This window comes from Impatiens glandulifera, chromosome 1 (assembly GCF_907164915.1).
Source record: "Impatiens glandulifera chromosome 1, dImpGla2.1, whole genome shotgun sequence".
Lineage (NCBI taxonomy): Eukaryota > Viridiplantae > Streptophyta > Magnoliopsida > Ericales > Balsaminaceae > Impatiens > Impatiens glandulifera.
In genome coordinates, this window is record NC_061862.1 from 103,477,513 (window position 1) to 103,549,601 (window position 72,089).

Here is a 72,089-nt window from a genome sequence, read left to right on the forward strand (position 1 = left end):
AGACGTCTCATCTTTGGACGAGTGGGACAGATATCCAACGTCTCAGGAGATGTCCATGTACTTTTCCCGCCCAGAAATTGAACAATCATAAGTTTGATTATTTGGAGATAATATATTTATTAGATAAGATAATATCTGATAAATATCTTCAAATGTCAAATAACATAAAGACACGTGTCTTTTATGTTAAAATATGACTTATATTTTTTACGGTTTATTAAAACATTGTTTCGCATTAATGATAAAGTACATGAATGACATTCATTGTTCATTTTCTTGTGTTCATTTTCTTGGGAAAACGCTTTCATGATAAATGACGTCTTACTTTAATGATGACTTTTATGACCATGTGTCAGTCATACTCTATAAAGAGTAAGTAACACATCCGAAGAGATTCATTATCCACACTATGATTTTGAATATTTATTCTCTTTCTCTAAAAACTCTTGAGATTCTTAGTTGTTTAAAATTCTAAGTATTTTTCTTCATCTAAAATCTAAAATGCAGAAATGGCCTCCATTGTATTCAACACTTTGCAAGTAAACTTTTAGTCTATCCTCTCTTTGACGCTTCCAAAAACAGTTGCAATGTTTAAAACTCTTGAGGCTTCCGGCCTAAGGAAGTTTCTCGGGGGACCCTTCATTCTTCACGAAATGGAGGTTCGTGAGTTCTTTGTGTCTGTAAGAATAGTCAACGTCGTTATCTAGGCGACGACAAGAGTAGCAGACTTCTCTATCTCTGAAGAAGTTTTTGCTCAATTTTTCGAGTTTCCAATGGAGGGGTTAACATAGTTCCACACCTCTCTAGATGATATCCTATTTGAGATGAAGAAAGTCTTCTCAAATACCTCCTTTCCTATTGAATCTCACACGAAGAAGTCATCCTTAAAACCTGAGTTTTGTATTCTCAATGATATCGTCTCTAAATCTCTCATATCAAAAGCAACCAATAATTTCTATTCCAAAGAACGTTTTGAGATGATGGTGGCTATAACCAAGAGAATAGTCATCAAATGGTCAAAAATCCTTTTTAATAACCTGGTGAAGATGATTTCTTCTCCAAGGAAGCTAACTAGTTATGTCGTTCAGCTCATATTGTTGTTCGAACATCTCTAGGTTAATTTTAGACGTGGGGTCCGCATTAACTCCTTCAAAGTTATGGACGGTCAAAGGGTCTATAACTACTTCTGTAGAGTAGGAAGAGAAAAGGAAAGGAGAAGAAGTCTAAGGCTTGAGAATTCCCTAAAAGTAATTGATGTTGCACAGGCTGCTGAATCAGAAATTATCTTCCCGATGATGTCAAAAAGGGGGAAAGAATCGGCCTACAATCAAGGGGGGAGATCAGGTAAAAAAGGGTTATCAACAAGGGAAGTGGAGGATAGAAAAGACCCATTTTAGGAAAGACCTAATCATTGTTTGGGTAACTTTGCTTATATATAAAATCTAATTTTTCTTACTTGAATTTTTGTTAACGTACCTGATCTTCTAACTAAGTTTTAATACCATCAAATAGGGGGAAATCGTAGAGTCTAGTCAAATTTATTAAAATAAACTTAGGAAATAAATTTATTTAAAACAATGTTGTTTTAATTATGGGATGACATTATTTTGATGATGTGCGAGTTAATTAAAATTAAACTTAGTTACGCACAAGCAAAGCTAGAGCTTAGTTTTATGATCAAACAAATAAGATTAAACTGTGAAATTGTCTATTCGCATGTACAGATCTAAAGAAATATGTTACTTCAGATGTGGTCTGAAGCAAGCGCAAGTAAACGTCGTCTAAATTACTTTAGATGTGGTCTAAGGAGTGCGTGAGTAGACGTCGTCTAACTCCTTTAGACGTGGTCTAAGGAGTGCGCGAGCAGACGTCGTCTAACTCCTTTACACGTGGTCTAAGAAGTGTACAGTTAGACATCGTCTATCTTCATCAGACACGGTTTGATGAAGAGCGCAAGCAGACGTCGTCTATCTTCATCATACGCGGTCTGAAGAAGAGCGCGAGCAGACGTCGTCTATCTTCATCCGACGTGGTCTGAAGAAGAGCGTCTGATGTCTTGCTTCAACAGCCATCTGAAGGAAGCATTTGTCTAACTACGTATGCAGCTCATCTGCAGTTCTCGTTATCAACAGTCTAACAAGAGCCAGCTGATCTCAACAAATGAGCAACTACCACGTACGATAATATTCAAATTGCCCTCGATGTGTTGTATATTCCAGTACAACACGATCTCTAAGAATATTCGGTGCACAACCTGTTCAGTACGGCCACGATCCCAACGTTAATATCCATGTTGTACATTCTTGTACTATTGGTGGTCGTCCAACGGACACATGACACGTGTCCACAAAGAAGTTTCGACCATTGGTGCTTTTTAAGTATAAATAGATACCCAAGGACAACGGACGAACTGCCGGATTTATTCGCTCACTTGATTTCTTACATGCTCACTGAATCCCTATTTGTTGAAAGCTCTGTACGAATTAAGATTCATCAAGTGCTGTATTCATTTTTCATGTGATCATTCTGTAAATCATATATTGTTCTTTCTATGTGAAATCTCGGTATTGTAAATAGAATAGAGGGTGTTTTGTTCAACAGAGAGTTAGCTAGAAGTTCGGAAGTAGGCGGTTTTTAAGTCTTGTGGTTTCTGACTGGGTTTGTGTAGTGTGTTCTATACCAATCAAATTCTTCTAGTGAATATCCTTCCTGTAGAGGAAGAAGGGTGACGTAGGAGTTTTAATTCCGAACATCCATAAAACTCTCTGTGTTCTTTACTTTCTACTGCTTGCATTCATTTGTCTGACGCTTCAAATCCAACAAGTTATTCCGCATTTTAATCGGTTCAAGAGTTTGTGAAGATTTGCGAAGAATAGAAACAGATTTTAACTTCTAATAAAGTTAAAATTGAATTGAAGTCATAAACTGTTAACAATAGTGAGATCCCTTTCTCTATTGTCAACACCGATCCTAACAAATTATAGTTAGTAAGAAGTCATTAGAATTGATCTTTCGTTTACATTCTCTTAAAATATCTTAAAATATCATCTTATCACCCTACAACCATAATCTCCCTAACTTCTTACTCACTTTATAAGTGGATTCTTACGAATCATTGATATGAATTTTCAATATGACTGACAATAAAATATAATATTTAGCAAAATTTGTATAATTGTTAGATTTTTTTTTTTTGAAATCTTAATTTTTATAAATTTATTATATTATTTAATTATATAAATTCAATTGTTTAAATTTTGTAGATATTAAATTTTGTAGATATTATCTTTTAATTTATAAATAATTTTATACGTAATTTTTTTTATTTAAATTGAATGAGAATTACTATTATATATAAGGCTTAATTTGTATATTATTAAACACTATTCAAAATATAATTGAGATGCTTGTAGTCTTTCAACTACCGAAATACTCGAATCAATCTTAGCCGACTTAATTATATATTTTAATAAAAACTTTAATATCTAAACGTGTAAGAAATATATTACAAAACTTTAGATTGATTGTATATAAAAAAATGATTTTTTTTCTTCACATGGTCATTAATAATTTACAATTTTAAAGATAAATAAAAATCTTTATATGTAAATTAGTTGAAAAGAATTTTATTTCAAATCCGAAAGTCTAAATAAGATTCACACTAAACTAAATTAAAGTTATAATCGAGTGGAACTAGTATATATTAATTAAAGTGATAATGTATGGAAAAAATTTCAAAATATAACAATTTGATTTGTTTGCAGATTTAATATGATATTTTATTTGCAATTGTTATTATATTAATAATTTTATAGTTCATTTTATCTATTAGTAACAAATTTAATTATATTTAATTAACTTATATGAATTAATGGATTTATATAATAAGATATTAAAAAAAGTTATTAACACTGCCTAATAATATATATTCAATTTGTTTGTTGACGTAAGATTTTGGTAAGATAGATCCCACGTAATAGTGATGAATTTAAATTCATAAAAATATCGATTTAATTCGATCTAGGTTGAGGTTTCAAAGCTTTAATAAGAATGATAAAATAACTTTGAGCATTTATTTTTAAGAAAACATGGCCTTAAAAGCCTAAAAGGTAAATAGATATTGGGATGGGCTTGTTTCAAGGTAATAAAAGTATTAACACTTTTTTGGAATAGTATGCATTTCTTGGTTTGCAGTAGAATTTAACCCATCATATTATATTTATCTTGGAAAATAAGATAATACCAAACAAAGAATATAGATCCGTTTAAAAACAAATAAATAGCTTCTTTAGCATGAGAATGTTTTTTTTTTCACGACTCAAATTTAAATAGTGTTATATTTGGTCTTGTATATTGTTTAGTCGAATTGAATTTGTCGTCCCAAATTTTTATAATTCAATAATATTCTTAATTTTTGGTGAATTTTTGTTGCTTATACTCATCAATTGTTTTGATAATCATTTTTAGAGTGTGTTCATCCATTAATGACAAATGAAATAAAATTGTCAAATTTGAAATTATTTCTGTATTGTCTAATAAAGGAGTGAAAATGATATTTTATTTGGAGACTCTTATATGTATCATTCATCTCTTATATATATCATTAATTAATTTGTACGAGTTTCGATTATATGTATGTATAAATGGTTAATGATCATTTGTTAGAACTGTAACTTATGTAGGGGCGAGAAAATTACCAATATTTTTGGTATATCAAAAATATCCTATCGGAAAATACCAAAAAATGGTAAGGAATGATACAGATATTAAAATTATTTGTACAGTAAATGTATTAGATTTTCAAAATTTTGATATATCGATATAGAACGAAATAATATTTATAAATAAAAATATAATATTTTTTTATCAAACACGTTGAAATTGATCGTCACTTCATTTTTGAGAACGTCAATAAAAGATTTATTACACCCCTTTACGTTACATCACGCAATCAGGTGACTAACATACTCAACAAAGCTCTTCCAAAATCGTTTTTTTTTTAAGAAATATGTGCCAAGTTAGGTACTCTCAACATCTATTACCCAACTTGAAGGGAATGTAGAATTATCTCTCAATCTTCCTTGAAATTGGTGCAATGTAATTGCACTTAACATTTGATTTTCTTATACTCTACACATTATTTGTTGTCAATCATTGTTTTATTTACACTCAATGTCTTTTATATATCACACATCTCTCATGTAAATCATAAGTCATATATGAATAATATTATCACTCTTTACTCTCAATTTTTACTTTCAAAGGCTCAATATTCTACATGGTATTAGAGCGTTCTTGAGCAGTTTATTGACGATTTCGTCATTTCAAAAAATGTCACTTTATATCTCAACATAATCTGTCTACATTCGTGTCTCGACATATTTCTGTAAAAAATGATCACTTTTCACTTTCATCTAGCGACATTCCTTCGATTCAAAGTCACTCACTAAAGTGAAAGAATGTCATCAACACTTCATTCCCTCGACAACATCTTCTCTGCAACTCACTTTGGCGACATAATCAACTTCAGCTTCCCCAAAGCGTTTAATGCTCACTTAGATATATGTAACTCAAAAGATTAGATTGTCGATTCAAAGGCATCAGAGAACATGACGGGGAACCTATCTCTACTACATAATTTTCATATAAAAAATTATTTGTCCACTGTTTGCGTGGATAATAGCGCATCCGCAAAAGTTCTAGGAACCGGATCAGCTTACGTAACACCTAACATTTGTTTAAAAATGTTCTCTATGTTCCAAATCTTGATTGCAACCTATTGTCAATTAAAATTATTTTTCATGATTTAAAATGTATTACCAAATTCTATTTGAATAGTTGTGAATTTCAGGATACGCGAACGGGGAGGATGATTGTAAATGTTAAGTAGTGTTCGGGAGTCTCTCTATATATATATGAAAGGTAATTCTTTCCAAAATTATCAATTTTGCTCAATTTTTTACTATGATTTCATGTCCGTGTGAGTTTCTTAGGCCAGCTGTGGATTCCTTATGGTCATTGTGTGTTGACTTTGAGCAAGCTGTTGTAAGCTCAATTTCAGCTCTTGTACTCATTTTACTCTTTTCGGGTCTTTTTAATTAATGGCGTAAGACATTTCTCAAAAAATATATAAAAATAATCAAAAAATATTATTGAACTGAGGTTTCGATCACTAGAAGGGACGAGTCTCGCCTCTAGAAGAATAGCCCCGCTCTTTAACCGGCTGATCTCGTTAATCATATAACTGAGAGGGAACGTGTTTATAACCCCAAAAACGATCTTTCTACCTCTGAGGTCTCATAGCTTAGCACGCATCGTGGCGAGGCGGACACGTAGCAATAGGGGAGGAAAATATCAGATCGCGGGGTGGCTCGAAGTTCGATGTGATTCAACCTTGGTTTGCGTGCCAAATATCTTTTTAAATGAAACAACATTTTAAATGAAACATCTTTTTAAATGAAAATTTAGTTTTTATAAGATTTTAAAATACCTGGAGCGGTAAGAAATTAATTATATAAAAATAATTAATCCTTTGTTCAAATTTTAATAATTTGGGAAGCTAAATAACAATTTAACTAGACCCGATTTAAATTAATCAAACATAACTAATTTAAAAAGATTATTTATTTAAAAATCAGAGTCGCCAAGTAATTTTATGAAAATCAATAAAATGATACATGTATAAACATATGTATACTAGAGTTTCTGAAAAATGGTGTTTATGGTCTGTTTACGCTCGGGAAATGACTTTCACGTTATGTTCTCCATGCCCGCCTAAGGACGGTTTTCAAAAGTTCTTCTAAAATAAACAAAGTCTGGCTTTTATAAATCCATTTTAAACATTTATTACCTTTAATTAGTAGTTCAGGGGTCCTAAAAATGAGGGGTTTAAATAATTGTACAAAATTATTTAAAAGGGATGTGTACATGTTGCGCTGGTAAATAGATTTAACAAAACTTGAAAATGTTAGAGAAGAATATTAGAATTTAAAAATAAATTCCAAATAAACCTTAAGACCGGAATACTAGTGTCACGCCCTAAAATTCATATTTGACTGAATGCCTTCGGTCCTGGCCAAAACCAAACACCCATGTGATTGGAAATTATGACCGAGGCAAATCTGAGATTTAGGACCGAGGAAATATATGTTAGGACCGAGGAAATATGTGTTAGGACCGAGAAATATCTATCAGGACCGAGAAATATGTCTCAAGGTCGAGGAAATATGTCTTAGGACCGAGGAAATATGTCTTAGGACCAAGGAGACCGACTGATATTCTAAGTTAGGACCGAGAGATCCGACCGTGTATAATATGACTTGCCGAGACTTATCCTCATGCTTAGCCACCTCATGCTTAGCCACCTCATGCTTCATCCAAACCATGCTATGACAAGCAAGTGACCAGCCCTCTTCATCACCTTTTATTAATCACATGCTTTGACAAGCAGGTGACCAGCCCTTTTTATTAAACCCATGCCTATGACAAGCAGGTGACCAGCCCTCTTCATCACCTTTTATTAATCACATGCTATGACAAGTAGGTGACCAACCCTTTTTATTAAACTCATGCTTATGACAAGCAGGTGACTAGCCCTTTTTATTAAACTCATGCCTATGACAAGTAGGTGACCAGCCCTCTTCATCTCCTAATTATCCATCCCATGCTTATGACCAGTAGGTGACAAGCCCTCTTCATCACCTATTTAATCATCCCATGCTATGACCATCAGGTGACCAGCCTTTTTCATTATAATATTATTCAGCCCATGCATGTCAAGCCAATGACCAACTCTTTTCCTCAACCGACCTTGACTCTTTATATTTATTTACTTCACCATGGATTTATTAATTAATATCAATCCATTTTCCCTCTTCAGTAAGAATCATAAGACACCCGCTAGAAGCCTTGAAGAACATCCAACCTTCATAACAAGATCAAACCTTAGCAGTTTCAAAGTATAAGGCAAGAAAACCTTTCTATATCACTCTTTAGAAACCGACACATACTTATATAATTCATGTATATTCTATAAATGATGTATACTGTTTTTATAACATGATTTCATTGCATGTCTATATCTTTAATGATGAACAAAGTATGATTTGTTTCAAAGGATAATCTGTTTTTCAAAGGACAATCTGTTTTCTAAACAAGGATCACTACAACAAAACATGCTTTCTGCGACACATCATTGCCAACGCATATTAAGCGTTGGCAAAAGTTAAACAAAACTTGGATTTTGCCAACCTTTATTATATAGGATAACTTTTATATAATTTAAATTATTTATTTTTTAACTCAATAAATTAGTTTAATTATTAATTATATATGAAAATAATATATATATATTTAATTTTGTATTTATATGATTCAAATTTAAAATTAATTTTATTTAATTATTTATATGTAAAAATATTAACTAAATATATATTATATAAATTTGGAATTTTTCTAAAACAAATAATATTAAAATTAATTTTAAAATAGATTTTAACTCATTTACGTTCACCAAATTAAGTAATATAAAAAGAAACAAAAACTTATATATTAAATAATATATTAAAATTGAGTAATTAATTTAATTGACAGTTATTTTTTAAATTTTATAAGACCAAGTGTTCACAAGGGGCTGAAGTTTTTTTAGGGTTTAAACAGGCAGCAATTTGTGCGTTTGGAAGCTCTCCCTCACGGTCCCTTTCCTGTTATCGCTTTCGCCGCCTCATCTTAGCTTCCCTTTTCTTTTTTCATTTGTTTCTCATTCTAGGTCATATAGTTGGAGAGGGAGAGATTCAAGGTATGACTAAGGATCTGGATAAGGAGCTTCGAAAGCTAAATTGCAGAACGACGGGTGGATTCATAAAGTTGGTGCTTATCGAAAGCAGAAAATCCTTCTCTTTGTAAATTTGCATCATTTTTATCCTGCTGCTAACTTCTCCTATGCATTCTCTTCTCCGGTAATCTCTCTATTTCTCTATTTTCCATTGCTATATCATTTAAACGATTCATTTTACATGTCAATCTCCTATTCTTCACGTATTTATCAGCTTCCAGATCATAGTTTCGTCCTTGTTTGATTTGATCGCCCTGATCTGCATAACTTGCTAATATTGATTGATTAAGCTATATTAGACTTGAACTTATATTATTTGTATTGTTCTTAGATCTGAAAGCAGACTAGAAGATTCAAATTCTACAATAATTCTTATCTTTAGCTCAAAATCTAGGTCAAGTGAGAGCTGTTTTAAAATAGTAGTATACAGTTCAATTCAATTAAATTAAAATTAAAACAGAGAGGCAGAGGAGTTTTATTAACCCGTGCACTGATAATTCTTAACATATGTTTGAGTTTTTGTTGTTGTTGTGATGGACAATTTCTGTTAAGTTGCAGACATAGATGATACTGTCAGTATAACTAATATATACTCACTTCATCGTTATAAAACATTGTTATAAAACAGTTCAACTAGTTAGTGGAGTTAACATCTCATTTTATTTGTTAAGAACTTTGGTATCTGAATGGATATGGATGACTCAAAACTTGCTAATGAATTTTTGTATACAAAACTAAATATATTTGATATGAAATTTGTATTGGTTGGGATACACCACCGAAAATCGTTCAACCTTCAAATGTCTACCGTATAAGATCCAATTGACCAGTTACCCATGAAATTTTTACTTTATCTGTGAACCAGATCCAAGTGAATAATTCTAAATTTCTAACACTTTAGTATTGTCATATCATTAATCAATTGCCAATATATTGGCTCATACTATCTTTATTAACATCATCAACAATAACCAATAACCAAAAGATATGCCTACCTAAAATTTAGATATCCCTGATTCTCTACAACTCTCTCAATTGAGGAAGTACTAATATGGATTTGAACATATAAAATAGAAACTCACCAACTGCAGAAAATCATCCCAAGAGTGTACTGACAAACCAAACTCTGCAGCTTTCAATTTTTGTTCGGCTGTTACCTCTCCGAAGCTGACAAGAGCTATCCAACAAAGAGTGCAGAGTTAATAACTTGTAAGATGTTCAATTTATGAGTTATTTTGCTAAGCCTGTCATAAGAGATATAAAATCATCTTACTCTTCAAGCAGTGTGAGACATTAGGACATGTCTTCAGGACCTGAAATAATAAGTATAAATTATATCCAGTTTATTATGTTTTTTGCAATCTAAAAACATGCCATTTGGTTGGTTAATTATTATATATTGTATACAACAGGTAAGGCATGCCCAAGGGTTTCATAATGTAGCAGGAGAAAAAGAACATAGTGCATACATGTCAGAAGAGTTTTTTGATGCAAAACTCATACATCTTGGCTAATATCAGGTACTAAATTTAGTCAATAATTAATGTCAGATTATCTAATATAAATATATCCTAATTTACAATAACATATATACTCCCAACAAGGTTATTTTGAAATAATCGTTGGTTATTTAAATAACCCAAGATCGAACAAGCCTTTGCAAATCCACGCTATGGTGATTTTCATGTTTATTATGCATTCCATTTATAACAGAATTACAATAAAATTGAAAAGCTATGTTGAGCTGCATTTTCAGTTTGTTTTCTTATCTGAATCGATAAATCAACCAACGAGCAGTGAATCAATGGCGGAGAAAAGCTTCAAATATGTCATCCTAGGCGGCAACACTGGTTTAAGTTGCACAATTTCGATATTATCGTACTCTAATTAAGTTTGATATAGGACGAAGATATCGAATCCATTGTATACCTTAATTATGTTATGCTCAGGTGATATCATATATCAATATTTGTGTTGTAGTTATGAAGGAGGAACGAGAGACTGAAATTGGGCTTCCAACTGATGTCAAACATATTGCACATTTTGGCTTCATATGACTGAAAACTTTCTTATTTCCACCATATTTTTTTGCTAACCCACCAAAATGAATTGATGCAATATTGTATTATTATTGTAGGGTTATACTGTTAGAGAGTTCTAAAAGCAGGGTGTTAAGCAAGGTGAACTTGCAATTATTTTTAAAGAAGCGGTATGTATGACTTTCCTTGCATCTGTTGTCTTTTTCATGTATATTGTTAATTTGTTATTGGACTGATGATGATTTGATTTTGGTTTCTTTCATTTTGGTCATCACTATTGGTACTTGTGATGATGGACCTTTTCTGGCTTTCAGGTTGCTCCTTATGAGCGTCCAACTCTTAGCAAGGGATCCCTTCTTCCTGAGATTAAGTTTTCAAAACTTCTAAATCATCAAAGTTGGTAATCTAATGCATTTGTATTTCTTGTCCATTTGATACTGTTTTCAGTCATTTAGGATGCTTAAATGAGCTCAGATCTGCAGTAGAATAATCAATAATTAAAAATGTTGTTGTTCATATAGGTCTATAACTAGCTTTATGTGAACTTATCTGTTAAATTTATAATTCTTATAATTTTTTTCTTATTGATTTCAATGAAAGAAAGTTTATGTATTCACTATTAAAAGGTCTTCTAACAAAGTATGGTCCCAAAAGAGTTCTTGATACCAATTATAGATGTTGATACTTATAAGTGGAACTACTGAGTTTTATTTCCTCTGCTTTCAATTTCAATAGAAAAATATAACAACATACAACTTCCATTGGAACATGAAAGACGGGCTTTACTTGGATTGGTGTTAGAGCTACTTATGCAGGTTAGCATTACATTAGCTTTAATTGAGTAAATCTCTTTCCTTACCAATTATTAATGCTGCCAAAAGGTTATATCATATGTTGAGTTGCAGATTTAATTATCCTAATTAAGATTTATTGCTTTATATGTGTGAAGATTGAGTAAGTTATAGAGATTTACTTATCTCAATTGCTGGATTCTCTTTTGGACTACATTGGTGTGAAAAATTCTTCAAACACTTTTTTGTGTGAAAAATTCTTCAAACACTTTTTTGAGAGTATTTAAGAAAAGGAGTGACGTGTTTGACATCTTTTTTTTCTCAAGTTAAAGTAAATTTACTTTGTTTTTCTCATTTAGTTAAAGAAAATTTACTTTGTATTTATTGTTTGTTTATCTTGTCAAGAGCAATGAAATGTTTCTTCTTTGAATCTCATTGCAGGAAATAGACCACATGGCAAAATCTAATTACAAGTTGTTGATCAAATATCAGGTCTAATTGTGTGGTGGAGTTGGTGCCCTAAAAGTGGGATTTATTAAAATTTTAATGGAGTAATGGTTGTTTTTATATTTTTATATAATTATTTTAGTATATGAAATTTGTCTTTTATTTAAAAAAAATTTATTTAACTATTAATATGATTTTAAGAGATAATATTATGGAGATGAATTATATTTATTTTGTATTATTTAAAATGTTAATAATGAGTAAAAAAATGATATTTTAAATGTTATTTTTAATTTAAAATAATAAAAATATAAAAATATAAAATAAAATTGTTAAAAAATAAAAAGACTTTTGGCGACGCTTAAATGATTTTACCGACGCTTAAATAAGCGTTGTTAAAACTTACGCCCACCCTGCTTTTGGCGACGCAAGAATAAGGGTCGGTGATCTTTTTGGCGACGCTTTTAAGGGTTGGCAGAAGTCTTTTTAAGCGTCGCCGAAAGTCCTTTTTGTTGTAGTGGATTTGTTTTCAAAAGAAGAATCTGTTTTCCAAAGTATGAAATATTTTTATAGAATCATTGTGAACAATGATGTATGAGAATTGACGGTATGGAAGGAAGGCTACTCAGGATGAGCTCTGGTAGTCTGATTCCAAAATATGTGCTGAAGTTTCTATTGGGACTGGACTTCGGGAATGAGCTCTTGAAGATCCTACCCACACAGACAAGTGTCTATCCAGGTTGTGGGCTTTAGGGATAGACTCTGAAGAGTGTCTTTCCAAATATGTGCTCAAACTGGATTCCCAACTTTCAGGATCAGCTTTGAATAGTAAAGGGTCAATATGTGCTCAAGATCTTACTGTACTTTCACAAATGATGATATACTTTATAAACCAGCATATGGATCCAAAGAAGCTTTTAAAAGTGTTTTCTATAAATCTTTTTATAACTTGCTGGGTCTTTAGACTCACTATGCTTGTGTGGTGTAGGTACACACCTATAGTCTTTTTATGATAATTGAAGGGAGGCTTGGAGTGAGGCAAGGTGCAGGGATGTGTGTGAAAGGAGGGACAAAGACAGAAGACTGAGTCTTTTGTTGGGTCTATTATTAAAAGACTGTTTTTTGTAGTAAAGGACCCTATCTTAGTATTTTTGTAAGCCAAGGACCGTGTCTTATTTTTATAAACCGAAATTTTGTAGCACCACTTTTTATAAATGACAAAATGATTCTGCATATGTTATTGTTTTCTGTTATTTAAGTTAACATTTCAAACATCCTTCACTCGGTCTAGGTAATATAAATTAAGGGTGTTACACCTAGGGTTTGGGTTCAATTTGGTCGGTCTAGGCTCGATTGGGCTCGATCAATATCGAGGTCGTCCCGACCATGGTTCAGGTCATATGGGTTAAAAGACCAGAGAGCTTGGTCCTAGGTTCGGGAGGCTCGGTCCCAAACTCAGGCGGCTCGATCGTAGACCTAGGAGGCTCATCCCAGGTCAAGTCTACCAATCTAGGTGCTCGGTCTTAGGGTTAGGTAATTATCGGTCCTAGGTCTAAGGGTAGAGTTAGTTTTACCGGTTCTAGGTATAGGAGTCATGGTAGTAATCATCGATCCTAGGTCTAGGAAGATTGGTCCTAATTATCGATCCTAGGTCTAGGAGTCTTAGTCCTAATCATCGGTCCTACACTAAAGGCTCTTGGTCCTAAGTCAAAATAGTGATCGGTCCTAGGTTAGAAAACTCGGTTAGACTCCATGCTCCTAGGATAAAACCATCGGTCATGGGGCTCGGTCCTTCCTTAAGAACACCGGTCCTAGTCCTCGGTCAGAGCTGAAGAACACCGGTCCTAGGATTCTCGGTTCCAAGTCAATTTTCTCGGTCGGGTTCCTTGGTCGCTGTCTAAGATCCTCGGTCGGATGCAGGACCGATGTGTTCTTGATTTGGTTAAAAATTAATAAAGCTATAAATTTTGATTTTGATCATGGAATCATGATCTATAAGCTATAGTTAGTTCATATGACAATGAAGAATAAAAGTCCTAACATAAATCACGATTTTAGGATCTCTAGAAAGATCAATTTCAAAACACCATTTTTAGGTCAAATTTTAGGATTTTTTAAATTAGGCCATTTCATGGTCTGATTTTTGTTCCATTAGCTTTAAAATGATGAATATAGTTGAACTTAAACAAAACAAGAACATAATTTAAACATTAAAAGAGTTTTTGAAGATTGAATCAAAATCCAAAAATTTTACACAATTTGATCAAACATCATCAAAATGATGAAACGGTTACTTGGAATTCATCCTAACATGTTAAAAAACATGCATAATAACTAATTAGATAAAAAAAAATTCCAAATTAAAACAAAGAACACGAGATTTCAAAAATCCAATTTTTTAAGCTTAAATTTTAACATTTCAGTTTGACCAAACATGATCAAAACATGATTATAGTTTCTTTAAAATCATTCTAACATGTTAACAAACATGTATAGAAACTAACTTGATAAAAAAAATCCTGACGGAAACCAAGAACACAAAAAATTTAAAAATCTAGTTTTCAAACTTAAATTTTCAAATTCTTGATTTAAGTTGATTTGATCTGATCTCTTTCAATAGAAAATTCATACATGATATATATAAATCACATAATCAAAGCTTAGAACAGATCAAATCCGATCAAAGTAAGAACATTTGAAGAAATTCAAATTTTCAATTACAAAATGAAATATAAATATTATGGATTTATACCAACACTTGGAGAACACTCCTGAGGGTGTTGGAAGCTATCTAAAAGCTCGGATCGAAGTTGTGGTGGCCGGAGAAGGTTTTGATAAAAACTAATTCTTGGATGATCTTCAAAATATTGATTCACATTATTATAATGTGTAATTTGTTGTTGTTCATCGATGATTTGGTTTACAAACCATTGGGGAGTTTTTATAGTAGGGGAAGGTCGGTTGAAGAGAGTAATTCAGGTCGAAATTATCCTCCGGTGAACTTATCCATTGAGTTTTATCCAGTTCGATAGCAGCCTTATACATAGAAGGATAAGATTTTTGGATAAGGGCGTCTTGTAGGTGATGGCGAGGGAGAACGTGGTCAAAAAATCAGCGAATTTGATCGTCTATGGAGGAAGCTGAAGCTTCTAGAAGATCGCACTTGCGATGAACGCGAATCCGACGAGTCCTGCGTCGCGGTGAAGAAGACGACCCAAAACGACGTCGTTTGGCATGACGGAACGCGGGGTTTTGTTGGGTCCGTTAGCGATTAGACTAATGGGGTTAACAATCCCGTTAGTTAATCTGGTGTGGCACGAGCGCGCTTTCTTCGTTGTAGTGGGCTGCGTGGGAGCGTCAGGGATGTTCGATGAATCCTGAGCGCTCAACTGATGGTCCAGAATCCTACTGCAGAGATTAAAAATAATTTTTACTACACTAGATTATCATTTTTTTATTATTAAAAAGGTTAATTCCATTCATTACATTTTTCTTCACCAAAAATTTCACAAAAAAGATTTTTAGAATTATAATAAAAATTATGATCATATTTTTTTTGGTATTTTTGGGAATTTTGGGGTATTTTATTTAATTGCTTTAAGTCATATATTAAACATAATTCATGATTAAATTACAATTAAATATTTTTAACTTCTTCTTTGGTCTAATTTAGGTAAAATAATTAAAAAAAATTATCCTTAAATTATTTTTGGAATTTTGAATAATTTTCATAATTAGGGTTTAATTATCACAATAATTAACCCTTAATTAGGATTTAATTACTTCTTTGAGTTATTTTGAATATCAAAATTCAAAATATTATTAAAAATAATAAGATTATTTGAAAATAGGGTAATTAAAATTTTCATGCTTACAGAATGTCCCTCTCGAATCGAGTTTGAATAAAACAAACTTAGTTTTGGAAAATGTGGGTTTGAGGTTGACCATAAAAATTTGTAACCTAACCTTAAAGTGAGGTAGAAGAATAAAACTTGGATGGCACCGAATACTAGTGAGGAGTCATAATAATGGCTCACATCTGGGGATATCATGTGATCTTCCTTTGCCTGTTTTTACCGGGTACAGACTATCATAATAGTCTTATCATGTGTTGGGAAGACGATAGGGCGCTTCTGGGAATGAGTCATGACAATGTTTGTTTCTATCCTTTGTTGAATCTTGTTGAGGATAGACTATTACTATAGTCTTACAATGCTAAGGAGTAACAGGATTCTGATTGGGATGGATTATTATAATAATCATGTCATAACAATGATCGATGGTGTCTATCAACATAGAGGGCTCAACTAGGAAGTGAAAAGAACTCTTTATGGGGAAGAGTTTCATGCTAGTACTACCTATCAAGAGTAGGACTTTCCTAAGGAATGCTCTCTTGGGAATAAAATCCCACGGGGATAGAGATAAAACTCTCGGGGATAGTGATAATAATCATACCACGTCCATCAACAAAGGGAATCCACTACTAGAGATTAATCATTATAATAACTCTCGAGGATGTCTGTAGTGAGATAGGGCTTACTGTAGGAGATAGTATCCACAACTATGACTTTTCTAGAGATTGAAGAGAATTCTCTATCGAGGATGAAGGAAGATCTTTTAGGTGACGTGACAACAATCACGTTGGGTGGTGATAACAGCCACGTTGTGTGGGGAATGTCGCAATAATCGCTCTCGGGGGATGACAACAATCATGATAAGGATATAGGTCATAACAATTACCTATAGAGAGGACAAGTTATAGCAATCATCCTGAAGTCAGGATCATGTGATAACAATCACTCTAGTGGGGATGGGTCATAATGATGACTTGCATGGATACCTATCAGGAGATAGGGCTCACTCTAGAAGGAGATAGGTGAAAACACTCACTCTGAGGGGATAGGTTATAACAATAAAATGGCAATGCCTTTCTGTTAAGGATATGTTATACTAATAACCTACATAGATGCCAATCGGAATATGGCTTTAGAGAGGTCTTGTACGTAATGACTTTCACAATTGATTGACACATCCTACTTATGTTGGGGATTGTTTACGAGAGGAGCCATTCTAATTAACACCTTACCTCTTCTGGATTAAACAAAGTGTCTTTCGTAACTAGGTTAAGACCGTCGACTTTGTGGGAATTTTCAATCTTCATGAAACTTTCCTATAGAGCTTTTCCTTTTGCCTTGTAAAGTGTCTTTCACATCTAGGTAAAACATCGTTTGTGCTTTCTCAAAGGAAACTTTGGTCTCGGTGTGACAAAATGTCCTTCACAACTAGGTTAAAATCGTTGACTCTTGGGGGGATTTTATCACTTTCTATGGAGGATTGCACTTAATCTGTCTCCTTTTGGTCTTAAGAAGTGACCTTCACAACTAGGGAAAGGTCGACTAGTCTCTTTATCATCTTCCGTTAGAAGGAAGCGATGTGTGTTGTCTCGTTATGCATTACGGAGCCTCCTTTATTTGTGATGTGAGGAGCTTTAACAAAAGATGCTTGGGGATGAACTACTCCCTATTATGTTCCAAACAAGGTTGGAGAATAGAAGAAACCTTGATCTTACAAAGGTGTTAGGGTAACTTGCATTCGAAACGTGTTCAGTGTTAAGCTACGAGCATTTCTGTAATTTAGAAAACATTGTCTCGTTTTGAAAGATCCCGAGTTCTTTTTTCTCCTATGTTAGGATATGGATGATAAATTCAATCTCGTGCGGACGATTATCCAAATCATTAACTTGCGGGAAAGGTGACCATAAAAATAAGGTCATATTTTTGGCTGCTTTCGCCATAGGCCGCAATCCTTCGAAAGTTCGATTATTTTGGGTATAGTCGTAGAGAGAAAGCTTCAACTTTCCAGCTGAGGAAATTTTCTTAATTTTATTTTCTTTATTTTTTTAACTTCCGGGATATATCAAGAGGAATCGATGCATTTTGCTCTTGCGATAATCATCGGGATAATCGCCCGAGGGAGTATAAACGGTGATTTCAACACCTCAACCTATACGGGAGTGTTTTCTATTTTTTTGGTCTCTGAGGTGTATCGGGAGGAATCGATATGTTATTCTCTTGCGATAGTCATTGGGACAGCCACCCGATTGAGCATGAATGGTGACTTCACCTCAACTGGTAGGGGATTTATTTTGAATCCTTGAGTCTAGTTCTCTCTATTCTCTTGTACAAAGGGGAATGAAACGTCATTTCTCATATTGCGGCTTTGTCTTGGCTTTGGGGGTTTATTCCAGTTCATTTTTTCAAAAGCCTTCCCTAGAGGGTTAATTTTCTAGATTGTCGTGTAGCACGAAAACGAGCTTATTAAGGATATCCGTCGATTGGAGTTTTCTAGAAACTCAGGGGTTTTGTTTGGGGAGATCAATCATCGTTTCATTAATGAAGATGCCCTTGAATTTTTCCCTTATTTGTTTCCTAAAATCCTTATTTATGTTGATGGAAAGAATCAAAGGTTCTCACTCGGGGATAAAACTAGAAATAGTTCATTTATGTTTATGTTTGAGTTTGAGATTAGACAATATAAAGGATGCCTACGTATCTTCCTTTTGTTCTTGATATATATTCTTTTATTTTCTTTGGAAGAATCGGGTCTCATGTAGTTCTCCCTTGGTTCATTTGACGTAGTTATACAAAACTATAGGTTGACTAGTCCATTTAAAGTTGAGGAATAGATGGGGATTTTCCAATGTAGTAGTATAATACTAGAGGTTGAATAGTCCACTCCGAGTTGGGGACTAAATGTTGGGAACTTTTAACATGGTCCTACAAGACTAGAGCTTATATTAGTGCACTCTTAGATGGGGACTAGCTCTGAGGAATGACGTAGTAATACGATACTAGAGGTCGATTAGTCCATTCTTAGATGGGGACTAACTCTGGGGAGGTATGACATAGACGTACAATGATATAGGTCGAGGTGTTCATTTCCGGCTGGGAAATGATCTTATCTTTATCCTGGTAAGGCTAGATTGTGAGACGTCATAATCCTGCTAAGGATGGATTGGAGCCGTGATAATCCTTCTAAGGCTGGATTGAAGCCATGATAATCCTGCTAAGGTTGGATTGGAGTCGTGATAATCCAGTTAAGGCTGGATTGGAGCCGTGATAATCCTACTAAGGCTGGATTGGAGCCATGATAATCCTGTTAAAGTTAGATTGGAGTCATAATAATCCTGTTAAGGCTGGATTAGGGTTATGATATTGCACGAAACGATATTACACATAATAGAGTTTTTGGACGTCTAGATTTCTTGGAGCAATAAAATTTTCACCTTCAACTGTTGAAAGGCGAACTGCACCTCCCAAGAGGATTTTCTTTATGAGGAGGGACCTTCCCATCGTGGTCGGAAATTGCCCTTAAGGTCTAACAGCTCTCGGGTTACCTTAAGCACCAAATCACCTTCTTTTATACTTCTGGGCTTGACCTTTCTATTAATTGTATCGTCCATTCATTTCTAGTAAGTCTGGGTTTTGCATAACGCATCCAACATGTGGTCTTCCATTAACGTGGACAGGTCGTATCAAGATTTAACCAATCTTCTTCAACGACATGAGATTCCAACAAGACTCTTAGTGTGGGGATTTCAATCTCGATATGTTGTACGTCATCCATACCATAAACTAGAGAATAGGGAGTCTCATTTGTCGATGCTCGAGTAGGCGTACGATATCCCCATAAGGAAAATGACAGGTTTTCATGCCAATCCTTATATGTGTTGGTCATCTTCTTGATGATCCTGATCACATTATTGTTTGTCGCTTCGACCGCGTCGTTAATTTAGGGTCAGTAGTGCGAAGATTTGTGATGTTTAATCTTGAATTCTTTGATTAAGGATAAAACATTTCCCTGTAAGTGTCTTCCATTATCTGAAATAATGGCGTGAGGCACTCCATATCGGGAGATGATATTTACGCGAATGAATTTCGCCATTTGGGTAAATTTGAGAATCTTATAAGACATTACTTCGACCAATTTAGAGAAGTAGTCAATGGCTACGAGTATGAACTCATATCCATTGGAAGCATGGAGATAAAATTTCCTAATGAATTCAATGCCCCATGTTAAAAAAGGTCATGGTGATGTCATGTAGTACAACAAAGATGTTGGAGTATGCTTTAGAGTAGCATAGATTTGACACTAGTGATAGATTTTCACATAGTTGACACACTCTTGTTTGATGTTTTACAATAATACCCGAGATAGAGTATTTTCTTGGCAAGGGCTAGTCCATTCATGTGTGGATCACACACACCTACGTGTACTTCTTTTATGAGCCGTCGTGCTTCGGGACCATCAATACAGAGCATGTTTTGACCATCAAAAGATCATCTGTATAGCTTGTTAGTTATCCAAGCATAGTTGGTGGAATACTAGCGCAGGACTCTTCGTTCTTTAGTTCGGAAATGGGACGAATATTCTCCATACACGATGTAGTTTTGAAGAATATCGAACCATGGTTTGGTGGGCACTTGAACGGAGTCTACCACTCCGACTTCGAAATCAGATTTTCGTTTCTGATGGATATTTAGAGGTTTGACCTTCATTCCAACAGGAGTTTGGGTCATAGATGCTAGTGTAGCCAAAGTATCAGCAAAGCGATTTTGGTTTCTCTCCGCGTGTACAAAAGACACGTGATCGAACTTGTCGATAAACCGGAGTAGGAAAGTGTGTTAGGGTTTGAGATTTTACCCTCGTACTTGCCATGTTCTGTTAACCAAGTTAGAGTCGCCAACTACGTCTAGTTTGGTTGCTCCTCTTTCGTATGCGAGTTTGAGACCTGAGAGACATGTTTCATAATCAGCCTCATTGTTAGTCACAGAATACTCTAACTTAATATAGATAAGAATGTATGTTCCTTTGGGATCTATCAAGAGAATTCCAATTTTTAATCCATGTTTGGACGAAGCCCTGTCAAACATTAGCTAGGAAGTTTGCAACAACGCTTCCTTTAACAGATTTATGAACCGTATACATGATGTCGTATTTGGAAATTATCATCATTCATTTAGCGAGTTTAGGCGACAACAACGTTCGCTGAAATAGATAATGGATTGGATCGAGTCGGGATACCAGCTTGATATGGTGGGCTTGCATATAATGTCTCAATCTTTTAGTGACCCGTGCAAGTGTCCAACACACTTTCTCGGGTGTCGTATAGTTTAATTCGTACCTAGACATTTTGTTGCTAAGGTAGTAAATGGAAATTTCGAGTTTGTCCTCGTTTTCTTGAGCCAATAGGCTGCCCATATTGGATCTGTCACTGTGAGATTTACACATTAACATCTCCATTTTTATTGTCACGCTTTTAGGAATCAAAAATAATGACATCATGTAAGTAGGCATATATTTCAACCCGCTCTTGATGAGAACCATACGACATCCCTTAGAGATCAACTTGTTTTTATAGATAATGAGTTTTTTCCATCTTAGAGATAATCGGCTCCCAAGAGAATTTAGATCGAGCCTTTGCACCTAGTGGAAGATCAAGATACATGACCGAAAAACATCCAATACCAAATCTCAAAATACCCGCCAAACGAGGTCTTCTCCTAGCCGACACATAATTAGAGAAGAAAATTTCAAATTTGTCAAGATTAACGCGAAGTCCCGAGCAAGTACCAAATAACCACTAAATATCACGAATGTGCTTGAAATTTCTACGAGAAGCCTAAATCATACAAAGTGTATCATAAGCAAACAACAAGTGAGAAATGGAAAACGGAGCTCTCCTCAATCTGCAATCAACTCTATGGATAAATTCGTTATTTTCAGTGAAGATCATCGTACTAGAAAGAGCTTCCATGATATTGACAAACAAAAAAGGGGACAATGCCTAATTCCCCTCAAACTCTCCAAAAAAAACTTGAGTACTACCATTCACTCTAACAAAAAATTTAGCCGTTGAAATGCAAAATTTTATTCACTAGATTCACTTTTCACTCATTCCCATCATAGACATGACATCGATGAGAAAGTCTCCGCTAACACTAATAAATACAATTAAATATAACATAATTAATATATTTATTTATTCTTTGTATTTTATAAAAAAAAATCAAATTTTTAATATATATATATATATATAAAAACATTATTTTATATAATTTTATCATAAATAAATTTTATTTTACAAAAATAATTGTACTAACAGTCATAAAAAACGATACTTCCTCTCTAATCAAAACCAAAACGTATTGTCCTCCGTTATAATAAGATCTAACTATTTCCTTTTTGACAGAATTATAAATTTATATTTTGTGAACTCCTCTGTTCCAATCTAAATATAAAAACATAGGTTTCTCAACTACAGTGATCTAGTGTTACAAAGTTTTATTTTGACTAACAAAAATAATTATTTTGTGCCATTTTTAATGAAAATCCTATGATCACTTTTCAAACAAAATAAATAATTCAAAACTAAGATTATAAAATAAACATAAGACTCACTTTGTCTACATAATTTCAAAAACTAACTTAACTCCCATCGGTAATGACCTAAGAAAAATTGCGAGAGTAGTAGATTTGCGCAATAAAAGAAACCCAAGTGACTAACATGGATTAAAATTTGACCACATAGCTTAGCAAGAAGAGAAAAAAAAGTATGTTTACAATAAAGAGGAGAAGCAGTTCCATTTATCCAAATATTGTTTTACGAGAGGGCGAGCACGAAAATAAGGCTACAACATCGCGATTGCAAGATACATATAAAAAAAAGAAAACCTCTCAGCTGTACAGAAAATACACTCAAAGTTACAAATTCTCCATCGTCTAAATTTTGGGCGAAACCAGAAAAAAATTATCAAGAAAAAAAAAAGAGATTAGAACATAGCATCATTCATCATTAACACATCCTTTTCCAGATCTTGGCTTCTCTATACAGGGAGAGCTATAATAATAATAACAGTAATTTCTTTTCAAAGGCGACCCATTGCCTGGAAATTTACTGCTCGCCATTAATTCCAAAGATTCGTACCTTATGCATGTGGGGAAACTTAGCCACAACCAGTACCATTACTGCAATTGTATTGAAGAAGAGCATTGGATGTTCATAGTCCGTCGTGTGTGAAGCGATTAAGTACCTGTTAACACGATTAAAATGTCAGATTTTTCTTGAACTAGATTCAATCATGCGGAAACTTCACAGTTCATAACAAAGTGAGACTGGTTGAAGATTTTATGCAGATAGAATGTTTAAAATGTATTTCCAACTCCACATGCAACAGAAATAAGAAATCTATTTAAACTCATGTGAAAGCAGAGTCTCTGAAGTGTAAAGAATGGGGATTGGATCCCGATCAGGATGTTATTGTAGCTCTTTTTTTCTCCACAGTCATGACCCCACTACAACTTAAGGCATTCTAAATGGGAATCATACCTATGACTTTTGATCTCTTAAGCACAGACTCTTACTACTTGAGCTACCCTAGTGGATTAAAGAATTGAACACAGGGCAAGATACATGTGGTTTATCTTAAAAACCACTAGACAACTAATACATGACTGTTATCGTAGCTGATCATGCTATTTTGATGAATGAAATTTTTGGTGTATATTTTTGCTTTTACAAATGGGAACTGAGCATGTTCAGCATCTCATTAAAATTATGTGAATCCTTTCCATTATCAACACAATGTTTTTTTCCTTTTCGCAAAAGAAAAGTATAACCAATTACACCTCAGGGTCTTCACAAAGAAAATATCGAAAGAAAAAGGGCAACATATTAACCAGCATAAGTTGTTGTAACGTCAAATACAAACCATACATGTTTTTTTTTCTGAGAGAAAACCCCATTAGGGAAATTTTATTAGTGGATACTAAAAATTAACCCTAACCCAAGCCACCACGACCTGATTTTGCAAGGAAACACTCCTACTAATAAAACAAGATTTAATCAAGCTTGAAAATAAAAGGAAGATTGTTATCTAGTCCTCAGTTCCTCGTTAAGTCCACTATATCACAATTACCACAATTCATCAAGTCCAAATGGGAACATCAACCCACCAGGGTAGTTCAGGTGGCAATGATCTTACCTAAAAAAACAAAGGTTTCAGGTTCTATTCTCACTAAGAACGCTATGATTTAAAGAGAGGTCATGCTAGCCACCACGGGGAATAAACCCGGGTCACAAAAAAATGGAAACATCAAGAAATTAAAATATCTATTATCCCCCAACAAGAATTACTAGTTTGAAATGCAATATAGAGTATAGACAACAAATGGTTTGGAATCTGAATTAGTGATCCAGAAACAGGTTCATTCAAAATAAACTACTTATCTGGATCCAGATCCAAAAACTATTTCTTGGTTTCACAACCTGAACCAGTTGCACAAGTGTTTCCAAATGGGGGATATACCAATTTGGAAATGGTTTGAAATCTGAATTAGTGATCCATATACATTTCTAGATGGGATTTCATTCAGTATCCATGTTTCTCTAAGGCCCAGATCCAGAAACAGGTTCCATAAAAAAAACGTAACTGAATCCAGATACATAACTCTTTCCAAATGGGGTATTACGAAATTTGTGCATAATCACTAACAAAAACTCAAGCCATATTACGAAAGAATGAAAGGGTAAGTGTAGATCAAACTCGTCTAATAAATAAAACATGCCAAATAACTAATGACACAATCCCTTGTATCTGCTTTATACTTGCAACCAGACACATCAAGAATAGATAACTATGATGAAATATTCAGACAAAGCAACCACACAAGTAGGCAAGTGAAAATGTAAATTTATCGAATGAACTTACAGAACAACAGGGACGACAGTTATGAATTTTCTGTTACGAGTGAGCTGCTTCCCATTGTCGATCTGCTCCCACCATGTCAATGCATTATACATCCCTTGATCATCAGCAAAGGGTGTTCCTTTCTTCCAATGGAAGAAGTGATAAGTTACCTAAATTATCAAAACAAGAAAAATTAGTCAACCAGTCTGCTGGAATCTGGATCCACAATCATTCAACTAATAATAACAGTCAGATATCAAACCCTAAAAAAATCATCACAAGTATTATTTCAACAAGATGTAAATTTGGGTAAATTTGATGAAACCCTAAAGTTAAACCCACATAGCAGTAAGAAGAATTGAATTGGTATTATAGAGAAAAGAGAAAATACAAGAAAATGGGAGAGATTGACGATGGTCCAGGCCATGCCAGGAGTGCAGCCGAAAATGGAGAGGACGAGAAGCCAAGAGAAGAAGAGGATCAAGATGTAAGTAGTCCAGACGCCGGGATACGTGAACCATTCCGTATTCCGGTTCATATCGGCCGATGGCATCGCCTTGACATACAAATTGGCCATCTCCTTCCTTTAAACAATATTAAAAAAGCTTCCTTTCCTTACTTCCTTCCTTCCTCTCCAATCTTCCAAAGATGGAATCAGATTATGATTCTTGAATCAATCAATCAATCGATCAATCAATAACGAGGGTTTTGATCCTTTCGATCTGTTCGATGAAATGAATGCGACTTCAATCCTCTCTCCACCCTTGCCACAAATCACGTGGCACTGTTTTTGGTTGTTGGGAGGTTAAAGCCCTCTCTACATTTCTTCTTCTTCCTTCTTCTTTCTTCTCTTATATTCTTTTCTATTTTTTATTAATTTATGTTTCATCAATTCAATTAAAGTTAGCACCTTTTTTTATATATATATATTATATATTAACTTATTTTATTTATTATTTTAATAAAATATATATATATATATTTATTAGTAGTTATATTACTAAAAAAAATTATATATAAGCACCAAAATTATTCAACAAAGTGTTTATCTTATCTTATTTTATACATATTATAAATTCTAAGTTAACAACTTTATTTTAAATTATATCTCATCTTTGAAAAGCTGTATTTTGTCATAATTATAATTATAATTAATTTTTATAATAATCAAACAAAAGAATTGATAGTAATTATATTTACATTAAGTATGAAATATGTGATAGAAATGGATAAAAGAAAAGATAATTTTATATATCATGTTAGAAAAAAGATTTAGTAAATTACTTAATCACAAATTCATCCCACATTATTTAATCTACTGTAATAATTTTAACACTTAAAAATCTATAATCAAATAAATTTTATATTTATAATTCAACTTTTTATTATTTCCCTCTTTTCTCATTTCTCTCTTTATTTTCTATTTAATTTTATTTAAAAATTAAATAATTATTAAATTAATTATTTATATAAAATTATTATAATAATAAAACATAAATTTAAATATATATATATATTTTTTTTTCTTTCCTTTTTACACATAATCACATACATTCACATAGTCACCTGATAAATTCAAATTTATATATCTTTTTAACAAATATATGTATTTTGAGATTTCACAATCTTAATTATTTAAAAATAATAATAAAGAGATTAATAATATTATATATATTTGGTTCTATAATTGTTAAAAAAAATTAAATAATTATTTTTTTATTACTAATAAATGAAATAATAGATCAAAATTAGAAAAAAAAAATAACATACAAAATATATATATATATATATTTTTATTTTTGAATTTTAAAAATGAATAAAAATAAATCATAATAAAAAATTTAAAATCATTTTCAAACTTATCAGATTTCTTTTTCTTAATTTTTTTATTTACTTATTTATTTATTTATTTAATTAAATTTTAAAATTATATATTATTAATATTTTTTTATAGAAACTAATATATTTATATAATTTTATTTATTAAGTAATGTATTAATATTTATAATTAAACTAATAAAAAATTCAAATTATTTTAAATAGAAAATATATAATTATAAATATATAATTAAGTAGTGAGATATATATTATTAATTATTTATAAAAAAAAAGTATTACAAAAATTATATTGTTTAATATTTTAAAATTTTATATATATTTAAATATACACAGCATTATATTATATATATATATATAATATTCATTATTAAATCTTATTACAAATATAAAAAAATAAATAATTAATAAGCTGAGCTTTTAATCTTATGCAAACATACTCAAACATTAGAGATTAAAATAATTAAAATAACCTAATAAGTACAAGCTCAATTAAACTAAAAATATACATTTTTACCTAACAAAAAAATATTATTTGTAGAAATAATTATACATATTAATATTATATTAATCTCACTTTAGTCCTATTTTGATTAAACTTAAGTTAAATAATCACATTAAGAACATAAACTTCATGATTTAAGTTTGGATGTTAATAAATTTATAATTATATCTGTAATTAAATAATATTTCAAAATAATATCTCAACCAACCTGTATTTAGTAACAAAAGCTCAATTTAAGCTCCATTAATCTTTTTCTGGAAAGTCTAAATTCAAAACTCAACAATAATTTAAAGTTTAAACAACAAACAAAAAAATTGTAAAAAATTATATAAAATATTTATTTTTGTAAAAAAAAAATTATTAATTTAGATGAGATATTATTATAGAATGAATTTATATATATATTAACTTTTTTTTCTTTCAAATCCTTCACCAACTTAATATTTAAATTCATATATTTTATTTGATTCATATTAAATTTAAATTATATTTATACACGTAACTCAAATTATCATATTGATTAATACAAATTAAATTTTGATTAGATATAGATTTTGATTAGATATAATTTGAATAATTTAATTTAACGTTTTTTTTATTTAATTACTTAATATGTTTAATTAACTTAACTATAAAAAGAATATTATTAAATTTTGAATTTTATAATTATTTTGTTTATATATAATAATATTTTATTTACTTTTGTTAAAAAAAATTACTCTTTGAATATTTTAATTAATTAATTAATTAAAATTTGATTTTAATTATTTTTTATTTTTAAAAAGAGTAAAGTTTAAATAAGTAAAAATTATGTTAAAGATTATTGAGAGAATAATATATTTTTATTTGGATAATCATAATTAAATCCAAATTTAATTGAATCCAATATTAATCCAATTTAAATTAATCTGTCCAATGCTTATCCTTATTCCTTGTTAGATTCTGAGGTTGTTATATTCTGAGGTAGCGTTTGGTATGTGATAAAAATTATATAGGGTATAAATTGTATAGAGATATAAATTGTAACAAGATATAAATAATATATGGTAATATAAGTTGTATATGTTATTATTGTTGGATATAAATTATAAAAAAAAAATTTATAAATTGTATATGGTATTATAATTTTGTGTTTGGTATATAGTATAAGAATTTAATATAAGTTATAATATGAATTTAAAATTATTATTATTTATATTTCTTTATATTATAAATATTATTGTTTATTATTATAAATTATTATATTGTTATTATTTAATAATTAATTTAATTTAAACTAAAATATAAAAAATTAATTATAATGTAAACTATAAATTATGTTTATTTAATTTAAATATTATTAATAACTGTAATTAAATAAACTAAAATAAAAATATTATTTATAATATAAGTAATATAGAAAATAAGAATTAATAAAATTATCGTTATAAAAATAAATAAATATTTTTTAATTAAAATATTGAAATATTTAAAAAATATCAATAATTATATATATATAATAATAATATTATTAAAACAAAATAAAATAAATTTAATATATTATATAATAATAAGTTATATATAATACTAAGTGTATAATTAAAAATTAAAAATTAAATGGTATAGTAAGTGTTGTATCTAAAGGACTAGTTACTATTTTATACCAAATATTAAGTATAAATTATATAAGGGTATAAATTTATATCAATAGTAAAATTGTTAAAAAAAAACACCATATTAAAACACTATTCCTATAGTTTATACTATATACCAATATTGTTATACCCTTTTTACCACCAACCAAACTATCCCAAAAGAACTAAAACAACAACACAAATACAAAATGTGGCATTTCTAATCTCACATAATTTTTTCAAATAAACAAACACGTATTTAATAATGTGGTTGAATATAGACTTAAATGGTTCATTTGATGTTTCAAGTTCTAAATGAAAACAAACAAACAATGGAAGAAGATGAACATGGATTCTCACATTGTAATTAGCCTCTTAGATTCTTCTTCTTCTTCTTCTTCTTCTGCATCATCTTCATCTTCTTCTTCTTCTTCTTCTACCTGATCGTTCATGGCAAGATCTTCCACATCAACTTTAACAACATCAGAACGAACTCCAATATCAGTAGCATATCGGCTCATACAATACATCCCAACAGTCATAGTTGCCACACCAAAAGGACTAGGAATCAAAAGTCTCATCGGAGATGAAACCAATGCAGCAAGAGGAGCCCCAATTACAGACGAAGCTTGCCCACTCCGGCCAACTCCACCGGAAAGCCGGTCAACATTCAACAATCCCGTTTTACAGTAGAGTGCAAAATCCTCGCAATTGTTCTGGAAAACATCGTAGTTTCCGTATCCATTTTGAAGAAGATACATCGCGCGATGGATCACTGATTCAGTCGGATCGGAGGATGCGATCGTGCAAGTACCTCCGCGGACTTTAGCGATGAACGCAGATGGAGATACTCCGTATTCGAATAAGTAGAGTGATCCGTCCTTAAGGAAACAATCTAGGCAGGATAGGGTTACGCTGCTTTTCGGCTGCTTGAATCCGCAATCAGGGAAAGTTGTACACGATGATGATGATGATGAATCGTCGTCGTCATTCGTATCTCCTTCTGGATCATTTGAATTCGCCGGTGGTGGTGTGAAATGAACTACTTTACTTCCTCCAACAAATATACCTGTGTGTTTTCCATGAACAAATCTCAGATCTAGAATTCACAGCAAAGAGGTGTATAGTTGAAGATCGAAGAACAAAGAGAAAACAAGAGGAATCATTCATAATAGCTTAAAATCAATACTAAATCATCATGATTTTCAATTCCAGAGTAAAAAATTCACAACGTCCTGACCAATGGTTGAAGATCGAAGAGAAATTTTACTTGCTAACTATGAATTCATCATTAAAGCTCGAAGATCAAAGAGAAAACAGCAGGAATCACAAATTTTGCATCAACATCAACAACGAGAGAGGGAGAGATAACCGTGGTGAGAATAAGCAAAGACGGCTCTGTATGTGTAGATGTGATTTCCTGGTTTGATCTCGTTTCTATCCACTCTATTGCTTAGGAGGCCCATATCTCTCTCTACAAATCGATTCAAATGGCGCAATTCTGTAGAAGCTCAGTAAGTCAGATTGCAGCTTTGATAGATAGATGACATCTGCAATGAGCAAAAACTCTCAACTGCTCCAATCGAAGTGTACGGTTGACCTAGAATTAAAAAAAGGAAGTACTGATGAACAACCGTTACCTAAATCAATGACATATGGCAATGGCGATGGCGATGATGGCGATTTTGACTGACGAAGAAGACGAAGTTTGTTCGGATCCAATGCGAATGGTAGTTATAATGGAAATGGAATTCATGCTTCTCTTTTCTCCGACCAGCACCATTGATATTGGGATTCCGTTCTTCCACTTTCACCGACGAGGTAGAATTCAAAGCGGTGTCGTATCATCGTCGTGGTGTGTAGATCTTACAGCAGTTACAGTAGTATGTATCATTTTTCTTTCTCCTCCAATGAGAGAGGTTGTTATTTTAGAGGAGGGAGGAAGGGAAATATCCCTAAGGCAAATGGACAAAATAGAACCTTCTATTTATTTGGATTTTGAATTCATTATTTTACTTTCTTTTTTTAATTACATAACTATACAATAATAATAAAAAGACATTAAATTTAATATGTAATCATTTTTTTAAATAATGTTAAAGACTCAAATACAACAGTGATAGTGGTGAATAACTTAGTAAGGGTGAAATTTTAAGGAATGACCCTGATAGTTGACTCTTTATGGGAGTTGATCAGTGCCGAAAAAACTTTACAAAAATGGATTTATCAATGTATAAAGACTATAATACCCTGTCGTGCGTCTTGCAACCCAATCCTTATAAAATCCTTTTTTTCATTTGTTTCTTCCCATTCTTTCTCTTCTCGCTCTTCTTCACTCTAAACCCTAAGACGGCTGCCTTTCTCTTCTTCTCTTCATCGCAAATGACGAACACAAACACGCGGGCGAAGACAACTGCGAACGGCGAACAAATTAATTTAACCCTTATTTCCTTTATAGCTGAATGTTTAGGAGTTTTGTGTTTAATTGATTCGTTGCCTTGATTGAATGCAGATGTGCATGGGGTCCCTATTGATAAGGTTGGATGCGGTGCTGTCTCATGTTGATTTTCTTTGCGAAGCGGTCGCGATTGTTGATCAATTGATAGTTATCGATTGCGTCTCGCGGTTGGTTTTGTCCCGCAGTTGCGTCTCGTGGTTGGTTTTGCCCCACAGTTGTGTCTCGCGATTGCATTTCCTCTACCTTCTTTAGATGCCATGCCATACAAAAGACTTCCACACACACAATTCCCCTAAAGCAGCGAGGAGTGAAGATTGTGGTGTCTTTATACTAATGTATTGAAGGAATTGTGTCCTTTAATTTAATGTGCAATGACTAAACTTGGATAGGACAAATTAACATATATAATTTAATCCGATTATTTTAGGAGTCGTAGTGCTTTGCTAAAAGCCAACTACGATTAATGGGGTTAAACCTATAACTATTATAATCGGGTCCTATGAGGTCACACACTTAGAGTTGACCGACTAGATAAACGAAAAAGATGGTTAATTATTAATACATATTAGATATTATTAATAATAAGAAATATTATTTATTTGTGAAATAAAATAATATATAATTAATGCATATTAGATATTATTAATAATAAGAAATATTATTTATTTGTGAAATAAAATAATATATAATTAATGGTTAATTATGGAGTTAAGATTGTAAAATAAAATAATATATAATTAATGGTTAATTATGGAGTTAAGATTGTAAAATAAAATAATATATAACTAATACATATTAGATATTATTAATAATAAGAAATATTATTTATTTGTGAAATAAAATAATATATAATTAATGGTTAATTATGGATTTTTATTTAATACAAAAGGATTCACTTATTTGCAAGAAAATAAAGTGAATAGAGAGAGAATTGTTTCTCTTTTAAAACGGCTTTTGCTATATTACAGTGAGAACTCCAAGAGGAAGAAATTATCTTTTAATCTAGCAATTAGATTGCTTCCCCTTTGTCTTTTTCGTCCTAGCAGTCGAAAGTAAAGAGATCTAGTCGGACTCGTGTGGACCAAGTAGAGGAGCAACACGTGGGGCTCTCGATTATTCATTACTACCAGATCTGATCCGGTTCACGCATCAAAGGTATATTTCTATAAACTATATATCATGATTCTATCAATTATGCATGATCATATGATTAGATATTTAGATTAGATATATAAATTATTCCGCTGCAAACATCTAATTAACCTACAGTGGTATCAGAGCGCAATGTTGCATATATTGAAAGGATCAATAAATTAACTGTTAATTTTGATGCGGATCTATATCGATGATATAATTTTACATAGATTAAGATGTAAAACTATCTTTAAGAAAATAAAAGAAATATTTATTTTCATTGGATTATATAAATATTTGGATCAAATAAATATGATATATTTGTTTTCTAAAAGTTAGGAAATCTCACTTATTAAAGATTAATATTTTTTTAGTATGGCCCAGAAATACGATCTGAGCATCGTTATGTTTTCTTATAACACGGTCTACGTATCGTTATGTATTTTGTAATTTATTTTGATAATTATATTATTATAAATAATTATGTAATACAAATAAGAACCATGAAGTTCAAGGATGGAGATCCATGAAGGGTGCAAGCATGGAGACCAAAGAAGTTTAATTCTTTATATATATATATATATATATATATTTTTTGCATCTTAAGGGCCATACTAGGATCACAATTTTCATTGCATTGTTTTTATTTATAATAATTTTCACTAATAAATAAAAGACAGTCAAAACTTAAGTTTCTAAAGAAAATTGGGGCAATGCCTTTCCGTGTCATGACCCATGAAGTTTATGGTTTTGGTTGGATAGGTTTCGCAAAAGCGAGAGTGTCTTTCCTCAACCTTAGGCTCCTGAGGATGAATCTATACGGGGATTCATAAACCTTGATACGGTTGTACTCAACAAGAGACCAAAAGGAAAAGTTTTGGATCATGAGGCATGGGGATGAATCCTACATTGGATGTGGATCATCAATCAAGAATTATAAGAAGTTATAATTAGTAATTGTTACTTACCTTGAACACACAAGACCTAAGGCAGTGCAAAATTACGTTTGGGATTGTCTGTAATGGGATCTTGGAATTATTTTATTCATAAGGGATTATAAAAACTTGAATAAAATGTGCATTCACTTATTTTAAATTGTTCAATTATAAGTATTTTGCAAATTTCAAAACATAAACTGATTTGTATGTCATTTATATTCTGTAGAATATGTCGAACGATAATTTGAAATTCTCTCTGCGCTCAATTGTTGAGAAAAACAAGCTCAATGAAACGAACTTCCTTGATTGGGAAAGGAATCTGAGAATTATTCTCAGGTCTGAGGGACGTGAGGACGTCCTAACTACCCCTATCCCTACTGTGACCGGAACCTCATCAGATGAGGAGAAGGCAACATCAACTCGGGTGAAAACTGAAGCATTACTTGTTACTTGCCTCATGCTAGCTGCAATGGAGCCTGAATTGCAAAAGAGGTTTTTGCATTCTGATGCTTATACTATCATAACTGAACTGAAAACGTTGTTTCAGGATTAGGCAAGGATAGAGCGATGTGAGACTCACAAGGCTATACTTGATAGCAAGCTTGTGAAGGGAAAACCAGTGAGTCCTCATGTGATTAGCCTGACTGGGCTTTTTAAGAGGATGGAAAATCTGGGGACCCCACATGACCAAGAGTTGGCCACTGATATTGTTCTTAGATCCTTACATGATGGTTTTGCACCATTTAGAATGCAATACCATATGAATGGTCTAAAGCATGATCTGAATGAGCTCCATAACATGCTTAAAAATGCTGAAGGCAATATTATTGATGACAAGAAGAAGGAAGTTCTAAATGTCAACAATGGGAAGGGGTTTAAGAAGGTGGCTAAGAAAAAGAACAATAACCAAGGGAAAGGCAAGCAAGTTGCCAAACCCAAGGGTGGTGAGAAGCCAAAGATGACTGCTGATCATGATTGTTTTTACTGCAAGGCCAATGGACACTGGAAAAGAAATTGTCCCAAGTACCTAGAAGACAAGAAGAACGGGACTGTGAGTTCCACTTCAGGTATTTATGTTATTGAGATTATGACAACCGATGTTCTCACATTAAATAATGGTCCTACTTGGGTATTAGATACTGCATGTGGTGCTCACATTATTTCATATGTGCAGGGACTTAGAAATAAAAGACAAGTGAAGAAAGGAGAGATAGACCTGCGCGTTGGAAATAGAGCAAGTGTTGCTGCACTTACCGTAGGAGATTTAAGTCTATCTTTACCTTCTGGTTTAATATTAGAACTAAATAATTGTTATTATGTTCCTTGCATTACTAAGAACCTTGTTTCGGTTGCTGTATTACATTCTGAAGGTTTTGAATTTAACATTAAAAATGGAAATATTTATGTTTTTAAGAATGATATTTTCTATGCGACTGCTCCAATGAGTAATGGACTCTTTGTATTGGATCTCAAATCAGAATTGTATAACATAAATAACAAAAGACAAAAATTAAATAGTTTGAGTGAGGCCTACCTATGGCATTGTCGATTGGGTCACATTAGTGCGAATCGCATGAAGAAGATCCACAGAGATGGGCTTCTAAAAGACATGGATTTTGAATCCATTGATACATGTGAATCATGTCTGATGAGCAAGATGACAAGGTCACCTTTCAAAGGAACGTTTGAAAGGGCTACTGATTACTGGGCGTAATACATACTGATGTATGTGGTCCAATGAGCACTAAAGCTAGAGGTGGCTATGGATACTTCAACACATTTACTGATGACATGAGTAGATATGGGTATATTTACCTTATGTCACATAAATCAGAGTCCTTTGAAAAGTTCAAGGAATTTCAAAACAAAGTAGAGACTCAAAGTGGCAAGAAAATAAAAGCACTTCGATCTGATCGTGGTGGTGAGTACTTGAGCCACGAATTTGATCATCATTTGAAAAACTGTGGGATAGTCACACAGTTGTCTACCCCAGGAACATCTCAGCTAAATGGTGTGTCTGAAAGGAGAAACATGACTTTGTTAGACATGGTCCGATCAATGATGAGTTTTGTTAATCTTCCGGTATCCTTCTAGGGATATGCCCTCACTACCACTGTACTTACACTAAATAGGACTCCTTCAAGAACTGTAAACAAAACTCCATATGAGATATGGACTAAAAATGTTCCAAAGTTGTCTTTTCTGAAAATATGGGGATGTGAAGCTTATATAAAGCGTTTACAAATAGAGAAGCTTGCCCTAAAATCAGATAAATGCTTTTTTATAGGGTATCCAAAAGGAAGTTTTGGATATTACTTCTACAATCCAACTCAGCAAAAGGTGTTTGTTGCAAGGGATAGTGTCTTTTTGGAAAGAGAGTTCATTTCCAACAAGTCAAGTGGGAGAAATGTTCATCTTGAACAGTTCAAGATGATGAAGAGCAACAAACTCAACAACAAAATGACATGGATGATGTCGATGTAGAGATGATTACTTTTAAAGCTCAGGGCCTCAGAACATCCAAGAACCAGAACAAGAGGATCTACAAACAGTTGTAGATCATGTTCCGGATTTAGTTGTTGAACAAGTTGAACCCACTCGTAGATCGGAAAGGCCAAGGGTACAACCAAGACGTTATGATGATTTCATCTTAAATGTAAGCCTTGATGTTCTTATGCTAGAACATAGTGAGCCTTCGACCTATAAGCAAGCAGTGACGAGTCCAGACTCTAATAAATGGCTTGACGCCATGAGGTCTGAAATGGATTCGATGTTTGAAAATCAAGTATGGGACTTGATAGATTTTCCAGATGGGGTAAAACCCATAGGAAACAAATGGATTTTCAAAGTCAAAAATGACAAGGATGGAAATGCATCTGTTTACAAGGCAAGACTAGTTGCCAAAGGCTTTAGACAAATTCATGGTATAGACTATGACGAGACATTTTCACCAGTTGTCATGATTAGATCCATTAGGATAATCCTAGCTATTGCTGCATATTATGACTATGAGATATGGCAAATGGATGTCAAAACCGCTTTTCTAAATGGTTTTTTGGAAGAGGATGTGTACATGACACAATCTGAAGGTTTTGAAGATCCAAATTATGCTGGGAAGATATGCAAGCTTAAGAAGTCCATTTATGGACTTAAGCAAGCATCGAGGAGTTGGAACTTTCGATTTTATGAAAAGATCAAAGAGTTTGAATTCATTAGATGCGAAGAGGATCCTTGTGTTTATAAGAAGTTTAGTGGGAGTAAGACAGCCTTCTTAGTCTTGTATGTGGATGACATACTACTTATTGGGAATGACATTCCGATGCTAGAGTCCGTAAAAGAATGGCTGAAGAAATGTTTCTCAATGAAAGACTTAGGAAAGGTCGAGTACATACTTGGAATTAAGATCTATAGAGATAGATCTAAGAGGCTTCTTGGATTAAGTCAAGGAACTTATATTGATAAGATTCTTAATAGATTCAAGATACAAGATTCCAAGAAGGGATTTTTACCCATTCAACAAGGTGTATATCTCAGCAAGACGCAGTGTCCTAAAACACCTGCTGAGCTTGAGAAAATGAACAAGATCCTATATACTTCTGCCATAGGATCTATCATGTATGCCATGGTATGTACACGTCCAAATGTTGCATATGCTTTGAGCATGTGTAGCAGATACCAATCAAGTCCTGGAGAAGCACATTGGAATGCGGCTAAGAATATCCTGAAGTACTTAAGAAGAACAAAGGATGATTTCTTAGTATATGGGGGAGATGAAAAATTGATCGTACAAGGCTATACTGATGCAAGCTTTCAGACTGACCGAGATGGCTTTGAGTCTCAATCGGGTTATGTCTTTATCCTTAACGGAGGAGCTGTGAGCTGGAAGAGCTCCAAGCAAGGTACTATAGCAGATTCTACAACAGAGGCTGAGTACATTGCTGCTAGTGAAGCAGCAATGGAGGCTGTTTAGATGAGGAAGTTCCTAGATGAACTCAGTGTTGTTCCTAGCATTTCAATGCCCATCGACATCTATTTTGACAACAATGGTGCCATAGCTCAGGCAAAGAGACCGAGTTCGAGCTCCAAATCCAGACACGTTATGAGAAAGTATCACCTTATTCGACACATCATCACTATGGGTGATATTAGGATGTGTAAGGTGCATACTGATGACAACATTGTAGATCCATTAACCAAACCTATGCCTAGGCCCAAGCATGAGAGTCACACTAGGGCTAAGGGTCTCAAGCACATTGGAGAATGGCTTTGAGTTTGCTTTTGTATTACATTATGTATTTATGAGTATTAGACACCAGTTTTATGTTTGACTTGATGATTTTATGATATATGATATTTCATCCTTATTTATATTGTTTTTATCGATATTGAATAATATGTCCAAATAATTCATTATTAACAAATGGGATCACCTTAAGTGTTCTGGTGAATGAAACCCCATTAAGTGAAATGAAGTTTTGAATTATTAAAAGTCTATAGTTTAAAATCATCAAATGGACATAGATGATTTTATAAGTTACTATATTGTAAGCTGACTGATAGCGTCAGGTTTCATGGGCTATAAGGACATGGAGATGTCTAGTCAATTACATATATGTGTATGGATGATACATGTAAGACTGACCCACCTTAAGACTCTCCAAAAGAGATTGTAGAGTTTTAAGTTAAACCATGTTTAGTAGATTCCTCAAACATGAGTATGTTGTGGCCTCACTTGATGATTGGTATTTCTTTGACACTGTTAAACGCTTTCCGTAAAAGGGAGTTATAAAGGCAGTAGTTGGGATTGCTAAAAATTGAGTGGGAGCCATAATCATACAAGAATGGAGAAGTCCTCCTACTTCATGTATACTGTGATACATTGAACAGGAATGGTGTCTCGGCCACTTGAAGAGCGAGAACTGAAAATGCATGGCCATGCTCGGATGGATTAATATGAATCATCCGTTTAATTGACAGTTCAAAACTCAGAGTTTAAGAAACATATTTGATAGAAAGGTATGAATGTTACCATATCATCAAATAAGACATTAAGAGACAAAAGTATCTTATATTGCACACTTGTTTAAGGACAAGTGGGAGATTGAAGGAATTGTGTCATTTAATTTAATGTGCAATGACTAAACTTGGATTGGAAAAATTAACAAATATAATTTAATCCGATTATTTTAGGAGTCGTAGTGCTTTGCTAGAAGCCAACTACAATTAATGGGGTTAAACCTATAACTATTATAATCGGGTCCTATGAGGTCACACACTTAGAGTTGACCGACTAGATAAACGGGAAAGATGATTAATTATTAATACATATTAGATATTATTAATAATAAGAAATATTATTTATTTGTGAAATAAAATAATATATAATTAATGCATATTAGATATTATTAATAATAAGAAATATTATTTATTTGTGAAATAAAATAATATATAATTAATGGTTAATTATGGAGTTAAGATTGTGAAATAAAATAATATATAATTAATGGCTAATTTTGGAGTTAAGATTGTGAAATAAAATAATATATAATTAATACATATTAGATATTATTAATAATAAGAAATATTATTTATTTGTGAAATAAAATAATATATAATTATTGGTTAATTATGGAATTTTATTTAATACAAAAGGATTCACTTATCTGTAAGAAAATGAAGTAAATAGAGAGAGAATTGTTCCTCTTTTAAAACGGCTTTTGCTATATTACGGTGAGAACTCCAAGAGGAAGAAATCATCTTTTAATCTAGCAATTGGATTGTTTCCTCTTTGTCTTTATCGTCCTAGCAGCCGAAAGTAAAGAGATCTAGTCGGGCTCGTGTGGACCAAGTAGAGGAGCAACACGTGGGGCTCTCGATTATTCATTACTACCAGATCTGATCCGGTTCACGCATCAAAGGTATATTTCTATAAACTATATATCATGATTCTATCAATTATGCATGATCATATGATTAGATATTTAGATTAGATCTATAAATTATTCCGCTGCAAACATCTAATTAACCTACATGTATATGAAGTACTTGACTGCAAACCTAAGTGTGGAACAAGTGACCTCAGATAAGATGAATTTTTGGAGACAAAAGTGGGTGGTCAGGTTATTCCATCAACTAGTAGAACCATAGCTTATTTATCAAACATTTGTAATATTGTTGATGTAATGTTAATCCAAACATTTGTGAAATCAACAACACAATGTAATATTGTTGATTGCGTCTCGCGATTATCCAACTGAATAAACATAAACATATTAAAATAGAATTGTGTAATTTGAGTTTCTTTTTTTTTGTGTTTTCTTAAAACATTAAAATTAAAAAAAACATACTCAATTTTTAAAATTTATATTAAAGACTTAGAATATCCTTTTATAAATATTAAAACTATTATATCATTATAAAATGATTATTATTAAAAATGATATGCTGAAAGTGAAAATAATCTTTTAAGAAGCTTATATAATTAATTAATTATTCTAAGATTCATTAACAGATTGCGTCTCGCAATTATCCAACTAACAAACATAAACATATTTATTCTATCAAAACTTGCATAAAATTTAAAAATCATGCGTCTCGCGATTATCCAACTAACAAACATAAACATATTTATTCTATCAAAACATGCATAAAATTTAAAAATCATGCATCTCGCAATTGCATCTCGCGGTTGCGTCTCGGTCTTGGAGAAAAATTCAATGTAAAACTAGGTTGCTTTTAGAGTAACTTCAAGTTTGTATTGCAGGAAGGTAGGAAATTAAATTGAGTAACATGTCTTACCGACAATACAGATTTGGAGAAACTTTCAATGTAAAACCAAGCTGCTTTGAGAGTAACTCGTCATCATTCAATAGTCACAATATCACAAATTCAAGTTCAAGCTAAAGGCTCATACTGCTGAGATGATGGTTAATGCTGCTGAGATGATAATGCTCTTGCAATAGATGGTGCAGGCATCACTGCTTTGCATTTTGTCATGTTATGAATTTTTTACTATAGAGACACACAGTGGTGACGAAGTGCGACCCGAAATCAACTGTGATAAATATGTGCTCAAATCCTCATCTTCATCAATAACAACAGGGGGAATATTTGGCGGAACATCATACACGACTTCAATCACTAGATCATATGTAGACTTTTACACGTTAATCTTATGATAGATAATATCAACTAATTCGGAAAATGTAGTATTTTGGGGTGTATCCAAAGTTTTGCATGATTTTGCAAAGAAAGACCTAGCACCATCAGCTGCAACTGTCCACTCTTTATTATATGTTATAAATATTTCAGCTTCAATTGAAAACAGTATCACTATTAGATGCAATCGTTCCATTGAAATGCTTAATGATCTGGTCGCGAGACGTAACCATCAATCGCGAGATGCAACCGTCCATCGCGAGACGCAACCGCGCATCGCGAGATGCAACCGCGCATCGCGAGACGCAACAGTCCATCGCAAGATGCAACGACACCATTTATATAAGTATACCAATAAACAACTATGTTGCAAGATGCAACGACACGCACGTCTCGCGACGGAAGTATAATACTAGTATACCAATCCCTAAATACCTATTATGCGTTCAAACAAGAAATAAATAACAATGAGCGAAGGATAAGGAAGCATACCAGTACCATCCATCACCCATATGCTCATGATTGCGTCGTTGTGTCCTTGAACGCTCATGGTTGCCTTTGCTGTGATTCCGTCGTCGGGCTATTCGTCATTTAGGTTTTTAGAGAGAAGGAGGAGAAGACCGAGAAGAGAGAGAACAAGGAAGAAATAAAAGAAAAAAAATGGGAGAAAGGGAAGAAAGTATATTAAATATGAAGGAAATTTTAGACTTTTACAAGGCATCCGGTTGCGTCTCGCGAATGGGCATTTTCATTCGAATTGTCATATTGACAAAGTTTATCCCGCGCTGGTCATTTCCCAAATGAGTGTCATTATTAGGGTCATTTCATAAAACCTACTATTATGCAAATTTTTATAAAATATTTGGTTATATTTGAAACATAATATTATTTGGTATTATAATATTATAATTTATAACAAGTTTAATATATATATCATTTTTAATTTTAATTTTTGAATGAACATTCCTTATTGAAGGAACTAATTCGTTTCTTTATATACCTCCCCGCCAATAAATAAAGACAAATATGAATAATAATTTATATGATTATTAATTTTAAAAAATCACTAAATTACATTAAAAAATTTCATTCTCTACTATTAAAAAAATAAAATTTATGAAAATTTATAAAATAAAATAAAAATATTAAAAGTTCCTTTACATTTGTATATAAAAGTATTTAGTTAAATTTAAAATATAACAATTATATAACTTAGTTGGTTATAATCTTTTATTAATAAAATATATGTTATATTGAAAGTTTAAGACTTAAATCATCACCAACTCAAATGTTTATGTAAACTTATTTTGGAGTTTTTCATCATTATCATTTTCTCCTTTTAAGACCATCTCCAACGGGCACCTATAATGCGTTTGGGGTGCCCTTTTTTGCTCCAACCGTACTGAAAAAAAACCCTTTAAGACCATCTCCAACGGGCACCTATAATGCGTTTGGGGTGCCCTTTTTTTCTCCAACCGTACTGGAAAAAAACTCAAAATGAGTTTTTTTACTCTCTCCTCCAATATATGCGTTTGGACTGTTCATACTGCATTTTGTCATTTTTAAAAAATGGCTCTTAGGTTATATATATATATATATATATATATTTTAACTTTTAATTTTTTTACATTTAAATTAATCCTTCAACTTATATTTTTTTATTTTTAAGATAAAAAGTTAAATTGTTTTCTAAATATATAATTAAATCATTAAATTTATTATATTTGAAATTTAATCTAATTTATTTTATATTTTATAATTTACTTTATATTTTTAACTTATATTTTATAATTATAATTTTATAAATTATCTTATAATATGTTAACAAGGTTTGTTTTAATATAATATGTTTGTTTATTTAAATGTGTTACAATTATTTTGTTGTTTATGAATTATTGATATATAATTAATTTTATTTTAATTTTATTAAATGAAAGAGAAAAGATTGGGGTTAAATATGTAAAGTTGATAAATATATAGATAATATTAATAAGGTTAAAAAGTTAGTGTAAGAAAAAATATTCTAAGAATATTCTTTTGGGTTTGAGAATGGGTTTTTGGGTTGGAGATGAATTACTGTTTGGTGGAATGTTTACTGCATTTTGGGTTTGAGAATGAGTTTATGGGTTGAAGATGGTCTAATACAAATATGTGTTTACATTATTCATAAACCCATATTTTTTTAAAATGATAAATTAGTCCTCTAATTATTAGACTATGTAAATTTATATATTTAACTTTTTTTATATAATTTTTGTATATGTTTAATTTATTATATAATTTTTGTATATGTTTAATTTTTTATATAATGTTTTTATATGTTGAACTTTTTTATATAATGTTTTTATATGTTTAATTTATATATATATATATATATATATATATAATTTTTTATATGTTTATTTTTTTTTAAATTATTAATTTTATCAGAAAAAATTAATGGGCGTGAGTTTGAAAAAATATTGAGATTTAATTAGTAAAGTTGATAAATATATAAGTGATATTTAAAAAATGAGTGTAAAACATAATATTCCGAAAATATTGTTTTGAGTTTAAAAATGAGTTTTTAGGTTGAAGAGAGTTTTAATCTTATTTTATTTTTAATAAAACATTTCAAATTTATGTAAAGGTAAACAATGGAACATAAATATCAATTTACTCATATATATATATATATATATATATATATATATATATATATATATATATATATATATATATATATATATATATATATATATATATATATATATATATATATATATATCAAAATTATTAATCATACCTGACCTGATAAATGAAAAAAAAAAACTTTATTTAAATATATTATATATATGGACAAATTATATGGGCGACTCTCTAATTACTTCGATCGTTACTTTTAACCTTCAAATTAATTTTTTAAACAAATTGTCCCTTCAACTTTTAATATATATATTATACCATCTGTACAATAATTCACATTTTAAAATTAATTTTAAAAAATTAAAATGAAATACTGAAAATATAATAAACAATTTTTTTATTAATACATTATATCTATCCTAAAAGATTGATATTTATTCATATCAAAACTTATATACATCCCTATATTTAAAAACCTTCACAAAAAAAGTAAAATAAAATTTTATATACTCAAAGTTTTTTATGCAATTTGAACTCGTTCATCCAACCCACCTTCTTGATACATAGACTAAAACCAACAAATCATTGGAACATACAACTCGTTAACAAACTGTCAAACACAATCACATTTTCTTCACTTTTATCTTTCTCTCAAACACTTTCTTAACCTTTTTTTTGTTTTGTTTTTGTCAATAAAAACAAATATACAAAAGTTTTAACATAGTTTGGACCAATTTATCTCAATTTTTTTTATTGTTTATAATCAATTTATTAAGATATATGAACACAAAATCTCAATTTGTCGCCTACTCAATTTAAATCATCATTTATTATCTTGTAATAAGAATTGACACCGAATACTAATCACCGCGTGTTAAACATATAACCCGGAAACATACTTAACCATTTAATTAGACGTAAAATTTGTCGCATACCGAGCTCAAACTCAGGACCTCAAGGAGGCTGGATATACATCTCTGCCGCTAGGCTAGAAGAGTTGATATCATTTCTAATGTAAGAATTGATATTCTTATATTTAATTAAGTTTGTATTATCTTTCTACATGATATTGTTTTAACTCCTCATATGTTTTTTTAATTGCTCATGGTACATTTATTTTTATTTTAAATTGCTCTTTATACATTTATTTTTATTTGAAATTGTTCTTGTACATTTATTTTGTTTAAAATTACTCATTATACATATTTATTTTTGTTTGAATTTATACTATAATTATCTAAAAACATTTAAAATGTTATAAAACGTTAATTTGTATTGAAAATATGCACAAATTCCTCTTATATAATCATACTAAAAATCTATACTCCAATTTATAATATTAAAATAATTATTTTGACTTATTTTTAAATGAATATAATCAAAATAATTAACCTCATGGACAAAAACCAATTAAAACAATTAATTAGACTAATTATTGTGATAATTGAGGGAAATGGTCAAAATAATAAAATAAAATTATTTGAGATAAATGTTGTATTCATTTATTTTAAAATAATTTTAGAAAAATTAAGGGATAAAAATAAATAATTTAGAATGAATTGTTGTATCCATTTCATCTACAATTATTTATTTAACCCTAAAATATAAAAATAAAGTAAAATAAATTGGTAAAATATTTGTTATATTTATTTTAATATTTTGTATATTTAAAAATATCAAAATTAAAGCCAAAAGAGTGAAATAAAAATCGATTTCAAACAAACCCTTAAGGTTTAAACAAAATTAAATCTGTAATCGGGAGTAGCCGAAAATAGAAGAAATAGTTACAGCAGGAGTCGCGTTCATCAGATGGACGTTGGAACCGCATCCAACGCCTTAGAGCGCTCCGTGTAGCCTGTTGTAATCGAGGAGAAGCGCGCACGTGAGACACCACATTGGCTAACGCTCCGTTAGCTAGGACGCTAATGGACCACTAAACACAACGACGTTGGATGGAATGCCAACGGAACGCCTGAATACGCTCAAAACTACATCGTTTTGAGCGTCATCTTCGTCTCCAACGCGACACCGAAGAAGATAAGATCAAAGACCCTTCTTTAATCATATCTTTTTAGAACTCCCTCGTTAGTCAACATTTTCAACTAATTTAAAGCCTAGAATTATCACCCTACGATGGTGATCATTTCTCCCTATCAAATAGGGATGATTAATCCCTATTTCGGTGACTTAATCCAAGAATAGCTTGGCCGATTCAGGCAACTAGAAGCCTCCACTGACTCGGAGAAACTATAAATAGACCCTTGAGTCGTTCCCAAGGTAGAGAATCTAATCTCCATTCTTAAATCGCGATTTACAGAAAATCCGCCATTGAGCTCAAAGCTTCTAAACTTTTTGAAAATCCATTTGAAGCCTTAAAGCTTAGATATGAGCATCCCAAAAAATTTCCTAAGGATCAAGAAGTGTTCTCCAATCCTTGGTAAAGTTCCAAACACCCTCTAATTCATATTTATAGTTTGAATTTGAAATATTTATATTTCAAATTGCATAAGCTTGTATGCTTGTTGTTTACGGTGTTTTATGGATGGAGATCGATCTTAAGATCATTTAGAAACTATCTGGATAAGATAGAACTAATCAATCGATCTAAACAACAAAAACCCATATTTGAATTTTCAAAATAAGAAAAACGGTTTGCTATTTTTGGGTTAATTCGGTTGGATTACAGCTTAGAAAGCTTCCCAACATGATTGTAATGATGTCGGGCAACTGTTTGGATCATGTTTGATCAAAATCAAAATTTTCAAAATAATTGAAAATTTTGAGTTCTTGATTTGGTCAAAACAAATAGACAGTGTTCTTGTTTTTGTATCAATCAAGTATATATATAGTATAAGAAAACTATTGGATAACTCCTTACACTTCAAAACATCTTTAAAATCAAAAACCCGATTTTTTATCACAATTTATTTTGAACAAATTAATTATCATCTAGGTTGATTCATACATTGAGATAATAATCAACATATTCCTGGGAGCTTTGTGAAGCTACTCAAACCCTTGGATCAAAGAACCAAGCTAAAAAAAATAAAAAAAATGAACCTTTGGTGTTCTTGAGGATAAAGGCTTATTAGCTTAGGATCGAGAGATCCGACCAAGGATCCTTGGTCCGGACCAAAACCTAAAACCAATGAATTCAAACGTAGGACCGAGAAATTAAAACCTATGACTAGTATTCTTAACCTATGACCGATGTTCTTGAACTAGGATCGTGAGGTCCGACCGATGTTCTTGAGGTAGGACCGAGAAATCCGACTTAGGATTTTCACCTAGGACCGAGACTAATGAACCTCTAGACCGAGAAGTCTAACTTTGGGACCAAGAATCCTAAACTTAGGATCTAGAGCTCCGGAGCCTAGGACCGAGGGACTTAGCCTAGATTTAGCCCATGACCGAGAGGTTTATACACCTCGACCGAGGGACAGCCTAGAGCTAACCTATGACCGATAAGTTTTTACACCTAGACTGGTAATATCAGCTAGGGACTGAAAGTCCCTAGAACCTAGACCGGGGGACTTCGACACTCAGACCGAAGATCCCGAGCCTCGGGCGAGAGGCTCCTCAACCCGGACTAAGGGTCCATTGACCTTGACCGATAAAAACGAACCCAAGGATTAGGACTCCGGTCCTAAGGCCTGTTTGCTTCCCTTTTCAAAATTTAAAATTATTTTTGTAATTTTGGGACTCCAAATATTTTCTCAAAATTCCAAAAAATTAAAAAATGTTTTTAAAATGTTTTTGTGATATTTCCAAAAAAATATTTCGACAAAGGCTCGTTTGGTGTTTATTTCTAAACTCTAATGACTTTTAAAATAACTGATATTCTTCGTGTATTTCCTCCCTAAGCAATCATCAGCAACATGTACCAGCATTTAAATATTGTTGTTTCAATATTTTAAATAACGCACAAATTTTACGCATGCTTGGGACCGAAAGAATAATCGGTTAAAACTCAAACGTTATATAATCGATTTTTAAAAGCCAACTTTATATGTAGAGACCGAACATCACCAAAATTACGAAATAAAAGAAAATTTTGGTCAATACATTTGTATACGTATGCTAACTTTAATTGATTTTCAAAAATCAATTGGCGACTCTGTTTTAAATTAAATAATCTTTTAAATTATTTATGTTTAATTAATTTAAAATAACGGATTTTCTAAAAAATCAAATTGTGATTTGATTATTATAAATTCCCGGATTATTTAAAATTGAACTCCAAAGTTAATTATTATTTTAATTAATTTAAATGAATTAAAATGATTTTTTTTAAATAATGTTTTATTTTAAAAGAAAATTCTTGACACGCAAACTGAGGTTGAAATCTCGAACCTCGAGCTTTTCACGGAAATCGAATATAAAGGGTTTTTCTGGGGTTTACAGCAGTATATATATTTTTTCCCCTAAGTCTTATTGCGGATAAAACTTTCACATTTTCTTGAGATGACTTTTTTCAATTTCATTCTCAAACGACGACGCGTCTACTCTATTTTATTTCTATACAACAATGTTGTAGACTAAGAAGAATACGAGGTTGTCACTCATTCGTCTCTTTTATATTTAGATATTGTGTGTTTGTGTTGTGCTCTCAAAATCATTTCTAAGCAATAAATATATTAATGTTAAAAGAGAGAAGAATATCTAATAATCATATAGTTAAAATGTAAATAATATGGTATAAATACAAAATATAAAATATATTATCGTAATACAAACCCGTAATATGTTTGAATCGGTCAGTTATACAAGACTTACACCAAAATGACGAATATACCTGAGTGAGAATGAATGTAATTTGAGTACGAAATGAGTTTATTAGTCAAACTAAACTCTTATTCAAATATGAGAAACACAACCTAGTTAGAACCATAGACGATGATTTAAATTAGTTATCAAGAGTGTTTAAATTTTGACTATTAAATAAAAATTACTTAAAGTTATGTTATTGTTTTAAATAGTATAACTATTTCAAACAAAAATAAATATATAAAGAATAATTTCAAATAAAAATAAATTTTTAAAGACAACTTCAAACAAAATTATATACAGGAAGATATTTACAACCTAGTTAAAGGTATACGGAGTATTATACCTATTACATCAATTGTTTTATATTCAAATTAATAACTTTGTGGAGACAAATTGTTTAATTTGAATAATAATAGATTGTCAATTATTTATTTTTATTGAATTATTAAAACAATTAATTAAAACTAATAATAAATTTATCAACATACTTCTAATTAAATTATATTTTATAATATTATATTATCTATATTTACTCCAAACTCAATTCCTCTTTTAAAAAGAGTTTCTAAATGTCTTAAATAATAAAATATTTTTTAAAATATTTAAATCAAACAATTTACTTTCTAATCAAAAAATTGTAGTAGTATAAAACAAGCAAAGGGATCATAAGAGAATGGAATGTTAAATATAATTAATATTATATTTATAAAAAGACAAAATAGTACACCCATGAGTCTCTATATCTTTAAAGATTCATGTTTCATTAAAAATTGACAGGAATGAATACTTCCTTCACACTTTCAAGTCATAAAATAAAATAGAGCCCAATTAATCCAACCTAAAATATCCCTATCTAGCCACAAATTCAAATTGCCAATCAACTTATTAACCTTATTTAAAAACACTTTCTTAATCAGAATTTTATCTTAATCACACCTAAGTTTGTTAGTTGGGTTATTTTGAATCTTTTTAAATTTTAAAATAAAATAAAATCATTTATCACATCAATTTAACAATTAAATCACTTAATTTATCAATAAAAATATCAAAATACCCTTACTTTAATTTTATTAAATTTTAAATACAAAATAAATATTTTAATAATTTATTTTAAACATATCTCAAATAACCTTTTTTTTTTCAAACAAAGTTTTTTTTTTTTTATAGATAAAACCCAAAAACAAACTAGAACAAATGAGCTCATAACCAGGTGACCAAATATTCTGTAAGCCTCCTAAATTAATTTTTTTTAAAAGAATCAGTTGCATTGCATATACTGAATTGAATAATGAATGTATACAAATATAGTCGCACATAGCATCACAAATTTACTTTTTCATTGAAAAGATACACAAATTTAGCCCATTTTGAAAAGATCTCAAAACTAAAAAGAAACATGGACAAAAACATCATCATTTGTCACAAGGTAACAAAATCAAAAGTGATTCCTAAGTATTTAGGAGCTCAGATTTCAGCTAAAAACTTAAAAACATGTTAGGATAAGTTTGACAACCTTATAATTGGAGATTTAATTATAATGTTATAATTCTCAATTCCAATTTTTTTAGCTTAGAATTTGTAATTTTTATTTTTTTTAAAAAAAAAATTCAAACAAAAACATCTCATTATTTTATCATTTACAACATAATAAACGTTTTAATCGATAATTTATATTTTTGAATTTTAAATTTTAAAATTTCAAACCGATTTTTTTTTTTTTAATTAATGAAGTTAACCGGTCGATATATTAATTTAGCGATATATTTTTTTTCTTAATATGTATCGAAATCTTAAACAAAACTTTTAACATTTATACTTTCATAATTGTGAATTGTAATGGCAATTATTGTAGAATTGGAATTTGCGAGTATTATATACACAAATCATACAATGAAATAGAATAGTATATTGTAACGAAAAGAACATTTACCTTTCTAAGATATTTCCCAATTATATACCTTTACGCCAAATTCAGAAGAACCTTTTTCGAGCAAGGATCTTAAATGGTTAGCACTCTCAGCATCTTTGGCCAACAATAATGCAAAACCGCCACCTCCAGCACCCACAAGTTTGTAGCCACAGCAGTAGCTATCCGCGAAAGCAAATAACTTGTCCACAAATTCATTACTGCAGTAAGGGTCTAGTTCTTGATGAAGCTGCCAAGCTTCCATCATTATCTCACCTAACTGGTCTATATCACAGTTCATTAATGCATCCCTTCCCAATTTTGCTAGTTCAGCAAGTCGCTTAATGCTCGATATTAGCAAGTTATCACGTCTAAGATATCGAGTAACAACTTTCTGGAGGACTTGGTGTGCCAATCGAACCTGCACCCAGTCAAATGTGAAGGTAGTAAGTAGTCTGCATAGAAAACTAAGGATATTTTAGTCCTTTTACACAAATATACATTAAACAGTAACTGTTTTTCCATAAAACAAAAAGAGAACAGATTATTTCAAAATAACCCCATATCAAACAAACCCTAAGTTTGACAAGTAAAATCAATATTCATTATTATAATCTACATGGAAATACTTAAGATCTGACTAAGAAAATGGGTATAAAAGGCGTCTCTAACTGGATACACCCAAAACTGATGATAATCTAACCAGCCGATTATCATAAAATTTGGACATTTTGTATATCAACGAGTCGAAAGAGCAATTCTATCGTCTGACACCTTTTCTGATTGTATCTGATTCAGACTAAGTTTAGATTTCAGATACATTTAATCCCATCTAGATCAACACATGGATAAGAAATCTGCTGAAAATATGTTTCCATATGATGACATATAATAAACCATTCCTATGTAACATAGGAAACACTTTTATGTTTTAGCATCTGAATTCAGATCGAAATGAGAAATCGCCGATAATTTTTGAATATGTCTAACTAAGTTCTGTTTCCAAATGTGATACATTTGGATTCACATCCAGAGGAGATGTATGAGAGAAAAAAAAAGAGTGTTTCAAATGGGCCCAGACTAGTTTTTCACATTTTAAATACGACGTAAACATACTCGAGCAAAATAAACATACTCGAGACGTAAATACAATGCAATCAAGCAAAACCAAACTAGAGACCGAACAAAGCTCGAGCAAAATAAACATACTTGAGCTAGAGTTCAAATATTAACAAATAACAAACTCTAAATTACTTGACTTAACTTGATTCATAAACACCCTTTTTAGTTGTAAGAATATAGAACAGGAAAATAAAGGAAAAGGGAAAACAAAATGCAACCAAAATAACATAAAGATGAGAATGAAGCATGGAAAATTTACTTGAGGCCTGCCTAGTTTTTCCAAAATAACATTTTGTAAGACAAAAACATGTAATTAAGCTGAACCAAACTAGAGCCCCAACACAAAGCACGGGCAAAATAAACATACTTGAGCTAGATTTCAAATATTAACAAATTACTTGACTTAACTTGATTCATAAACACCCTTTTTTTGTTGTAAGAATATTGAACAGGAAAATAAAGGAAAAGGAAAAACAAAATGCAACCGAAAAAACAGAAAGATGAGAATGAAGCATGTAAAAGTTACTTGAGGCCGGACTAGTTTTTCCAATATAACAACAACAAAATTGAAAACCAGGGTTTATGACATGAAGGGAGTTAGCACGATCCCAGGACCATGACCTCCCACCTCCATTCAAGGCGTTTTAGTGGGAATCAAAAATAAGATATTTAGTCTCTTAGACAAGACTCTTTCCAAAATAACATTTTATATATGATAAAAACATGTAATTGAGCTGAACCAAAATAAATACACTTGAACTAGAATTCAAATATTAACAAATAAAAACTCTCAGTTACTTAACTTGACTTGATTCATAAACACCCTTTTTAGTTGTAAGAATATGGAACAGAAAAAAGGAAAAAGGAAAAAGGAAAAGGAAAAGACTAATGCAACCGAAAAAACAAAAAGATGAGACTGAAGCATGGAAAACTTACTTGACCAGTAAATACAATGATTAACCTTCTGTTCAGCTCACTAATCAACATAGGTGAAGCCAAGAGAGGAATCACTTGAAGCCTTAGAGGAACTCCAGGATAACTCGCAGTAAACTTAATGCCAGGATATAAACCTCCGATTTGATCCTGCCAGCCTCCTCCAGTACCCATCAGCTGCTCCAAAACCAAAACAAGTCTAGCTACATTTGTATTACTATCATCTCCTTCACTTATCTGAAGCAATCCTTTAACAACTGCAGCCGCTAGAATACTAGAAGTTCCCAAGCCACTACCACGGGGAACATTCGCCCATGTTCGAATTCGTAACCCGCCCATGGAAACTTGACCAGTCACAATCAATGCAGACTTGACCAGACGGAATGGGTCATTCGAGTCAAAAGGAGCTGCAATTGAGGTTAGATCTTTTATATGCAATTCATTACTAGCATCGTCACTTATCACTATTCCGTAAGTTTTCGAGGTTTCTATGATTGCACCAATTGGGAGCGAGCCTTCCAAATTTATTGCCATGTTTAGGACACATCCAGCACGTTCTAAGCTCCAAGGGGGAGTATCGCTCCAACCGCCAACAAAATCCACACGGACAGGTAACTCGACTTTTACAATTCTATGGCAGAAATATTCACCTGTGGAATTTTTGACTTGGTTCACTTCGTCATCATTGCCTTGTGCTGGTAGTCTATTGGATTTAGAGGGTTCAAGTATAGCTGCAACAAATCCAGGAAGTGATAACATAAGTAAATGTAAATAATCATCTCTGAGAAAGGAGGGACAATATAAATTATTGAAACTAGTGGTTTAAGATAACATTCCCATTTGTATTTTACAATTCCAATCAACTTAGGCCAGAAATACATGAAAGGGACATCACATTACAATCATCAATATCCCCAAACATACAGAGCAATAGTAATAAAGGGAAAAGAATATTTTGTCTTCATCAGTTGCAAGACAACTTTTGATTCTTAGGATATACTGGCATTATCTTCATGCATGTAGGAGACCAGCTATATTAGTCACTAATATAATTAACTTCATCTAGTTGGGTGCATTATTGAAGTGCCAAATTAATACACCGAGCTTATGAAATGTCTTAAAGCTTTGGCATTGTTTGACGAAGTTAATCACCTCATCAATCGCTTCTTCCATCGAATCATTCCAATCATCAAACAAAACACCAAAGTACTCTTACTTTATCTTTTATAACAATTTAAAATATTAATACCAAGAATATTTTTGTCATTTAACATTTTTAATCAAACAAGAAAAAACCTATATCAAACAAGCTATTAGCATGCAATATACAAGTATTATTATTTGTTCTTACCTTTGAGTCCATATCTTACTGCAGAAGCAGTCTCTTCAGCAACTGCGGCCGACACTTTATGCTCTAATTCAAGCGCTGCATTTTCATTATTGCATGCTCGGTAAAGATCAACTTGAACCTGATAAGCTCGGCTTTTAGGAAGGACCTTGGAATTCTGCCCCTCAAGGTTGGTAGTACAGGCTTCTAGGAAGTCTTTACATATTTCGACTCCAGTGTCTCCTTTTTGTAGAACTTCATGACACAATTGAGAAAGATTGCGACCAAGTAAGCCAAAACTGAGACAAGCTTTAGCAATGTCAGCTGCAAGATCTGCCTGGTGATTTCCAGATCCTGAGCACATTTTCCGAAAGTCAATCGATCGATGCAATTCGTCCAAACTGACACGACGGGAGCTTCTCCACAACGAGAGACACCATTCATTTTTTCTCTCATTCAGACCCATCAGCCAGTTAGCCATTTTGAGCATCTCGATATAAGGAAGAATAGGAAATACTTTTGCTGTCCACAAGCACTTCTCCTGAGTCGTTGTGGACCCCCACAAGTCCGCTTCGTGAATTGACAAATCATCAAGGACCCTTTTCCATGGTCTCCCACAGAAAGTTCCGTCTTTAGATATCGGACTTTTAGGGTTGTCATGGAGGCCACAGTAAACAATAACATTTCCAGTACATCCAACTAATGGCACTTCCCAAACGCAATGGCGATCAGGAAGCATGAACTTGAATGGATCAACTGGCATACTGAGCCCAACGACTATGGCCAGAGAACCAATCCGAGTCCCACATGAAATTGTTGAATCGTATACGAGAGAATCTTCTCCAATTGAAACCTCGGGTGCAATCTTGCTGGAAAGAATGATGGCAGATGCAGCTATATCTGATACAGTGGTTGCTGGGACGGAACACAAGTGTCGTCGGCCTACAAGTTCGAAACCAGCCGCACTTAGATGATCCAGCACTTCACTTGAAGTACCAAAATGTAAGAATGACAAATCATCTGCATGGGTAAGACAAAGGATGCCAAGATATAAGGATTTAGATAGATAAAATGTTTTAACCAAGCTAAACATAAAGTGATAAACAGTGTCTGAAAGTTGTTGCAAACTATTTAAAGCAAGCATAAGTATATCTTTTAATAGGAAGCAGCCTCATTGCAACCAACAGTCACAAGTCTATAGGGCCGTTATGGTTTAAGGCATTTTTAGCTTGTTCTCTTATCATGATAAAAATACATTTCTCTACAAGATTTGGAATCAAAATCTAGCCACAGTTTCATTTTCCAAAAGCATCTTGGGACTTGTTTGGCATGGGTTATATGAGATTAAATTCAAATAAACCACTATTTAATCAACAATCTACTCATCAATCATATTATTCAAATCAACCAAAATACCCTATACTTTTTTTTCATAAAAATTATATATTTAAATCACTAATGTCTTTTTCTCCAAATTCAAACAAGGTTATTAGTAAATAACCACTTGATTATTTAAATAACCCTAGATCAAACAAATCCTTCATCTCACTCAATCACACTTTTTACTTAAAACTAAAAATTATATCTATCCCAAAATAAATTTGACAAAATCATTGAGGTATGAAACTCAACAAAGAACATACAAGCACAGTAGCTGAACATCTTTTGGCTTCCTAATGTACTGACAAGTTCTTGACCCAAAGGGCGTGACAACAACCACTCATGCTTTGTCGGTACCCAAGCAGCTACAAGGTCTTCATACAAGCTCATCTGCATATATTAGAAAGATTATTATTTCACAAACAATGAAAAACTTCCACTCCAGTCCAGCATCCCAGATTAGTGAAACAAAATCCAACTAAATAAACGATCACTGATCCATGAAAGAAAATGTCTACACTTTCAAACCATAGTGTTTAACAGGATGATTACAGTGCAAAAAGTTTGAAATGGAGAAATAGCATGTGCAAAAGTCAAAAGCACGTTCCACAAATAAAGAACATACGACACTATTGATATTGAGAAATATGTCTAAATTTCATTTAAAGACCAACAGTAACAAAGTTTACTCGCCATTTGCACTGCATTTTTAGTTCTGAAACTTTCATCAATAGCATCTGTAATCTGCAAACTTTGGAGACTTAAAGAAAACTGCATCATGACAAGGGGTGATCAGGTTGGTTCAATACTTTGGCTAAATATCAATCCCACCCTAATTCACCAGTTTATACTCTATTGAGATCTTATATCCAGCATATCATATCAGATACACGGTCGGTTTGTCAATTTTTTGGATACCCGACCCTGTACGTCCACAAATTCACATTTCACATGATTGAGAATTAACTTCAAAGCAATTGATTCAATGAAATAAAGTACAAAGACACCAACGAAATAGCAACTTCAATAATAATAGGTAAACAATAACTGAGGGCAAGTAAAGTATTTCAATTGCTTTTCTAAAAAAATCCTTCAATTGAACAAAGACGCTTGAAGTGTTGAACATATGCAATAACCCGCAATAACTAATAAAAATAATATAATCATAAAATTTCTTATTCACGAGTATGCTTCTTTTCATATCTAAACAATAAGACCAAAGGTTCCAATACGATTGTTCTGAATTAAAGGGGGTCATAACTATGAGGATCATACTAACAACCCCGGGAACAAACAACTAGCTCTTGTAGCTCAGTTGGTTAGAGCACCCGTTTAGTAAGCGGGAGGTCTTGAGTTCAACTCTCAACAAGAGCAATTTAAACTTATTTTTATTTTTGTTTAAAAGGGGTCATAACTGTGGGAAGTCGCATTAGTCATCTTCGAGGTAAACCTCGGTCACAAAAAAATATCTAAACAATAAAAGATAAATTATTTAACAAGTTAAATATTAGTTAAAAACATAAGTATTGCATGCTTCAATAGTTTCAAGATAGTTTATATATGAAAAATTGATCTGTCCATCATAAAATTAATGTATTTTGAACACAATCAAATTTGAGTACGAAGTAGTGGTAATCGTGGATCGGGTTGATTTATACCTAAACCCTATATCCAGCCTTAATAGATCGGTTTATACTCTATCAAAACCCTATATCCGACGGCTCACCCTTAATCGTGACTCTTCGAAAGAGGGTGTTGGGTGGTATAGACCATGGCATTGACATGTATGGAGAAAAAACAAAATGTGCATTAATACTGTGCATGAAGTATACGTATCACATTTCAACAAAGTCTTCACCCAAAAAAACCTTCTTTTGTGTTTGGGAAATAGTAGATTGTTTTGCTTGAAATTTAGAGAATAGAACTAGTAGCAGAATAATGAGCCTAATAAAATCTGAAAATCTAGAATTAGAACAATACCTCATTTCCACTCCTCAAAAGTTCTGAAATTAGTGGCTGACTGGAACACGAAAGCATAACAAGATCCTCCCAGGCCTTTCCTCTAGCTGCAATTATTCCTGTGTCAAGCAATGTTCGGCCATCATCCAAAATTGCATTACCTCTAACAAGCTCCTCCGCACTAGGTTTCTGAAGAAGGTTTTCAACTAAGCTGAGCTGGTAGTTTTCATTTTGAATCTCATTTCTGGATGCTACGACAACACCATGGTTAGAAGCAATATCAAGAGTAATAGGAACAGTAATGATACAGGATGTATCATCTGGAAGAACCATAGTGGAAGCATCAAACAATGGAAGCACATCCCCTGTCATAATAAACAATCCGCCTGCAGTAAACAGAAGAAAATTTTGAAGATATTAAAAAGCAGAAAGAATAACAACTTAAATGAGAATTAGAGGAATTAATTCCATCAGCCTTTTTAAAAAAAAAATCCATCAGCAAAAAGAAAGACAAAAGAAGTTTAGATTTCTAATGTGTTATATATACTAAATGATTTTCATAAAATGGAATAGCTAATCCCCTTTCAAAGATGCCTGAACAGGATTTGACAAACATGGGTCCCAACTCATAAAAGATCAAGCACATCAAAGTTGTGTGCTTCTGCTTGTGCCAAAAAGGCAAATTATAGATTTCATCTAGGATCCTTGCATCAAATAACCATCTTCTGGTCAAAGATAGCCTTTTATGCTCAATGAAGTGTTCCTTGCAACTTTGTTGGCAATGCCACCTAAATGGCTTGAAAGTTCAGGCAGTAAAAAACATGGAAGAAATCCTTCAACACGAGTAATGAAGCTGATAGAATCTTATAACTTGAAGTCCTTAAACAAACAACAGGATCGGAATCAGACCCCAATTCCATTTCAAATTCAGCTTTAACCAAACATAGCCTTATGGATCTTACTATCACTATGGAATGATACGATAGAATTGACATCATAAGAGAAGCAGGTAATGCAGATGATGTTTAAGTTATAAAGTTACACACGATAAATGCTCAAGGTTTGAACCTTCATCCTTGAAAGCTTGTCTTGCACAGGAGGAGATGGCGAGTATATGATCAAAAAGAAGTGGAACAGGGCCATCCGGATCATCTGATGCTAAGAATGGAAGTGGCAGGAAAACCTTCCCCATAGGATTTGCCCATGGAACCCTTTTCGAATCACCACCAGCATGAAGCAATAGTATATGCTTTTTCGCAATGGCATTAACTACAGGCAAGAGATTGTCTTCATCCTTCAAACTTTCATTTACCACAGAAGATTCAACAGTCCTATTGCTTCCATTTCCCTCCTGTACATAAACATTCAATTCTATCTATTCATTATATGCCTAGATGAAATGGAACGCATTTATCAAAACCCAATTGATTATACGGTTACCTGTTGTCCGAGATCAAAAGCGAGCTTCTGATAATGACGAGCAAGTGCATAGATTGCGTTGAGTGTGGCGGCACCTGAGCCGATCCGCTTACCATCGGGATCAGGAACAGCGAGTGTGACAGTGGAGCTGGCGATACGGCCCATTCGTTTGGCGCGTCGGAGTTGCCATTCATAGAGCTCGGCCTGCTCTGGACTGGCTGCCGTGAGGACGATAGCGTCCCAAGTGGGAACCCTAGAGGGATGACGAACTGATAGCCTCAAATGGTACCATGATTTACGGAGTATTCCGCCTAAATCATCTTTATCTTTTCTGTGAAGTTGCATCTTCTTCTTTTTCTTCTCCATCAATCAATCGCCAAGAGTCCCTCTCTATGAGTTATGCCGCCGACATTAATAACAGCTAGGAAGGAGGTGTATGCTTGGATTTTTACAGACACAGTCACAAGTCCTTCCTGGTCAATCACTTTTAATGATGTTTAGCGAAGAAGAAGAAGAACTCTGGTTATTAACTCCAAAATGGATTGAGATTATTTTTTGTTACTATTAAGGTTACCTTAATAGTGTGACACAAGGTGGTGATTCATTTTTGTGTGGTATCTTATGTTGGTAAAATGGATTTATGGTTGGTCATTGGTTTACATTGTTTGCGATATTATTCGACATGACGAGAAATTGCGTGATTATAAATTTCCTTCAAAAATCTAATTTTTTGAGTAGAGTGTAATGCATTGACGGATGATAGATGCATGAAAAAATAATGTATTATGGTTAGTTATTGTAGAATATGTTGCGAAGAGGTGAAGACGACACCTCACTTATTTTTACATTGTAAATGAGTGACTGCGATTTATAGCCTACTTTGGAACATGGTTGACATTGAGTGAGTGATATCAGAGTCAATCGTCGTTGCTGGGATGTTTAGATAGAAACCACGAGCTCGGTTGAATTGAGTCGATGAGTCTCTATCCCGATTATTTTCTAATGGACTATTTAGCTCGAAAGAAATCGTAGGACTTTTAGTGATCGTGGTGGACTAATGTATTTACTCAATATCGTTATTATTATGACAATAGAGGAGATCTTTTCTAGAAAATCGGTGGAGGCGGTTGGTGAACTCATTAAATTCTTGAGGATCTTTGAGCTTGTTAACGTTAAATTTTATGTTATGTTTGTTCGTTGGTGAACATTTTTTGTTTATGTTTTCCTTGTTGCTCTCAAATGGTTAATCTCGTTGAGTTTCTAGTATGTTTGGTGACAAGGTGAACACTCGTGTTTTTGTATTTCTTTTGTCGTTATGTTTAAACAATTATCATTTATATCAAATTGCATGAACATTTTTAAAAAATGTTACAGTTTCTACAATTCTCAAGAGTTAACTCAGTGGCGAATCAAAGCCAGATTTCAACGGGTGCTCCAAAATTTATCAAGTATGATTTTTTTACTATACAACACTTGTATAAAAAATAAAAGTATAATTAATAATGATAATAATAAAGATACAAAATCACCCCGATACTAATAAAATAATTATCTTTTTACAATTCAACTACCACTAGACGTACAAATAAATGAAGACAATTGAGTTCTTCAAGTTTCATTTGTTGAAAATGTTATAAAATTTGTTCATTTTCAATTGTCGCAAAAATCTCATTTTCGATGTATACTACCAAATTGTCGTTCATCCACTCATCACCCATTCTATTACGTAAATCAGTCTTGATAACTTTCATTGCAGAAAAGACTCTTTCAACAGAAGCAGTCGTAACAGGTAAAACCACAATGCTAACTCAATCAACCGATATACCAATGTAAAAACTCTATGTATCCTAATTTTAACCATCTTCTTAGCAAGACTTCCCAAATTTTGAATCATAGAAAATTCATTTCGTACATTTTGAATGTAAGTTTGAACCTGGTTCTCAAGTAATATATGGTCAGTTAACAAAAAATTCTCCGGATAAAATTCAGCAAGGTAGAGTATCTTACCAATATCAAATTGAGAAAATGAGTCATTTGGATCTAAATAAGCAATGCAAGTAAGTACCTCCGTAGTTGATTCAAAAAACGATTGTTCATCTCTTGAATCATCGTATCAAGAACCTATTATAATAATAAAAAGAATAAAAAATGCTTTTAGAAAAAATAAAAAAATATTTTTGCCTATACACTATATAGTATAATACAAATTTTCTTGCAATATACAATTATAAATGAATACAACAGTTTTAATAGTAAAGTTGAACATGAAAATGTAGCATATTAAGAGTATCTATCACAAAAACATACTTTAAAGGTATATTTCAAAATCAGTCTATACTTTTAGGGAACTAGCCCCCAAAAAACATAAAGTCGGTCATAAATAGAGAAGTGCTCCCCCACTATCAAAATAAACCAGACAAAACACATTATTCAAAAAAATGGAGTGAGAGAGGCTCGAACTTTCGACCTCATGATCATCGTATCAAGTACCTATTATTATAAAAAAAAGTGAATAAAAAATACTATTAGAAAACAATAAATGATGTTTTTTCCTATACATTATACAATATAATACAAATTTTCTTGCAACATGCAATTATAAATGAATACAACAGTTTTAATGGTAAATTTGAACATCAAAATATAGCATATTAATAGTATTTATCACAAAAACATACTTTAAGAGTATATTTCAAAATAAGTCTATACTTTTAAGGAACTAGCCCCAAAAAAACATAAAGTCGGTCATACATAAAGAAGTACTCCCCCACTATCAAAATAAACCAGACAAAACACATTATTCAAAAAAATGGGATGAGAGAGGCTCGAACTCTCGACCTCAAGATTACTCGTAGTTTTTGTAATGACATTGATTCTACAAATGGTTTGAGATGTAGAATGTTCTTATTGTCGATCATTAAGATAACTCATAATTCTTCTATGGTATGGCACATCTACTTCTCTATCATGAAGAAAGTCCTTGAGATTGGACTCCATCTCCTTTGCATTTGCATCATGAAAATTTTATTTATCTTGAAGTTGATAAATCTCATGATAGCATTCAGTCCGTAGATCATATGGTTCCATTTGGACTCATGGAAATGATCGATCCAAGATTCAATGCGGCGTTGTCTAGCATAAACATAGTTTGCGATAGACATAGAAAACAAATAACAAAAATGTTTTTGTTTTTTTTGAAAAGGAAAGGATACTTCCAGATGCTCATTTGTCTATAGATGCATAGAGACAATACATATATAATAGTCACATAATGGTTTAATGGTGAGGTTTTGTTGTTTGGGCACGTTAACCAATTAGTCTAGGTAATGTAGCTAGGATTTTGTTGTTATGGTGAATCATAAAAGATATTGCTCACTGATAGTGGAGGAGGGTTAACACCGCCATAAACTGGGAAGTATCAACTCAATCGAGATTTTTTCATCATCTCCACAATGCATACGTCCTATTGGACGACTCATTACCAAAGAGAATGATCTATCCTAGGTATTCTAGTTCATACTCTCGCAAAATCACTCAATTTGTAACAAGTTGTCGTTCCTCATCAACAATCTTTTAATTTATTTAAAAAGTACCGACAACTTATCGTGTACTTCTAAACATAATTAGGTTTGCATACCCTTTATAAATCCAAGTATTTCTTAGGATAAAAGCATGCATCTTTCAGGTGATATACCCTTTGGATGTGTTTATTAATTGAAAGCGTAATAAAACGTTTTTTCATTAATATCCAAAAATTATTTTTCGAGTTAATCAATTTAGATCCCCAGTAGAGTCGCCATGAAAGGTGTAAGGCCTGTAAATATCTTCGTTCCCGGAGAGCCTTGTAAAATGTTTTATTTCAAGAATTTATTTAACTTCGATTTGTGTGTCGGAAATCTTTTATTATAAATCTTTTAAAAAAATGTATTTTGACATTTTAAAATTAATTATAACAATAATTAATTTTTATGATCAAATTTAAATAATCTTTTGGATTAAAAATAATCAAATCATAATTTTATTAAGAATTTTTTATTTATTTTAAATTAATTAAAAATCAGATTATTTATTTGATTAAAGAGTCACCAATTGACTTTTAATTTAAAATCAATAAAATCTTTGGATACGTGTATAAACATAATTTTATCATAAATTTTGTTAAGTTCGATGTTTGATGATACTCGAGAAAAAATTTCGCACTATATCATTTATATTCGTTAAAAACGGTCTTTACTTCATAAAATTTTGACTATTTCTTTGAAATTTTGGTTCTGTTACATTTTATTTAATAATTTATTTTTCAAGTACATGTATGAGTTTTTCTTGCAATTAAAATTATAAAATAATATGTAAGATGTCGAGAATTGTTGAGAAAAGTGCCTAAAAATATTAGTAGTTTAGGGTGTTCAATTCAAACAAGCCTTTATTAAAATATTTTATTGTGAAAATATTCTAAAAATATTTTAAAATAAATTTATATTTTTTTCAGATTTTTTTTAAAAATGGTTTAGGGATTCTATTTGTTAAAAAAGATTAAAATTAAAAGTCTCATACAAACATGTCCTTAGGCAGATGACCGGGTCGCAAATTAGGTGGGACGCGCGAGTTTGGGTGCTCGATCAACGCGGATGCTGATCTCTTGGTTGAGAATGATATATGACTAGTTTTCTCGATCGAAAACTAAACCGGGAAAATTCTTTGATCGCGTGCACAAATTCTCGGTCGAACCTGGGGAGTGACTGATTTTCTTGGTCGATACCTAGCCTAGGGAGAATCTCTTGGTCAAACGCCAATAACATCAACTACAGGTTTTGAGAATTAATTTGGAGCTTTCATCCTTCAATTTGAAGGTATGAGAAGCCTCATATACTCACATGGATTATTTTTAACATCATCTTGTTGTATCAATCAATCGTGAAGAGGTCAGATTTTTTATCCAGGCAGTTCTTGAGTAAAAAATGGGATTATTGAGATTTTTGGGATTTGTTTCAGCAATTGGAGCTTTAGTGGATCAAGTGCTACGCGAAAGTGCTAGGCTTTCGTTGTAGCAAGCGGCGCAGTTTGCCCTAGTTTGTTGGATGATGCATGGGCGTTTATCTGATGGTTGTGTGGTATGTTGCAGTCGTTTCTTCTATTTTTGGTTGCACTAGACCACAATCTTTTTTTCAGCATTGGAGCTTGTTTGAAATTAATTTTTCTTTACTCTTTTTGGCTTTATTTTTAACCTACAAAATATACAACATATTTAGATAGATATAAATATTTATTTTGTCTTTTGGGTATATTCTGAGACTTTATAAATAATTAATTGGGATTTAAATTACTATAACATTTATCTTAAATTATTTATTTAATTTATTTGAGCTCTCTTAGAATTAATTTGAGATATAATGAATACAACATTATTTCAAGTTATTTTATTTTATCTATCTTGATCATTATTTTAATTAATTGGAATTTAATTAATATAATAATTAATCCAATTAATTATATAATATTGGTTTGGCCTTAATTTTGATTATTTTGAATTTATTTATTCAAAATAATTATTTAATATTTATAAATTGGGGAAGTAAAATATTAGTGCTTATAATTGTGAAAGAAGACCTTCATTTTTAACAAATGAATGTCAAAATCGTTTTTCTTAACGGTGATTTGAATGAAGAGATTTATATGTAACTGTAATCACTAAAATTTTACCTACCTAATTTATAAATATCAAAATAATTATTTTGAATAAATAAATTCAAGATAATTAAAATTAAGGCCAAACATGATTAAATAATTAATTGGAATAATTATTGTAGTAATTAACTTTCAATTAATTAAAATAAATGCCAAGAAAAATAGATAAAATAATTTGAGATAAATGTTGTATTCATTTTATCTCAAATTAATTTCAATGGGTAAAAATAAATTAAAATAAATAATTTAGGATAAATATTGTATGCATTTTATCCAAATTAATTATTTATAAAGCCCCAAAAATATAAAAAATAAAATAAATAGGCATAATAAATATTATGTCTATTTAAAATATTTTGTAGGTTGAAAACAAAGCCAATGAGATGAAAGAAAAATTAATTTCAAACAAACCCTACGGCTGAAAAAAGATTGTGATCTGCTGTAGCCGAAATCGAGAGAATTCAATGCAGCAGACCGCACAATCGTCAGATGAGCGCCCATGCCTCATTCAACGCCTAATAGTGAGCCGAGTCGCCCGCTACAATGTTAGAGACTTATGTTCGTGAAACATTGGATCAACTAACGTGTGCCTCATCGTCGTTAACTGAACGCTGACAGAACGCCCAAATGTGACAGAGCGCTGGCGGAACGCCCAAGCGTTCACATTTCAGCCCAAAACGATGACGTTTCATCCTTTGGTTTGTATTCTTCCTCGCGTTGAACATCAATGATGATCGACCGAAACTTTTGATTTTTTAAAAGTAGAACTCGGTCGATACTCAACCAAATACGTTAACTCAAAGACTTAAATGATCACCCTAACATGGTGATCATTTTACTTACGATTATAGGAGCAATCATGACCTATAACGATCAATTGGATGAAGAACAAACAAAAGTTATTAATTGACTTTTGTCTGAAATTCAATTCACTTGATCGATGAACCGACTTCAAAAGGCTATAAAAAACTCCCCTTAGACAAACCAAAGGCAATGATCATAATCATAAGTCCTCAATCCACTTCAGACAAAATCCGCCATTAAAATTTTCAAGTTTTTCTTGAAAATTTTGAAATTTTGTATAAGGCCCTAACACTCAGTTCTGGTTAATCACAAAGCTTCTAAAAAAGAGCTTGGGAGTGTTCTCCAATTAACTATAAGCTTCCATTAATGGTGTAATTTAACTTATGAGTTCAAATTGAAATTTTCATATTTTAGTTCAGTCAGTCTTTATTATTGCTTGATTATTCGATTTCATGATTTAAAAACAATCCTAAGATCATTTTTAAGCTTTATGTTGAACTTAATTCAAGTGAATCAAGCTAGATTGAAAATACCCGAATATAATTTCAAAATTGGGTTTATGTTCTTGAGCTCTAACTCTCGGATTATAATTTGAAAACTTTCCTAACATCTTCTAAATTATGTTATGAATGATTTTGGATCAATTTTAATCGATTCAAGCATGTCTGCTTAAAAATCAAGATTTTCGAAAACTGAAAAAAAAAACTAGTTTTTTGAATCAGTTAAAACGAACATCCAGTGAGTTGGAAAAAAAAAGTTACAGAGTGAAAAGCTTAATTGGAGTTTTAGGGTTCAACTAAATTGGTAAAGAAAGTTATTATGAGCATCATTGGGTATTGGTCACAACAAATTGTCCTTCCAAAGAATGTTATGAATGAACTAGATCAAATTATGAAAAACTTTATTTGGGGAAATCAAGGACATGGGGGAAAGAAGGTGAGGTCTCAATGACCATGTCGTTGAGTTGAAGCAAGGACGGACAATTTCTTGTACTCAATGACCATGTCGTTGAGTGTAGTAACTAGGTCGTCTCGAGTGAACTCTTCAGAGGCAAAGTCAAATACCTCTTCATCGTTGGCCATGAAGCATCTGACTTCATCATCATCACTAGATTTAGAGTCTTTTTGAGCCCATTTTCTTTTGCTTTCTTCAGCCACAATTGTCTTTTGATCCTTATTGTGGTTGGATGATTTATTCTTCTCCATGGGTTTCTGATCAGCTGGCTTCTTGTCGTCTCTCCTTAGCTTTCAGAATTCAGACTTGTAGTGACCTAAAGTATCATAGTTAAAACAAAGAATGTTAGCATTGTAATCATTGGAGTTGTTATTGTGGTGGTAGGATGAGTTGAATTTTTTTCATGAATTGGCCAAACTTCTTGACAAGTAAGGTTATTGCATCTTCGCTGAACTTCTCGGCTATCTTGACGGGTTCAAGGACCGCCGACTCCACAAATGACACCAACGCCCTAGTTACGTTCGAAGATGATGGCTCATCTTCATTTCTTGAATTCATCTCAAACTCATAGGCTTTCAGATCTTCGAACAAGTCATGCAGCTGCATCTTGTGAAAGTTTCTGGATTCCCTAATCATGGTTGTCTTAACTTCCCAAACACTGGGAAGAGCCTTCAACGCTTTAACTATGATTTCCTTGTTCCCATAGACCTTTCCCAAAATGGCAAGTTCATTTACGATGCTGGTGAAGCGTTCATCGAATTCATTCATCGTTTCTCCGGGACGCATTTTGATGTTATCGAACTTTTGAATAGCAACCATGATTTGTTCTCTTTGGTTTGTTCGTTTCCCTCATTGAGTTGAATAATCTTCTCCCATACTTCTTTGGCAGTAGTGCATACTCTAATCTATGCAAAAGTATTTTTATCTAAAGTACCGTATATGGCGTTTCTGGCCAAATTGTCGAGGTTGTTCTTCCTTTTATCATCATTTGTCCAATTGCATATTTCCTTCTCAATCTTGATCGGGCCGTCAGTAATAACATACCACATGTCGTCATTTAGTAGGGCAAGATACACGTTCATACGTAGCTTCCAATCAATGAAGTTTTTACTTTTGAACATGGGAGGCTTGTTGAATGAAGACATGATGATATTTGAATGCTTGAGAGTAGAAACTGGCTGCTCTGATACCACTTGTTAGGATCGGGATCAACGATAGAGACTAGGGTCTAACTATGTTGAATGCTTACACACACTTTATTTGATATTAACTCTATTAAAAGTTAATATTCGTTTTTACTCTTTGTAAATCGTCACAAACTCTTGAACGAAGTTCAAGTACATAAATGTTTGTTTCGACTTGAAGCACTACAACATGATTAGGATGATGCGATAGAAAAGAGTACAAGGCACAAAAGATGTTTATGGATGTTCGGAGTAAAAGCTCCTACGTCACCCCTTCTTCTCAACTTTGAGAAGGATATTCACTAGAAGATTTGATTAAATGCAACACTTGTACAAACCTAGTCGAACAACCAAGACTTAGTTAATGCCTGTTTTCGAACTCCTAGTACACTCACTCTGTTGAACAGAAACAAATTCTGTCAACTTACAACACTGAATACTCACACAGAATAGGTAGTATGTAATACAATTTTGACACTCTAACAAACGTGGAAGGCTTTTAGAGCTTGATAGAACAATAAGACAATTGGTTTTTTGCTCGTATTGTAGAAGTAGTTGATCGCGTATGTGTTATGTCACCTTGTATGTATACTTGTCCTCTGCCTTCTTCTTAAATAGTCAATCTGCAATGGTCATATAACATACACATTTTCTTCATAGGACGCCAGTCCTTATTTGATTGGTTGAGTTTCAAGAGAGTACATTAGTTATTAGATGAGATATTTTTTGATCTTGTCTGTATTTGAATGATAGTAAACCAAATTGTCATTAATGTGATTAAAATATTCGAGGAATGTATATCTCAAAAGGTTTGACTTGTCTTTGGTTCTTTTAGCATAGCTCTTCTACTGCCAAAAGATCTTCATCAGTCTTTGCACAAAAATGGAAACAAGTATCTAGGACGTATAAAGTTGACATCTACATCTATCGGAAGCATCCTTATATGGTACCGAGGCTGGTAAATTATAGGAAGTAGGAAAGACCGGAAGCGCTTCAATATAATACTGATTTTATTGAAAAAACGATTTTAATAAAATACCGGACGCGCTTCTGTACTGGAAGATAAACCGGACGCGTCCCTTATATAAAACCGATGTGTGAAATACCGGCTACACTTTGATAAAATACCGAAGTCCAAACTACCGGTTATGCTTTGATAAAATACTAGATACGCTTCAATATAAAACTGATTATACAAAATACCAGACGCGTGTTTATATAAAACCGATTATATAAACTACGGAACGCGTCTTCATAAAATGCTGATTTGCAAAATACCGGACGCGTCCCTTAATATAAAACTGATACGTAAATAACCGACTATACTTCAATATAATACCGGAGAGCAGACAGGCCGGGCACGCTTTATAAAATATCGATCTTTAAAGAATACCAGATACGTGTTTGTAAAATACCGATTTATAAACTACCGGAAGCACCTCTTTTATAAAGCTGAAGTTTGCAAAATACTGAACAACTTTTTCTTTTCGGTTTTCTTTAATTCTGCATATGATTAAATTAACATAGTTAAGTTCTTACTTATATGCTAATAGTTAATTAATACTAACAGTTGATTAACTATTTTGACTTAACAATTTCTCCATTTTTGATTATTTAAACTAAATATTCAAAACATGGTGATTTTATAGTCATTGGCTAATTATCCTAAGTTAATTAGTTACTTTAATCTAACATCAACCTTTCTCGCAAAGCCACCACCTCTGGAATCATTAGATTTTGAAAAATTTGTGTGGCCGTTGTTGAATAAAGGACGTGATGACCTATTGAAAGCATGTAAAAATGGTTAACACAAACAAATTAAGAAATAAGCATATTTTTTATAGTTCATACCTTCGTATAACTTGACAAGTAAACCAATCACAACTACTAGAATAGGATCTTGGTTGTTAGATCCCTCAACAAATTCAAATTAGTTGCCTATGTTTCCCCATAAAGTTAGGTTAATATCTTCTCCACTATAAGATAACACATACAAAATGTAAAAATTAAAATATTTAATCGAGTAAAAAAATCAAAAGAACTCATTTAACTTTTAGATTTATAAATGACCAACCTATCAAATTGAAGGCTCAAACTACGCCTCGCAACTAGGTTATATCCAGTTTTGTTAAAAGTATTGGAGTCGAAACTGATAAAACGAGCTATAACAACTATTGTTAAAATTATCTTAATTAGATCCTAATTTAATGTGTGAGAAATTAAAATCTGAATGCGGCGGGAAGCGTACCTTAATTAATTGCATGAATCTTCTCTTTCCTTGTAATAGAAAAAGTCTTTAATCTTTCTTTCTTTAGACTTTCTTTTTGTGAAATGATTCTTCTTCCATTTGATGAGTAAGTCAATAGTTTTCTCTCTCTATTGATGGGTACGCAAAGGAGAATTGACATTACATCAAATGGGGAATATTACCATTACATATAACCAACAATAAGTTAGTTATTATGGTTTGACAATTTCTAATTTAGCCCTTCATAAAATTAGAAATGCCACTTAGGTATCATCACTTTATATTCATGACAAATACACCCATAAGCCATAAACTTAATTTCACATTAGATCACATTATTTTGGCTTATATTAAATATGACACATGCACAATTATTTACTATACAAGTGACCCTAAAAATTCCAACAATCTCCCACTGGGTCACGTATGTACAAAAAAATAAATGTATCAACCATGATGCGCTTGGAGTTTTATGTCATCTCAATCATATGTTGTATAAATAATTTTATCAATTAAACATATCAATATAGGACCAAAGAGCTCGTCGTTGTATTTAAGCACACAACTAGACCCAACAATGATCACATAAATCAATACAATTAATTGACAAATCATATCATGAATGTGAGGAATGAAAATTCCATGCAAGGTGATCTTTTCATGTCAATTTTCAACTGGTCCTACTTGACTTTAGTGAGATCATACTTTAAACATAATTATACAAAGTGTAATGAACTGAATAATACTTAGTTTCTGATCAGAATAAAAAACCTCATAAATATCTATAAAATAACTAAACTGAAAGACAACCAAACTACATGTTAGAAAATAAACCGTTAAGTCATATCAAGTATATTAATTGGTTTAAATATAACAAAAAGGTGTTGTAGCGTAGTGGTAAACACCCATGTCTGTCACACAGGTGATCAGAGATTAAATCTCACCGACTGCAAATAATATTTAAAGTTTTGTTATTTCAAGGAAGCTGAGCAAAATACGAAATTTACCTATAGGCAAGATCGACTCGACAATGTATACCGGCTCAGTCAAACGGAGTTCGGTCAACCGGATCGGTCAAAGCGTTCGGTCAACCGGTTCGGTCAAGAAGTTCAAAATCCGGACAGGTTCAACCTGTGTGCAGAAATCCGGACAGGTTCAACCTGTGTGCAGAAATCCGGACAGGTTCAACCTGTGTGCAGAAATCCGGACAGGTTCAACTTGTGTGCAGAAATCCGGACAGGTTCAACCTGTGTGCAGAAATCCGGACAAGTTCAAGTTCAGAACCGGTTGAATTGTAAACCTTAAGAACGGCCAAGAAAAATCTAACCGGTCAGAATATCAAACCGGCCAAAAGAAGCAAATGAACAAACCTGAAGTTATCAGGTTGAATATCAAACCGGCCAGAAGAAGCAAATGAACAAACCTGAAGTTATCAGGTTGAATATCAAACCGGCCAGAAGAAGCAAATGAACAAACTGAAGTTATCAGGAACGGTCAAGAATCTGACCGGTCAAGAATCCAACCGGTCAAGTAATCAAACCGATTAGAAGAAGAAGAAAATGATGTATCCAAAACCGGAAGTTATCCGGTTAACCTGAAGCCATGAACAACCGGTAGACATCCTAAACCGAAATACAGTATCCAACCGGAAAACTGATGAGAAGACTATTTAGAGAAAGAAGTCAAGAATATCAAACTAAGTACAACTTACAAATCGGTGCAAACAGATACTTTGGGTATCTGCAGAAGATAACATCAAAGGATTAGACTGTGACATTGCCATATTCATACAAGTCTGATGATACTCTGCAGGCTGCAGAAGATCGTCCGACAAGATCTTTCCACTCCAAGATAAATCAAAGACGAAATCTTCCAGGTACAGGCAACTGTCCAACCGACAGTTGCCATATTAAGTAAAACACAAACCTAGCCGGTTTGACCGCCAGGTTTGAAGATTTGACCGCCAGGTCTGAATCACTGAACCTCTGTTCAACCAATCAGATTCAAGGAAATGAAATGTGACCGTTGGCACATTTCACCTATAAAAGAAGGAGCTGAAGAGGAATAAATGCGGTTACAAGTTCTGAGAGTTTTCTACAACCTAAGTCACAAATCGTGTTCTATCTCTCTAAATTAAAAGAGCTTAAGTGTGTAGTTGAAGAGTGATTACAACTTCGGTTACAATTGTACGAGTGTTATCGAGCAGAAAATAAATCTCGATCGGATTGTGTTTGTGTATTCCTTAGTGAATATCCTTCTCGCGGTTTCGAGAGGAAGGGGTGACGTAGGAGTTTATCTCCGAACATCCATAAAATTCTGTCTTGTTATTTACTTTCTGCCGGTATTGTGTTCTAACCGATTCTACTTAAACCGACTTACATCATCATAACCGAATTACCGAATCCCAAAACTGACCTACCATACTCCAAACCGACTTCATCCAAATCCGGTTTTGCCTATCTCGTGTGTGTGCTGCTTCAACCTGAAACAAACCACTTCCGCACTTGAACTCAGTTCAAGGGTTTGTGATAGTTTGTGTAGTATTGAAACCCCGGTGTTAATCTCTAACCGGATTAATCACCAACCTTTGAGTGAAACGCGCTAACCGGCCAGACCCCGGTCCGCCAGCCGCGACCTAGATCCTAACAATTGGTATCAGAGCAGTTAGTTTCAATACTCAAGCAAGCATGTCTTTTGATAGGCCCCCAATGCTAGAAGGTGACGACTTTGCCAACTGGAAGGCACGCATGCACCTGCATCTAATCACCATGGATGACGAGATGCAGTTCATTCTGGCTGAAGGACCGATAAAGATTGATAAAGACAGAAAGGATTGGACAACTGAAGATAGGAGAAGAAATAATCTGGACAACCATGTCAGAAACCGCATCTCTAACGGTTTGGACAGAAATACGTTCTGTAAGGTCAGAGACTACAAAACCGCAAAGGAAATATGGGAAGCGGTGATTCAGATTCATGAGGGAAATGAGAGAACCAAAGAAAACAAGATAGTGGTGGCTACCTAAAAGTTTGAAAATATCAAGATGAGACCGGGAGAAACAATGAGAGAATACAGTGTGACCGGTTCACAGATGTAATCGACGAGCTATCAACTCTTGGAAAGAAGTATGACAACAAGGAAGTCATCATGAAAGCGCTAAGATCTCTTCCAAGTGCATGGGACATAAAGACAATGGTGATGAGGGAATCAAACTGTCTAAGCAAGATGAAGCTACACGATGTATTCGAATATCTCAAGGCATATGAGTTTG

At 32.4% G+C, this 72,089-nt stretch overlaps 3 protein-coding genes, 1 long non-coding RNA gene and 1 other non-coding gene across 8 annotated transcripts; 2 read left to right on the top strand and 3 right to left on the bottom strand.

Annotated features, from left to right (window-relative positions):
* The first annotated feature begins 8,659 nt into the window (after positions 1 to 8,659).
* On the top strand, positions 8,660 to 12,224 carry LOC124922675. Of its 4 annotated transcripts, none has more exons than XR_007097849.1 (6): positions 8,660 to 8,957; positions 9,966 to 10,042; positions 10,246 to 11,042; positions 11,187 to 11,272; positions 11,608 to 11,687; positions 12,105 to 12,224. It is a non-coding gene; the product is annotated as an uncharacterized LOC124922675 (long non-coding RNA). The 4 variants fall into 4 exon arrangements; XR_007097848.1 differs by having other exon boundaries at positions 11,187 to 11,268; XR_007097850.1 differs by having other exon boundaries at positions 11,187 to 11,268; positions 12,156 to 12,216.
* Positions 12,225 to 22,711: 10,487 nt separating this feature from the next.
* Positions 22,712 to 25,686, bottom strand: LOC124919464 (ORM1-like protein 3). Its single transcript, XM_047459704.1, has 3 exons — positions 25,251 to 25,686; positions 24,881 to 25,029; positions 22,712 to 23,203 (listed from the first exon to the last, which is right to left on the bottom strand). The coding sequence occupies exons 1-3, from the start codon at positions 25,434 to 25,436 to the stop codon at positions 23,065 to 23,067; spliced, it is 474 nt and encodes a 157-aa protein (XP_047315660.1). The 5' UTR covers positions 25,437 to 25,686; the 3' UTR covers positions 22,712 to 23,064.
* A 3,364-nt stretch (positions 25,687 to 29,050) lies between these two features.
* LOC124922680 (protein LEAD-SENSITIVE 1) lies at positions 29,051 to 30,755 on the bottom strand. Its single transcript, XM_047463398.1, has 3 exons — positions 30,454 to 30,755; positions 30,186 to 30,363; positions 29,051 to 29,882 (listed from the first exon to the last, which is right to left on the bottom strand). The coding sequence occupies exons 2-3, from the start codon at positions 30,277 to 30,279 to the stop codon at positions 29,170 to 29,172; spliced, it is 807 nt and encodes a 268-aa protein (XP_047319354.1). The 5' UTR covers positions 30,280 to 30,363; positions 30,454 to 30,755; the 3' UTR covers positions 29,051 to 29,169.
* Positions 30,756 to 49,713: 18,958 nt separating this feature from the next.
* LOC124919465 (bifunctional fucokinase/fucose pyrophosphorylase) lies at positions 49,714 to 58,411 on the bottom strand. Its single transcript, XM_047459705.1, has 7 exons — positions 57,964 to 58,411; positions 57,592 to 57,874; positions 56,545 to 56,909; positions 54,828 to 54,954; positions 53,209 to 54,204; positions 51,861 to 52,588; positions 49,714 to 50,223 (listed from the first exon to the last, which is right to left on the bottom strand). Exons 1-7 carry the CDS (start codon positions 58,306 to 58,308, stop codon positions 49,831 to 49,833), a joined length of 3,237 nt encoding a protein of 1,078 aa, XP_047315661.1. The 5' UTR covers positions 58,309 to 58,411; the 3' UTR covers positions 49,714 to 49,830.
* On the top strand, positions 55,865 to 55,938 carry TRNAT-AGU. Its single transcript has one exon. It is a non-coding gene; the product is annotated as a tRNA-Thr (tRNA).
* Positions 58,412 to 72,089: the final 13,678 nt, after the last annotated feature.

Excerpts from the sequence above, each read along its gene's own strand:
- LOC124922680 (XM_047463398.1), bottom strand. The coding sequence starts at position 30,279 with ATGGGCCTCCTAAGCAATAGAGTGGATAGAAACGAGATCAAACCAGGA. Across the intron at positions 29,883-30,185 it reads CTTTGCTTATTCTCACCACG|GTATATTTGTTGGAGGAAGT; the intron begins GTTATCTCTCCC and ends GAAAACACACAG.
- LOC124919465 (XM_047459705.1), bottom strand. The coding sequence starts at position 58,308 with ATGGAGAAGAAAAAGAAGAAGATGCAACTTCACAGAAAAGATAAAGAT. Across the intron at positions 54,205-54,827 it reads GATGTTCAGCTACTGTGCTT|ATGATTTGTCATTCTTACAT; the intron begins GTATGTTCTTTG and ends TTACCCATGCAG. Across the intron at positions 50,224-51,860 it reads TCATTGTATTTACTGGTCAA|GTTCGATTGGCACACCAAGT; the intron begins GTAAGTTTTCCA and ends GACTGGGTGCAG.
- LOC124919464 (XM_047459704.1), bottom strand. The coding sequence starts at position 25,436 with ATGGCCAATTTGTATGTCAAGGCGATGCCATCGGCCGATATGAACCGG. Across the intron at positions 25,030-25,250 it reads TCAATCTCTCCCATTTTCTT|GTAACTTATCACTTCTTCCA; the intron begins GTATTTTCTCTT and ends TTGATAATTTAG. Across the intron at positions 23,204-24,880 it reads ACTGTCGTCCCTGTTGTTCT|GTACTTAATCGCTTCACACA; the intron begins GTAAGTTCATTC and ends TCGTGTTAACAG.